General features: G+C 42.2%; 1 protein-coding gene and 1 long non-coding RNA gene across 2 annotated transcripts; one reads left to right on the top strand and one right to left on the bottom strand.

Moving 5' to 3' along the window:
• Window positions 1-8,083: 8,083 nt before the first annotated feature.
• Window positions 8,084-10,162, bottom strand: LOC126994753 (uncharacterized). Its single transcript, XM_050854036.1, has one exon. The coding sequence runs from the start codon at window positions 9,500-9,502 to the stop codon at window positions 8,633-8,635; it is 870 nt and encodes a 289-aa protein (XP_050709993.1). The 5' UTR covers window positions 9,503-10,162; the 3' UTR covers window positions 8,084-8,632.
• A 26,311-nt stretch (window positions 10,163-36,473) lies between these two features.
• Window positions 36,474-59,884, top strand: LOC126994751 (uncharacterized). Its single transcript, XR_007749546.1, has 4 exons — window positions 36,474-36,571; window positions 42,013-42,086; window positions 57,894-57,960; window positions 59,370-59,884. It is a non-coding gene; the product is annotated as an uncharacterized LOC126994751 (long non-coding RNA).
• The last annotated feature ends 12,205 nt before the right edge of the window (window positions 59,885-72,089 follow it).

Below are 72,089 nucleotides of genomic sequence, written 5' to 3'. Positions count from 1 at the left end.
ACATAATTTGCAGCGACAACGCCTGGAAGGATTCGTTTTCACAACAGTGATTGAAAAGTTTAAAACTGATTCTAATGTTGATTTATAAAATAGGCTAATTATCACTTTATCCACACGTAGATTGCTCAAGATACGTACAAAGTGTAATCTTTGGTTGCATTTCCTTGCCACCATATCTGTATTAACACCCCTTTAACTGGTCATCGATCATAAAACCCAGATACTTATACTGGCTTACTCTCTCTACGTTTTCCTCCTCAATTTTTAATAGATCTGGTACGTGTTTATTTTTAGTTCTGAAATCGAATATCATCTCCTTAGTTTTCTGTACATTGAGCTCCAAAAAATTTAATTTACTCCAATCAACAATTTTTTTTACTTGAGTTAGATAGCTTTCATAATTATCATTATCAATTTTTCCTAGGATAACTGTATCGTCAGCATATTTTATAATAGTACAATCCTCAGACTCACTTCTACAATCATCTGTGTACAAGGTGAACAGAACGGGGGACAATACACAACCTTGAGGGGCTCCTGTGTTGGTGACAATCACATTAGACTTAACATTATTTACATTAGTGTGTTGGGGTCTCTGTGTTAAAAAGCTAAAAATCCATTTTAAGATATTTCTATTCACACCCATTTCTAGCATTTTATTGAGCAAAATGTGAGGTTGCATTGTATTAAATGCTGAACTAAAATCAATATACAGTGCTCTAACTTGTGATTTAGGCTTATCTAAGTGCTTGTTAACATCATTTAGTAATATTAGTGTTGCATCCTGTACACTCCTATTTTTACAGTAAGCAAACTGCATAGGGTCTTTTAAATTATTTGTATTATCACAAATGTAGTTTTTCAATATACTTTCTAAGCATTTCATAATGTTAGATGTTAATACTACAGGTCTAAGATCTTTGGGATCTTTTGGACAGTTAATTTTTGCAATAGGTTTCACTTCAGATTCCTTCCATTTATAAGGCACCACTCCCTGATCAACTGAGTCCTGGAATAATGTGGTCAGTACGGGTGCCAGTTGTTCTGCACAACTTTTAAGTGCCCTGGCAGGCACCCCGTCTGGCCCTGTAGCTTTACCTGCCCATATGTTCTGCAGGGACTTCCGCACGTCTTCTTGCCTAATCATAAATCTTTCATCACTATTAGTTTGAATTTCTGTCATTACCGCATTACACGCATCACTGAATTCATGACTTTCAAATCTTGCAAAGAACGTGTTCATTTCATGTACATATATGTTGATGTTTTCTGGTTCAGGCACACTCTGTTTCTTCTTGTGCCCACATAGGGTTTTCAGTCCCTTCCAAGCATCTTTTACTTTATTTGTCTTAAACAAGCCTTCAACTTTTTCTTTGTATATTCTTTTAGATTCAGTTATTTTCTTATCTATGTTTCTTTGCACTATTCTTCTTTCAACATCACTTCCATTTCACACAAGTCTGTTAGCACAACATCAGTCAATAACCCGGTGCCGATGGTTGCGTTAGCGCAACTTTTTCTTTCTACATTTTTTGCATAACTGTCATCAGCCCCATATCATACATATCAATACAGGAAAGGGTTCTGCAAACAGCGTATGCGTTGAAAACATGTGTGAAACGTACATAAACACATATTTCATAATTATATTTATTACATACCTCTTTGGTTGAGATGACGTCATTTTGCAAAAAGTAGAGCTGCTTCCACAGGATATCCAACTCAAATAGTAAGAAGTCGGCAGTCATATGAACCTTCCTCTGAGAGGGCTGAGTGGCTACTGGCAGCCCGAGAAGGTACAGGATGCAGCGTGTTGTTTCAGCGGCGCAGCAGGACATCATGTTATAGCTTGTTCCGTGTTGCGTGAACGCAACGAGCGGTGTATATGGGTTAAGTACCTTGGATCAGTTATGTGTAAGCATGGTGGTATGGAGGGAGAGATAAGAGAAAGGGCATTGCAAGGAAGAAGGGTGGTAGGGTCTTTGGGACGAATCATGAATGGCAGAAGTGTGAGCATGGAGGTAAAGAGGGATTTGAGAAATACAATAATAGTACCAACCCTCACATATGCAAGTGAAGCGTGGGCCTGGAATGAAATGCAGAGGTCTAGAGTGCAGGCAGTGGAAATGAGTTATTTGAGGAGTGCTTGTGGTGTGAGTAGAATGGATACAATGAGTAATGAAAGTGTGTTTTGGAATGTGTCACAGGGGTGAAGGGAAGAAGTGTGGAGTGGTGGAAGAAGTGAAGCTTTAAAGTGGTTTGGCCACATGGAGCGAATGGAGGAGAGTAAGATGACCAGAAGGGTTTATGTGAGTGAGATAGAAGGAGGGAATGCTAGAGGATGACCTCCAGTGAAATGGAGGGATAGGGTGCAAGAGTACGTTGGGGAGAGGGGGGAAAGGTCTTTGAGAAACTTTGAGCAGGCAAGGAGGGAGTGTCTGGATAGAGAAAGTTGGAAGTTCTTCTGCCATGGCCATCCCCTGGTGGGAGCTCCTAGGAGCAGGCGTCGATGAAATGATGATGAAATATTTAGGTTCATATCGCAGATTTTTCGCTATATCGCAGGATTTTGCGGTATAGAGGTATTTTAATATATATATATATATATATATATATATATATATATATATATATATATATATATATATATATATATATATATATATATATATATATATATATATATATTTACTTATTTTGCAGTAAAAGAAGCATTTTCTATCCTAAAAAATTGTAAACAATAAAAAAATTAAGAAAATATTAATACGAACATATTAAAAGAATATTAAATTGAAATAAAATACGTAGCGTACAGCAGATGAGTAGACAAAGACTTGCACGTATGGAAAACGCAGCTACGGCCGCCTCCGCTTGAGCTAGTTTGCCCACGTGTGATCGTACACGGCACACTATTGGCTGATGGATGGGAGGCGACCATCCAGAGCACTGTGTTCTGTATCCTGGGCGCTGATTGGCTCAGCGACCGTATCATTTGTTGGTTCGTGAGTGATTAGCTCGGAGACAAAGGGAGAGTGTGTTACAGCTTGGTACCGTTAAATGCTCGAGAAGTTGGCAGTGAGGACCCAGACAGGATGAGGCAATGACTACACTTGAACAAGACTCAAGTCCTAAACTTGCTCAACGTGATTACTACAAGCTTATCTATAGTTTCGTGAACTCTTTGCGGTACTGGAATAAACACGTGAAGAGCTACTGAACCGAACAGCTGATACGCTCTTCTTATTCTTGTGACCACAACTTGCCGACCACACGAGTAACCGACATGTTGGTGACTGAGTTTCTGACTAAAATTTCCTGTGAAATGTAGCTGACTTTGAATCTCTCGAGAAACTAGTGGTTGGGTCACCTTGTTCACACGGGCTGAGGCGAGATTCACAGAGATATGCGTGCTTATGTAAATAATATATATAAAATATATATGAAATATATAAATAATAAAATATATATAAGGTCGCTACTTCGCCGATTTTCGCCTATCGCGGGGGGTTCTGGAACCTAACCCCCACAATAAACGAGGGATTACTGTATATATATATATATATATATATATATATATATATATATATATATATATATATATATATATATATATATATATATATATATATAGAAATATATATATATATATATATATATATATATATATATATATATATATATATATATATATATATATATATATATATATATATGTACATACATACAGTATATTTTTCCATCTTAGCCTATAGTGCCGATAGGCTCTCTTCAGGGGCCTGGTGGAGGGCCCAAGCCCGTCATGGCACAGGCAATTTTTATAGTACCGCCATTTATGCTTGGCTCATGCTGCGCCCAGGAACTCATTCTTGATTCACTGGACGGTTCTTTTAGAGTCCGGGTTAAAGGGTGGTTTTCTGAACAGCATGTAGTTAGTCTTAGGCCACTCGGTGTGTGTGTATTTACCTAGTTGTAGTTACCTAGTTGTAGCTTTACAGGGCCTGGGCTTACGTTCGTGTGGTCCCGTCTCCGTATCTGCATTTGTCCAACTTTTCCTTAAAGCTTTGCACACTCTTCGCCGATAATACATCCTCACTTAGTCTGTTCTAAACCTATACATTTCTTTGCAGGAAGCCATATTTCTTTATGTCTCTCAAGCATCTTCCTTTCCTCAATTTTCTACTGTGTCCTCTTGTGTTCCTGGTGTTTATTCTTTTTTAGTAGTAATTCCTCATTATCTACTTCTTTGATTTTGCTCAATAATTTATAAATTTGTATTAGGTTTCCCCTTTCTCTTCTTTGTTCTTGTGTTGGTGGGTCCATTTCCTTTAATCTTTCCTCATATGTCAACCCCTCCAGCTCTGGAATCATTTTTGTTGCCATCCTTTGTATTCTTTCTAGTTTTTTTGTGTTTCTTCTTATGGGGAGACCACACTGCCTCCGTGTGTGTGTGTGTGTGTGTCATTTTCATCAGGCAACTGCTACAATCACAGAATCTTACCTATGTAAATTAATAAAATAGTGGCAGTTAGTGACGCAGTCTATATCAAATGAGCGTTTCATGTCAACTGTTGAAGGTGGGTTTACATTTACGACTTTTCGTGTGGCGATGTGCTTACGACCTCAAATCGGCACAAATCGTAGGGATTTGTGCCGAAATATCCGTTTTTATGTGCGATGTGTGACGATCATGGGATGACGTCGTAACTTGTGTGGCGACCTTATACCGAGACGTTACGACTTTTGTAGCGACGTCTGACGACTTCATGTGGCGACAGTCAGACTTCATGTGGCGACGTCGGTTTGGAAGTGTGACGACGTCGCCACATTTTTACGACATCATTGCGACGCTGTGACGACCATGTGACGACTACTACGACTTTTTCGACCTAGGTGACGACTTATGTGACGACCTCGGAATATTTCGGGAGGGACTTCCTTCAGTAGTATATATATGGGGTCTTTGCCCTTTGCAAATCACAATCCTCCTGACCTCACAAGAAGATGGACGAGAACAACAAGTACCTAGCTGGCTTCCTCCTTGCAATTGCTGCCCTGTTGCTGCTGCAGCGTCTCGTGCGCCGCCCCCGTCAAGCACCTCCTAGACGAAGAAGAAGACATAGAGCACTGTGGGCCCGGCAATGGCTTCTAAGAAGAGAACTGTATGGCGACTACGACAATCTGCTTTGGGAACTCCACAGAGAAGATCGAAAAGGCTTCAAGACGTTCATAAGAATAACAGCGACCTTCTTCGAGGAGATGGTAGAGAGGATCACACCAGCGGTCATCAAGCAGGACACAAAACTTCGAAAGCCTCTTCCAGTTGGACTCAAATTAGCTGTGACACTGAGGTTCCTGGCAACCGGCAACTCGTACACCAGCCTTGGCTTCAGTTTCCGCACTTCTACGAGTGCCATCTCCCTGTTTGTACCTCTCGTCTGCCAAGCCTTGATAGACGCATACAAGCCTGAGGTCATGAGGTGCCCCACAACACCTGAGGAGTGGAATGAGGTTGCCCGCCAATTTAGCACAAGATGGAACTATCATAATTGTGGAGGCGCGCTGGATGGTAAGCACGTTGGCATCAGGAAGCCAGACAACGCCGGTTCCCAGTACTTCAACTACAAGAAGTTCCACAGCGTGATACTCCTGGCCCTTGCTGATGCCCAGTACAGATTCCTATATGTTGACGTAGGCGCTGAGGGTGGAGCTGGTGATGCTGGGACTTGGTCTAGATGCAACCTTCTCATTGCCATCGAGAAGAGTAGAATTGGATTTCCGCGAGGCAACAAGCTTCCCAACGACAACATCCAAGTCCCGTTCCACATCATTGGAGACGACGCCTTTTCCCTCAAGACGTGGCTGATGAAACCCTTCGCACACCTGTCCCAGGTTCACCATGAGAGAGTATTCATTAGTATTAGGGGAGGCGGTGGCTGAGTCGTCAAAGTAACGGCCTCGTGTTCAGGAGGACGCGAGTTCAATCCCCGCCCGGTGCCACCAAGCTGGGATTTTTCAGCCGTCGCCGAGTGGCTGAAAACTACCCACATGCTGTCCAGAAGACCACCTATCAACCCGGACTCTAGATTCTAGGATCAAAGATGAGCTCTGGGAGGGCAGCATGAGCCAATGCAAGATGGCGTCACTATAAACACTCGCCTGCGCCAGAACGGGCTGGGCCGACCATCAGGACCTACCGGAAAGAAGCCTTGGACCAACCATCAGGATCCACCCGGAAGAAGCCTACCGGCGCAATAGGCTGCAATGTAAAAAAAAAAAAAAAAAAAAAAAAAAAAAAAAAAAAAATTCAACTACCGGTTGCAGGAGGCCTTCGGCCTCCTGCAGATGAGGTGGAGAATTTTCGGGACAACCATTAATCTGCGACCCACAGTTGTCCGCGTCATCACCCTCTGTGCATGTGTTCTGCACAATCTAATACTCCAACACCAACCACCCGTACTTCACCACATCGACCGGGAAGATCAGAACTACAACTTGGTCCCGGGGTCATGGAAAGAACAGGAAAACCTCATGCAACGACTCATCGCGGAGCAGGGCAAGAACCCATCAAGAGAAGCTAAGGGCCTACGAAACTACCTCGCCCACTACTACTCTTCTGAAGCTGGATCTGTACCATGGCAGGAACGACAGATTTATCCGAGAGGGAGACCAGCACATGTATAAATCTCTAATGTAATGTAATTAACTAATTATGTAATAAAAATATGTTTATCACTATTGTTTAATACTCCCCCACTTTTTTTTTTTTTTTTTTTTTTGCAATCCGGAGGCAGACCAAAGGCCCATAAATTAGGCGATACCTCCGATGAAAATGATAGAAACCCAAAATCAAGAAGTAACAAAAAGCAAAAGCAATTTCAAAGCCATATTCATGAACGGAGTAAATCGAGGTGCCTGGACACATCTTTCTTGAAGGAGAGTAAATCATAGGCAGGGGGAAAGACAGAAAGAGGAAGAGAGTTCCAGAGTCTGCCTGTTGTATTAATGAAGGACTGAGAGTAACGATTAATTCTAGTATTAGAGAGTTGAACAGAAAAAGGATAATAATTTTAAGTAGACTACAAGTAATAATAACGTAAGTATACATATAAAAAAATAGAATAGGTTAGAGAAAAAAGTTGGATTATTAAATGAAAAGTTACATGTATACGAAAAAATATAATAATTATATAATAAAGTAATAAAATAACTATAACAACAGAGGTCCCGCGTTCGATTCCCGGCAGTTCCACACTGGGATTTTTACACAACCATCATACCCGCATGCAGTTTGTGCTTGCCATTGAGTTGACGCCGCATGTCATAAAAGTACCCTCGTTAACACAAACCACCCACACATGATCTCTATGACTTGTGTCGGGTGTTAACATCGTAGTGGTGGCATGTAAAAGGTGTGAATGAGGATTCCGGGCCTCATGTAGGCCAGGTAGGCCTTTGCCTGGAATCAAGAAGCATAACAAAAAATAAAAAAAAAAGATCAACATTATTTATGTTATTGTCTAGGTAGGTTATTTATTTTTTATTAGAAAAAGCTTTATTTGTCTTTATTGTCTAGGTTATTTATTTTTTTTATTATAGAAACATTTGTCTTTATTGTCTAGGTTATATATTTCATTTATTCTTTCAATATTCTATGTCATTACTTTTAGACTTTTCATAAGTATTCCACATTATTTATATTTTTATTATTATTATTATTAATTATTATTATTTTTATTATTTCTATTATTATTATTATTATTATTATTATTATTATTATTATTATTATTATTATTAATATTATTATTATTATTAGATATTAATATTATAATATGTTTATTTGTTATTTTATTATTCTTACTCTCTTTCTTTTATTTCATTTCTTTTAATAATTTACTATTCTTATTCTCTTTCTTTTATTTCATTTCTTTTAATACTTTATTATTCTTATTCTCTTTCTTTTATTTCATTTCTTTTAATACTTTATTATTCTTATTCTCTTTCTTTTATTCCATTTCTTTTAATACTTTATTTTTTCATTTACATTCTTATATTCTAAGTTAAAGGAAGGAAAGACAAAACCAAGTTGAATTTTATACATTTATATTAAAAAGAAATTACATTTCATTTATTTATAATTCCTTTTACATATTTATTAAGTCTCCTCTGCAACATCGGCTACTTTTGGGGTGTTGAGGCTGCTGCTGGGTGAGAGGAACTGCTCCTGGGTCGTCATCTGTGGAGTGAGTGGTGACAGTGTGTCTATTTGCTGCAGGAAGGACTTGGATGGAGAAGACACTGTTTGGACGTTTGTAGAGGTCGAGGCACCAACAGCAACGTACCCAAGCGACTGGGGTGGATACTGTTGGAGTGGCTGCAGGCTGTGAGGAGGGCCCACAGGAGGTGGCCCATATGTAGGTTGGTAGCCGCTGGTTGAAGGAATAGCATAGGGCATGGTGTGCTGAGGCATTGACTGGTATCCGGCTGGTGACGGTGTCATGGGTTTTGGTGGTATGGGCATCCACTGGGCAAAAGTGGCAGGAGTTGCAGGTCTTGTTGTAGGTGGAGGCTGGACAGGTTGAGGCTGGGCAGGTGTTGGGGCAGACTTTCTCTTCGCCACGAACCTCTGGATGACTCACTGCACCTGGATCATGGCTTCGTCCAGGTCGTCCGGGTGCACATTCGCCATCTTGTAGGCCACCAATTTGGAGAAAGTTTCTATTTCAGTGCCACACCACGATGCTTGCTGTTGCGGCTGCTGCTGGGTCAATGCTGCCGCCCGCTCAATCAAGTTACTGATGACTCTGGTGTCCTCAGGTTCTGGGTCATTGGTGGCGTCCTTTGGTGATGTGACATCTCCCATGCGCCTCTTCTTCAGAACCTTCCGGCGCTGGATGGAAGCAGCTGACAAGCCCGAAGCGTCACTGTTGGAGGATGACTCGTGGCCTGAGGAGAATCGTTGGGATGATGTCGTTGTTGCGTGGGCTATGTGGCCCTTGAAGAAACCCCAAGTATTCATGATGTCCTCCTCCCGTGCAGTCCGTGCTCTTGCCTCAGCACCGCTCTTCATTTCCATGGCCTCTATTTTGCCGAAGGCCGTCCTCTTCTGTTCAAAGTACTTGCGGCACTGTAGGTGGGTAGCGCTGGGGAACAAGCTTGCACACTGCTGCCACAAGTCCAATTTTGTGCGGTGGTTCGAATACTCTCTGTGCCTCTTATCGTAGAGGCAGGGGTGTTCCTTGATAAAATCCACCAGGGTTTGAACTTGTTCCTCAGTGAACTTGTAGTCCTCGATGTTCTTGTGGGACACACGGTACTGCTTCTTGGGTTGTGGTGGGGGTGGAGGACCTTCACTAGTGCTTGCTTGTTCAGGTTGCACAAGTACATTGGGTTCTTCTTGTTGCTGGCTTTCGGTTCCTGATGTACACTCCTCGTCAGGGGTGACTTCCATGACTTGCTGCTGTTGTCCGGTAGTCTTCTTGCGTGGCTGAGTGGAGCGTGGCATGCTGGTTGCTGGCTGGTTTTTCTTTGGAGAGGTGTTTTCAGGCTGGTGGTCAGTGGAAGAATGAATGGCAAGTGTTCTTCGTAGCGCCTTATATATACATGGCAGCCCTCGGTCTGGGTGATCGCAAGTCAAGGCGGGGTCCCCACCTCATCGTCACATGGTCGCCACATGGTCGCCACATGGTCGTAATGCGATCGGAGACGTCGTCACACACCTCGTCACGTCGCCACACAAGGTCGCAAAATTTTTTGACAAAGTCGCCACAAATCGCCACATCTCGTCACACGTCGTAACATCACGTCGCCACAGAAGTCGTCACATCGTCACATGCTCGTCATAACGTCGTCACATTTCGTAAGTGTTACGACTGTGCCGACTTTCTGACGATGTCTGCCGATTTTTGCGATGTCCTGCAGACTTGTTACGACATTGTGTAACGACTAGTGACGACATCGTCAGTCGCTCGCAAGTCGCACCAAGTTTTCAAAATTTTCTGAAAACTTGTGCCGACCTACGACTTCCAAACAGAATTTGTGACGATTCTACAGACCTCCCACAGACCCCCTGCCTATCTCTGCCTACTTGTGCCGATTTCTGCCGACATCACGTCGTCACATAGTCTGTACATGGTCGCCACACGAAAAGTCGTAAATGTAAACCCACCTTGAGCAGCAGTCTCGTTGGGTGGGTTTTCTCCGACATTGTTTAGTAATGTATCACAATGATCTAAATAATTATTTAATCAGGCGAAATATCAGGAAATATAACATTTTTACACACAAAAAAATACACGTTAAATGAATATTCCCGCCAAAATAACTTAACCCATAGCCAGAAGTAGCCGACTCCACCAACTCCGACTCCACACCCCTACCTTTTAGTATTCCACTCTGACTTATAATTAGCTCAGCCGCCATTTGTGGGCAGCTTCATTGGTCTGTTGTTCCCTTCCTCATATTTTCCTAGTAGTCCTGTCACCTCGTCCACCTCCTCTGTCAGCCCTCCGGCTCCTTCACCCAGGCTTGCCAGTATTTCTTTCACTTCACTGATTTCCTGTCTATCTCTCTCTTCCCTCATCGGGACTTTCTCTTCTCTAACACCCGTCATTATCACACTCTTCTTCTTTCCTGCTGTTTCTTAACCAGGCCTTTTTGTTACTTAAACAACCTCACACTCCATCTCTATTTTTCTTTCTCTTTTTGGTGTTCCAGAATTTCATTGAAACTCCCTTTGCCTTTTCCTTTTGTTTTTTCCACACATTTATCTCCACATCAACTATTTTCTTAATCTTATTTTCCACATCCATTTCGCCGTCACCACTTCCCGTCACCCTTCTTGATGTTTCCTCCTTGACCACTGCCTTTATGTTTTCAGCTCTGGAACTTCCCTTTTTTGTTTTTCATTTTCTTCCCTTAGTTTTCTGACTTTTTCCCTTCTGGCAACTAGTTCCTTCTTCAGGTCATTGAAAATGTTCACAAATCTCCTCAAGTCCTCCCTCATACCCCTTACCTCCTCCTTTGAATCCTCTGCTTCTGTCTCTGATCATCTCATTCGTGACCATAATCCCGGGGTGACATTTGGCCTGGCGAGAAACAGGAAAGCCCTCTGCCTCAAATATTTCTTCTTCATATCTCCTCGCCATTTTTGCCCAGGCAAGTTCAGCTGTGGCACTTTTCACTCACTTTGGCACACTCCCCCCTCCCCCAGACAAAACCTATCCTGAGGCCCTGACCCCACAATGTAGGTAAATTTGTCATGTTTCCTGGTCCTTCAAAATAGGCGGGAGAAGATTGGCGGCAACGTTTTGCGCTCCAACAGCTGACGACAGTTTGTGTGTCATGAAAATCCTTCTGCAGCCACCTCTGTGCAATTGGGAAAAGAATCTGTGAATGCAGGAGGACAGGTGTATTAACGATATTACTGGCTGGTCGTAAGTGCAAGGGGTGGCAATTCTCATCCGTTGTAACTCAAGGGCTACCTGTACATATATGGGAAACATTACATTCATGAATTCCAAAGTCTTCTTAATACTCCTCAAGCCATAAAGTATACATCAAAACAAATGACTGGAGTATAATTGTTTGATGGCACAAAACTTTAAGTATGTAGCAAACCCTTCCCTGAGAGGTACACACTTGCATGTACTGAACACTCCCCTGAGAGGTATCTGTGTGTACATTCTAAACACTGCTTGAGTCAGGACAAATTATCACGAGTGAAAAACTTTTGCTAAAACTTGAATCCGAGAAGACCAGCGGAGATGATGTTGACTCCAGCCTCTGCCTGACTCCTCTACTCTAAGCCTGATTAGTTGCCGCATCATAATAAAGGCACGGTGCTTATAGATGCATGATACGCTTTTACCATAAGTCATGGTAATTTACCCATTACCATACACACACAACTTTACTATGCTTGGAATAATTTCCACAGGAGTGTTGGTGATGGTGGTGGCGGCAGTGACGGGCCCAGTGATCCTGCCCATCAAGCTCCTCATGGATGTTTTGGTGAGTGTTATGTAGGATGGAGTGTGTGTGTCTGTATTTACCCAGTTATGTAGTTGCCTAGTTGTGATTTACAGGAATGGAGCCATGCTCGTGCTGTCCCGTCTTTCCAACTACTTCTGTCTAATTTGGCCTTAAATGCGCTTATTGACTTAGCCTGTACCACTTCCCTCTCCAGCCCATTCCAGACCCCAACACATCTCTGCAGGAAGCTGTTCTTCTTGATGTCTTCTACAATTTCCTTTTCTCAACAGTTTTCCATTTCCTCTTTAAGTTTCTCTCTTATCAAAAAGTCCTCTCCATCCAATTTCTCTAGACCATTCATCACCCTATACACTGCTGTTAAATTTCCTCTTTCTCTTATACTTTCCAATGTAGGGAGGTTCAGCCTCAGCAATCTTTCTTCATAAGGCTCAGCCTTGGTGCCATTTTTGTTGCCGCTCTCTGTATCCTCTCCAGTTTTCTAACGTGTTTCTTAAGTGATGGCGACCAAGCCACTGATGCATATTCTAGTCTAGGGCGTATCAAGGTCACAATTAATTTCCTTACCATGTCCTCATCAAGGAATGTGAACGCTGCTCTGATGTTCCTCAGCAGGTTGTATGTCTCAGCTGATATTTTATTCACATGTCTTTCTGGAGACAAGTTCTCTGTGATTATCGCTCCAAGGTCTTTTTCTTGTCTTCTTGTCTAACTCATCCTTACCCAACTTATAATGTCCCTCTACTCTCATTCCACTCTTTCCAAATTCAATAACACTGCACTTTTTGGTATTAATTCCATTTCCCACTTCCTGCTCCACTCCCACACTGTGTCCAGGTCTCTCTGGAGCAGCAACCAGTCCTCCTCTTTGTGTGTGTGTGTGTGTATTTACCTAGTTGTATTTACCTAGTTATGAAATACAGGAAAAGAGCCGTACTAGGCTCGTGCTGTCCCGTCTCCATAACGCTTATTATCCAGTTTGGCTTTAAATTCATGAATTGTTTTTGCACACACAGTCTCCTCGTCAAGTCCGTTCCATGTTGTTATGCTTATGTATGGAAAACTGTATTTCTTGATGTCTCTCCTACAGTTGCTTTTTCTTCAATTTCTTACTATTGCCTCTTGTTACACTTTTGTCACGTACCACTAGGTCTTCCCTGTCCAATTTCTCCAATCCTTCTTGTATCCTGTATACAGTACCCTCTCGAGTTTCACGCTATCCGAGTTTCACAATAAACGAGTTTTGCGGTTAGTCCTAAATTCTTACCATCCCAACTTTCACGCATTATCACCCCGACTTTCGCACTGGTTTGACATGTACGGGTCACGTCTACTTACCATCGGCATCACGCATGCTACCTTTAAAGGTAGTATCACACTGGACGTTTTCCTCCAAACATTGTGGCTATGGAGAGAGAGAGAGAGAGAGAGAGAGAGAGAGAGAGAGAGAGAGAGAAAACGGGAAGAGAGAACTGGTCGTTTTGAAGCCGCAGTTGAAGGCGGCTGCCTTACGATTGACACAGTTCTGAAAACACGCTTGTGATTCACTGGGAGTCCAATGACGTCATCGCCGACGCTCACCTTATGATGCTGCCTTAAGGCGGTGTCACAATGGCCATTTTCGTCCAACCGTTGTGGCTATGGGCAACGCCTGTATGCCCAACCGGGAGCAAGTTCACGATTATCCATAAGCTGGTGTCACACAGTGCTTTTTTCTTCCCACCGAATTGGCGCGCCAGCTAGGGCAACCGGCAACTCCAACTTTTCCGGGTTTGCATCACACACGGCCAAGGTCGGTTGCCCGTATCCACATCCACAACGTAAACAAAACACTTGCCCTGTATCAACATGGCGTCGTCTGCTAAAGTAAGGGCTGTCACAGCTTGTGCGACTTGTGGACTTGTTGCTGCAGTTAAATGGAAGGAAGAAACAGTTGTGGGTGTGGCATGCCTGTGGTTCCTCCATGCTAGTTCTCATTGTCACCACTGTGCGTGAGTGGCCAACCCACCCATCTTGGCTCAACCACATAAACACATTGTTCGAATAACAACACACACACACACACACACACACACACACACACACACACACACATACACACACGCACGCACGCACGCACACACCATACTCATTAGGAACCATGGCAGATGTTTCTGAAAAACAAAAATGACTTCACCATTTCTTGAGTGTGTTAGGCAGTATTTGGTGAGTGGCTCACATGAACCAAACCTAGCTCTTGGCAAGAAGAGAGCAGTCGTCTTTAACACTGCTCTCTTCTTGCCATTGGGTATGTTTGGTTTGTATGAACCACTCACCAAATAAGTTCTAACACACTCTAGAAAATGGCAAAGCCACTTTTGTTTGTGAGAAACATCTGCCATGGTTCATGATGAGTCTGGTGTGTGCGTGCATGTGTGTGTGTGTGTGTCTTTGTTGTTACTCGATCCACATGTTTATGTGGTCGGTGTCTAGATGGGTGGGTTGGCCGCTCACGCGCAGTGGTGACAATGAGAACTGGCACGGAGGAACCTCAGACATGCCACACCCACAATAGCCTCATCCTTCCATTTAACTGCAGCAACAAGTCCATAACTTGGATAATGGCAGCACAAGCCACGAGAGCCCTTACTTTAGCAGACGACGCCATTTTGATACAGGGCAAGTGCTTTGTTTACATTGTGGATGTAGAGATGGGCAACCGACCTTGGCCGTGTGTGACGCACACCAGGAAATGTTGGAGTGGCCGGTTGCCCAAGCTGGCATCAATGTGGTGGGAAACAAAAGGCCCAGTGTGACACCATGTAATGGACAACCGACAACTCTCCCCCAGATGGGCACATGGGCGTTGCCAGTGGCCACAACGGTTAGAGGAAAACGGCCAGTGTGACACTGCCCCAAGGCAGCGAGGCCACTGACCAGGAGAGCGCGGCGATGACGTCATCGAACTCCCAGCGAATCACAAGCATGTTTTCAGAGCTCAGCCAATCGTGAGGCTTCATCTGTGGCTTTAAAACGACCCATTCTCTCTTCCTGTTTTCTTCCTTTTTCCAAGGTAAGTATTTTGAGATAACAAGGGAGTAAAGGAGGAAAAAATTGAGCTCCGGGGGGGCAGCATGAGCCAATTACAATAGCGCCACTATAAACAATTGCCCGTGCCATGACGGGCTCAGGGCCATCCATCAGGCCCAGATGAATAGTCTACCGGTGCCATAGCCCATGTAAAAAAAAAAAAAAAAAATCTCCATGGGTCAGAACAGATAAGCACTTTTTCAGTGTTTTCAATACCTCGAGTTTAGTGCTATACCTACGGAACGAAGTGAGCATGAAACTCGAGAGGGTACTGTAATGCTATTAAGTCCCCTCTCTCTCTCTCTCCTTTCCAGTGTTGTTAGTCCCAATTTTTCCAGTCTTTCTTCATAAGTACGTTCTCTCAGAGTTTCCGGTAATTTAGTCGCTGCTCTTTGTATTCTTTCCAACTTTCTAATTTCTTTCTTCAATCTAGGTGACCACACTAATGCTGCATATTCCAGTCTCATATGTATCATTGATGTTGTTAGTTTCCTCACCATTTCTTCGTCTAGATATGTAAATGCTGCTTTTATGTTTCTAAGAAGATTGTATGTTTCCCCAGTTATCCTATTTATATGTTTTCCAAAGGATAACTTGTCTGTTATTGTCACTCACAGATCTTTTTCCTCTGTTTTTTTCATGATTCTTTCATTACTCAGAAAGTAGTTCCCCGATATTCGTCTACTGCTCTTACCAAACCCCATCACGCTACACTTCTTTGCACTGAATGTCATTTCCCATTTGCGTGACCATTCACTTATTCTATCGAGATCTTGGCTCAGGGCTACACAGTCTTCTTCATTAGCCACCCTCCTCATTATTTCAGCATCATCAGCAAACATATTCATATAGCTTGTCACCCCTTCTGTCATGCCATTAATATAAGTTACAAACATAATCGGAGCCAACACCAATCCTTGGGGGACTCCACTCGTCACTTCCATCCAGCTTGATTTATTATTCCTGATTACTGTTCTCATTTCTCTCTTCGTCAAAAAGTCCATAATCCGATCCAACATTGAACCTCCCAGGCCTCCAACATGATTGAGTTTCCATATTAACCCTTTCCATATGTGACTCAGATGTCGGTGTCACAGTATGGAAAGGGTCAAGAGGAATTGGAAAAGGATTAATCTTCTTCTAAACCTTTCAATCCTCCTCAAAATTCCTCTTAATCCTCTTTCACTTCCTCTTGAAAAGGTTTAGAAGAGAATTAAGAGGAAGTGGAAGAAGATTAAGAGGTTTAAAAGAGGACTAATGGTGATGACGTCGGACGCCATTCGGACGCAGATGTCAGCGTCACCGGATTGAAGGGGTTAATCTCTTGTGGGGCACTTTATCAAATGCTTTCTTTAACCCTTTCCTTGCTCGCGGTGCGGACGTGACTGTCCCTTCATGCCAAAAACACCATTGGAAAGAGGAGGTCCAGATCTATAGGAGTCGGTTATGTATGCCTCTCTTGCGAACGTACATGCACGTTCAGGGAGTGATGAATGTTAACACTTACGTCGGTGCGTGCGGGATGATCAGCCATATTGAGGGAACTGCGGACATCTTTTCTTCAGATTCTGGCAAGGGAGTATTGCCAACTGCAATATTTACAACTATTTGGTCAAAGAATCAGTCAGGTGATAGGTGAAGCTATGCAAAAATGCCGCTATATTGGGCAAGAACATCCACCAGTTACTCGTCTGTAGATTTGCCACGCTGGGCTGGCAAGATTTTCCACCAAATTTAGTGAAGAACCCACTCAATTGGCAATCCTGTGTTGTGAGAATTAGTGTTGGAACATTTTCATGCACGGGAGATTTGAGTGCGGGTGGAGCTCGCAGCGAGCGTTTAGCACCACCAGCAAATAAGCCTAATGCTCGCTGCGAGCGTTTAGCAATGAAAGGGTTAAGTCCAGATACACACAATCCACCCAACCGTCTCTCTCCTGTATTATATCAATTACTCTTGAATAGAAGCTTATCAGATTAGTTACACAAGATCGCCCTCCTCTGAATCCGAATTGACTATTTGTTAATATACTGTTGCTTTCTAAATATGCCACCCATCTGTTTTTTTATAATTTTCTCACATTTTGGCTACTACGCTTGTTAATGACACTGGCCTATAGTTCAACGGATCTTCTTTACTTCCTCCTTTATATATTGGGACTATGTTAGCCCTCTTCCAGTCCATTGGTACCTTCCCTTGTGCTAGTGAGACATTAGGCGGGGTTCCCACTATTCCGTCTTGACGGATCTGTTGACGTTAATGACGTCAAAATGACGTCAGCGAAACAGCGGCCGCCCGTCAGGGATGATCCACTCCGTCAGTCCATCGCTCATCATTTGTTGAGAAACACATGGACAGCATTAACCACAACGACTTCTTGTATATGTTATTTTGTAGCTAAGTACTTCTGTTTCATATTTTCATGATATGTAGAGTATCCAACATCACTGGACTGGCACCACCACCGCCGTTACGGACCCAAAAGTTAACTTGAGTTCATCTCTGGAAGGGCTCTGCGCAGGGCCCGGGCTCCGTTGATGACGTCACTGACAGTCGACGGATCCATGAAAACGGAATAGTGGGAACCCCGCCTTAATCAAGTTGCTCAACTTTCCAGCTATTTGTTGGTTACACTATTCTAGCACCCAATTTGATATACCATCTGGTCCTGCTGATTTCCTCGCATCCAATTCTTCCAATAATTTCCTAACTTCATCTGCTGATGTTTGTATTCTCTCCAGACCCACTCTGTTCCCCGGCACTGCATCTACACCTTCAAACTCACTCTCCCTCGTGAACACTGTTTGCAAACAATTATTCATCACTTCTACTATTTCACTTATACTATCAAAAGTTTCACCATTAACTTTAACTTTCTGAATCTCATCTCTATTTTTCAACTTTCCATTTATGAACTTATAAAACAGTTTTGGCTGGTCTTTGCACTTATCTACAATATTTTTCTCAAAATTCCTTTTTTCTTCTCTTCCTACTTTGACATAAGCATTCCTCTTCCTTTTGTACTCATTCCATAGATCCATCCTCCTATTTTTTCTCCATTTGTTCCATGCCTTCTCCTTTTCCTGCTTGGCATCTACACACTTTCTATTGTACCACTCTTCTCTTGATTTCCGGCCTTCTTTCATCCTTGGTACCCACTTTTCCACTCCTTCATTGTAAATCCGTAGAAAGATAGCCCATTTTTCCTCCACATTATCAGCCTCAAAAAAAGCATCCCATTGTGCTGCCTCAAAATGTTCCCCAAGTTGTTCAAAATTTGCCTTATTAAAGTTAAACCATTCTTTCCTGTAGTCCTCATTCCTGATTATTTTACCTCCTTCTCGTAATATGTACTCGATAAGTACGTGATCGCTCTTCCCTATAGGGCTCTTATAGTTCATCTCCTCTAAGATATCCGGCTCCCTGGTGATTATCAAGTCCAATCTAGATGGCTCGTCTTCTCCTCTGAATCTTGTATTTTCCTCCACCCACTGTGTGAGGACGTTATCTATAACCAATTCCAAAACCTTGTTCCCCCATGAAGCTTCACTTCCTTCCGTTGACCAGTTTTCCCATGACACTTCCTTACAATTAAAATCCCCCATTATCAGAATCTTATCCTTCTCCAGCAATCTCCTTAGGGAATCCAATGTGTCCTCCAGCTTCTTCTTGTACAATTCCTCTGTCCATGAATTGTTTTTTTGGAGGGACATACACCACTACAATATTTCTGCATCCTCCCCTGCATTCTTAGTCCCACATTTAAGACCTCCGCTTCCCCTTTGCCATAGGTGACCCCCTCCACAGTCAATTCTTTTTTCATCAATAGCATCACTTCTTGTTTATTTTCTCTATTTCTCATCCATACATTATATTTACCATCCCCTATTATAAATGCATCTATACTGCCAGACAATTTGGTTTCCATAATCCCCATAACTCCTGTTTTTTCCTTGCTCAGGTAATCTCCTATTTCTAACATTGGCGATATTAACCCGTTCACATTAGTGTATGCCACCTTCAAGCTGTCTCCTCTTCCCTTCTGTACCACTTCCTTAGGTCCATGTCCATCACTCTCCAGAAAAACTTCCTTTTCTCCTGTTCTGGATAAAACCGGTCCATGTCCATCACTCTCCAGAAAAACTTCCTTTTCTCCTGTTCTGACCTGTGTGTGTATTTACCTAGTTGTGACATACGGGAAAAGAGCTACGCTCGCGCTGTCCCGTCTCCATATCCGCTCTTATCCAACTTTTCCTTAAGGGCCCTGGTAGGGAAAATACGTGGAAATTAAAGAAAACGTTATAAGTGTGAATTCAGGTTTATTTAGAAGGTGTTTTTTCTTGCTGAATGGTGTTGTCTGGGGGTGATATTGACATATGCAACAATGATTTTTATTTTATTTATTTATTTATTTATTTATTTATTTTTTTTTTTTTTTTTTTTAAGATGACACAAATACCAATGATCAGATTCAGTCCCAAAAAGTTTACTGTGATCCTCAAATGGTTAAAGTAAAAGGCTGACTACTCACTTTTTTCTTATCATTATCCATATTATTGTTATATGTACTTTTTCCTACTATCCAAAAAAATCTCATTTACTGTATTTTAAATAATTACTGACATAATAATCTTGATAAAAATGCAAAATGTACTCTGTCACGTGCGTAGTGTTTTTATTTACAAACAATTTGCTGCACGAATCATGGAAATCGGTCAAAAAATAAGAGAGAAATCTTTACTTGAATGTTGATAACTTACCAAACGAGAAAACGGCAATTTTCGCTGAAGGCTGACACGTCAGTGGCCCCCTGGCACGTAGTCGAGGTCCCTCTGGAGGCGCTTATCTCTCATCTTCTTCTTTAGAGGGATGTCCATTGCAGCATCCTTCATTTCTAGATACTTCCTCATTGTGGAAGTGAGTGGAACTCCCATACGTGGATAAGTGTTGGCATCCACATACCCAGCATTGAATTCAGCATTGAAGCAGAGATGTGTTTGGGGCAATAGAGCCATACTCTACCATGGAAAGATTCATTTGGATTTTGAGTAAATCCCTTGAGGCATCTCTGCATCATTGTGTCCGTTGTCAGCCGCTCATATACTTGGCGAACAAGCTGGAGCTGAAAGGTAAAAGAAATTTTCATAGTGCTGTGGCTGGGTGGTTCCTGCCCTAATGTGAGAGCCTTTTGATAAAAACACCACAAATCTGTTGATTTGGGACAAAGGTGGTGTTTTAGGTTGTCGTCAGTAGATGAACAGTGTTCAAAGGATGACATAATATCATTCCTCATTTCTTCCTCTGAGGTGTTGACAGGTGAAGGCTCCGGGATGCCGCGTGACTCTCACTTCTCTCGCTTTCTCAAGGTGTTCTCTTTTCTTTCTAAGTCCTTTGCTAGGCATCCCCATCCTTCAGGGAACTTGTGAGGGGGAAACCCGAGTGACATCTGACAGACCTGCTCCCTGTGAAGGCAGATGTGCCATTGCCGGGGAGTAGGAGTAGGAAGGACCGACCGACTCTTATTTAGTAGGTGATGGTTGCCAGTATTCACCACTAGCCTCAATAACAAAAAAATGTAAAAAATTAATTTCTAAACCTTTGAAAACGCGGAAAATGCCAGCGCAGTGCATGGGATTTAAATGTCACGTGCGCCACGCCCACTTTGGTAAAATATTCAGGAAAATTACTTAGAATGGAGTGATTGTGTGTTGCCTTCAACTCTGTGCTTTTAATATATTCCTATCAAGTGTAGCTTCAAGTTGTTATGGTTGTTAGGGTGACGCAACACAAGGTTAAATTATGAGGTTTATTCACATTATGTTAGTATATTATGGTAGCGAGCTTACTGAAGTTTAAGCAACAATGTTATTTACAATTCATTATTCTGTTGGTATTGGAAGCGAGCTGACTGGAGTTAATTAACTATTATTTACAATTCATCATTCAGTTGGTAATGGTAGCGAGCTTACTGAAGTAAGTATCAATCCTAGTTAATAATTATCACTCATCACTCCTATTCACCTTAAAGGGCTCACTCATCTCTTCAGACTATTACAACTACATGAAAGATGTGATACACTGGCCATAGCCTAAACACTTAACCGTTGCTAAATAACAGCTACCCTAATCAGGGTTCAGTGATACTTGATTATTACTGAAAATATTTCCTACCACCAATATGTGTTCACAGGGTTGATCATGGAAGCATGGTTGTCATGGGGGTTCAGGACACCAAGGAGGTGGTCATGAGTCCCCACAAGCATTGGATCAAACAAATGACACTAACAAGAAAAAGTATCCTTTTCTATTACTGAATTAATCATGGGATGAGACATTCGTGCTCCTAAAATACCAGAGGGTGGGTTGGAAGCCCAACAAGGGGGAACTTTACATACTAACACAACAAGGGGGCAACCGCCCAGTCAGTAGGGAACCTGTCGGGAGGAGAGGCGAGGCTTGGCTCAATTAGCCGTTATAGGTATAATAATAACATTGTAACACACTAAATAGTCACTGTCCGTTGGAATTAACTTCACGTACCTGCCGGGAGGAGAGGCGAGGCTTGACTGAATATGCAGTTCTCAGCGCCTTTTCTAACTCGACTCCTCCTCCCCCCCTTTGGCGTGGCTGCCGGCTAACTAGCACCGAACGGCGGTTGTTGTTACAGATACTTGGCCTGTTCCGCTAACTCAGGAGTTCAGAGACAGCTGTTCCTCTCTCCCACGTGACTTAGGTGAAAAATTCCTCCTCTTTGTTCCTCGTAAAAGAAAACCTAACTAACCATCCTCGGCACCTTCACTATGAGTCGCTGGTTCGTCTGTCTGTCTGAATGTCTGCCCTGCTGCACCATCACATAATTCACAAGCAACACATCGGTTATTACAGGTTATCGATTTTCTCAGTTTTCCCCTCATTACAATTGCTTTAAAACTTTGTGAAAGTGATGCCAGATGATTGCCCAAATTGATGGTACACAGAATTCAAATAACCCCAAACCCTGATTTTCCATCAAATTTTCCCTGCCTGGGCCCTTAAAATCATGAATGTTTCTTGCACAAACCACCTCCTCCCCCAGTCCATTCCACAGCTCTGCTTCTGTTTGGGAAGCTAAACTTTTTCACATCTCGCCTACACGTGGTCGCCCTCAACTTCTTTCCATGTCCTCTTGTTTCTCTCTCGCTCCACACACGCAGGTCCTCTCTGTCCAGATTCTCCACCCCACTTGCCACCCTGTACACCGCTATCAGGTCTCCTCTTTCTCTTCTCTCCAGGGTTGTGAGCCCCATGCTATTGAGTCCCTCCTCGCAAGTCCGATCCCTAAGTTCCGGTACCGGAACTCTTTCCAGCTTTCTTATATTCTTCTTTTTGTGAGGAGACCAGACCACTGCTGCATATTCCAACCTTGGCCTTATCATTGTAACTATTATATTCTTCATCACCTCCTCGTCCAAATACACAAATGCCGTCCTTATGTTCCTCAGCAAATTCATAGTTTGTCCCGTTATCCTGTTGATCTGTTTGTCCGGTGACATGTTCTCTGAGATAGTCACTCCCAAATCTTTTTCTTCCATTCCTCTGCATATTATCTCACTTCCCATCTTATAATCAAATTCACATCTTCCACTCCTACCAAACTCTATTTTTTTACATTTCCCAAGGTTGAATTCCATCTGCCATGTACCACTCCACTCCCATATTTTGTCCAGATCCCTCTGCAATGCCTCACAGTCCTTCACATCATTGACTCGTCTCAATAGCTTTGCATCATCTGCAAACAAACTCACATAGCTGGTCACTCCGTCCACCATATCATTTATATAAACAGCAAACATTATTGGCGCCAGCACCGAACCTTGTGGGACCCCATTCATCACAGGGCACCAGTTGGAAACCCTGTCCCTGATTATTGTCCTCATTTCCCTGTTAGTTAGGAAGTCCTCCAGCCACTTAATCAGTCCATCACCCACTCCACCCCTATTTTTAATTTGCCAAATTAGTCTTCTGTGCGGTACTTTGTTGAATGCCTTTTTGAAATCCAGGTACACTCCATCCCCCCAGCCTTCTCTCTCTTGTAATAAATCTGTCACCCTTGAGTAATAACATAACAAGTTGGTGACACGATCTCCCTCTCCTTAATCCAAACTGGCAATCCGAGATAATTCTCTCCCTTTCTAAAAAATCCGACCACCTGTTTTTAACCATCCTCTCACATATCTTTGCAACCACACTAGTGAGTGATACCGGTCTGTAATTTAATGGGTCTTCTCTCCTTCCTCCCTTAACAATTGGTACTATGTTTGCTCTCTTCCAATCCTGTGGTACCCTTCCTTCACTCAGGGAGGCACTCATTATGGAGTGCAGTTTCTCTGCAAGTTGCTCACTACATTCTTTCAGGATCCACCCTGATACTCCATCCGGCCCCGTCGCTTTTCTTACATCCAGCTTGTTCAAGCTTTCCTTGACCTCCTGCACCGTTAACTGTATCTCCTGCATAACCCTTCCTCTTTCCCAGCCCGGTGGTTGTACAAATTCGTCTTCTTATGTGAAAACTCTATGAAAGCTATTGTTCATCACTTCTGCCATCTCTGCTGGGTCCTCATATGTAGTTCCATCCATTTTCAGTTTATCGATTGTTTCTTTATTCTTTAATTTGCCGTTGAAATGTCTATAAAATAGTTTAGTTGGTCTTTGCATTTGTCGATTATATCTTTTTCATATTTCCGTTTTTCTTCTCTTCTAATCTTTGTATATTCATTCCTTGCTTGTTTGAAATTGTTCCACGCGTTGATTCTTCTTCGTCTCCTTCCTTTCTTTTTCTAGCTGCCTCGCATCTTTTGTTAAACCACTCCTTTTTACCAACATCCTTTTTGGGTACCTTAGGGACATATCTATTCTCGGCTTCTTTGTACAGCTTTAAAAACTCCTCCCACTTGTCTTGGGTACTTTTGGCTTTGTACAGCCCACTCCAATTTGCATTTTCAAAAAAAGATATCATATTAACAAAATCTGCGTCAAAGTAGTTTCTTCTCCCTATTTTGTGATCCACTTTTCGGTCAATCGTTCTCTTTTCATTTACTTCAAATTCCACAATCGCATGGTCACTCTTTGCTATTAGGCAATCTGTTTTAATGTTTTCTATTACTTCCAGTTCCTTGCTAAAAACCAGGTCTAATCTTGATGCCTCTCCTTCTTTCCTGAATCTAGTATGTTCCTTAATCCATTGCATCAGCACATGTTCCATTGCCAATTGCAGGAGTCTTCCTCCCCACGACTCATCTGTTCCCTGCATCTGCCAATCCTCCCATTCTACCTCTTTGCAATTAAAATCACCCATTAAAACTATTCTCTCACCCTCTCTCAACATTCCATCCAGGGAACTCACTGTGTCTTGTATCATTTGTTCATATTCTCAGGCCTTCCATGCATTGGTTCTTGGTGGCACATACCCTACTACATACTGCCTTCTTCTTCCTTCAGCACCCACAATTTTCACTTTCAGCACCTCTGCCAAGCCTTCACCCTCAATCACCTCCTCCACCCTAATGCCTTTCTTTACCATCAACATCACACCTCCTCCCTGTTTTCTCTTTCTGTCTCTCCTCCATATATTGTATGCACCTTCTCCAATCCCCACCACCTCAACTGAGTCACACAACTTAGTTTTTGTCAGCCCCACAATATCAGGTTCTCTGTCTCTCAAATAGTCGTTAAGCTCTATCCATGATGACACTATCCCATTGATATTTGTATAAGACACTTTCCATCCTTGCTCCTTTCCTGTTAGACTTTTTCTCTCCTTCCTCTCGTCACCATGAACCACTTCCTCACTTTCATATCCATTACTCTCCAAAAAAACTCCTTTTCTTTTTCCGATCTCTTCTCATTTAAATCACGAACCTCACCTCTGAGTTCATTCAACTTGTCTCTCTCTTGAGACAAGTTGAATGAACTCAGAGGTGTGTGTGTGTGTGTGTGTGTGTGTTTACCCTTTAGGTAATATTTTTTGTGTAAAATTTCATGGTTTAGATATTGCAGAGGTGGTTGATGGGAATTGTTATTCACAGTTTTCAAGTTCCCCATCAGGTCTTTGTATAGTGTTTCACAGTTTTGAGTTTGTCTGTAATTACAACGGTATACTCAGGCAAGCTCAGTGAGCCAGTGTGTAAGTGTTCCCCTTGATGAAAGCATTATGTACAGCACTAGTGATGTGTTGCACCAGTCACGCACCAACAGTCTTAGCAGCATTAGGCTTAAGGGATACACATTTTCCATGCATTGTTGAACTAAAGAAAAGCTATTGAAAGGGACAAAAAATCACCAACTATAAGAAGTGGCAGTAAAGGAAATATTTTAAACATGTACTCCTGTTTTTCAAAGAATCCCTTCACATACATACATGGATCATCCACAGCCTTTTCTGATACTTTCATTTGAAGCTGCTTTCATTTTTCTTTCTGCAATTTCAGTGAGGACATGTCCAAAACATGACATGATATGGTTATACTGTTAAAAGACTAGACAAAGTTATTGTGCGGTGCTGGCCAGTGGCTGGCTGGCTGCGTCTGGTCAGTCTTAGGACTGGCTCAAACAGCCAGCCAGGTTACTTATGATGATGGAATATGATACAAGAATACTCCAGTAAGTGTTTGAAACTAATGTAGAGAATATTGAGGCTCACATTCATTTAATTATTTTCATTTATAAAAAAAAAATCTAAAAAATCGATTCAAATAAATAAAATCTGATTTAAAAAAAAAAAAATGTTTTAAAAAGAAAAAAAAAATCAACAACCCTGTCACTCTGTTCCAAACCTCTGTATTTCTTTGCTGAAAGCTATTGTTACGCAACCCGCCTTGTTACCGGTCTTGCGTACCTCTGGCTTCCCTTGGCCAGCCACGGGTTCATTGTGTGTGGCGGTGGTGACGGACTAGTACCCGCAGTGACGCACTGACCAGTGACTCGCACTTCCGACGCCGCTGGGTAAATAAACACTGTGTTCCTGTATTTTCCTGTGTGTATTCCTGATCCTCTGTACAAATACCCTACCGCCTATCCGTGGCTCGATCTCCGGGCGCTTAGTATCCCGAGGAGAGATCACTTGAAGGGCACACAGAGGCTCACAAACGGCTTCTTAAGAAGGGCAGCAGCAGGGCAGCATGAGGCGACTCCTTCCTCACAGATCCCGGGGGTAGACTCGACTTCCTCTTGGATGGGCGGGGTAGAGTTGACTGCCTCTTGCCGACGTCTGCCGGCTCCATCCACACCTCGGGCCACCTCCAATCAGCTGCTCGCATTCCCTCATGTGACTCCTGGAGGGGGAAATGCTCGTTTCCTTGTAAGCACGGCCATAAAGGAGGCGGGAATGGCCGCCTCCGCAACAGCTTGTTTCAGCTATCAACAGAGGAATGGTTGTCTTTGCAACACTATATTTCTTTGTCTCTCAAGCATCTTCCTTTCCTCAATTTTTTACTGTGTCCTCTTGTGTTCCTTGTGTTTATTCCTTCTTTTAGTAGTAACTCCTCATTATCTACTTTCTTTTTGTAGTAACTCCTCATTATCTACTTCCATTTTGCTCAATAATTTATAAATTTGTATTAGGTCTCCCCTTTCTCTTCTTTGTTCCTGTGTTGGTAAGTCCATTTCCTTTGATCTTGATGTCACAGGTGGCTTGGGATTTCTCCCCAACCAGGCCTTTGTATCGGCAGCTCCTGCGAAAGAAAACAAAACGTGCGGAAAGTCCATGTTCTTCTCGGGGCAAGATATCATTCCCTACATCTTCCACTTGCTCAATCCCTCATCTTTTACTGCCATATCTATTACATTCTTTCACTTTCTTACATCCCACTCAAACCCCTCTCCATTTCCGTTTGCTATTCTCCATTCAAACACTTTCTGCCTATCTTTAAAGGGTCGGTACACCCACCTACTTAGCACAACATTCCTGTCTATCATTCGCCCACATTTCTTCACCCATTTGCCATCTCTTATATTCCACAAGTATACTTTTCTTGCTAATTTTGCATCCTCCATTCGTTCCAGTCTCACTTTATACCTCAAGGTTGCCTTCACTAGTCTTTCCTAAAAAGTGCTCCATCCCATGCCACCCCTAAGAGCCTTTACTGCCGCAAACCTTGGTGCATTCAGTGCCATTCTTGCTACCCTATTCTGCCCCACTTCCAGTTTATCTCACTCTCGTTCCATGTCACCACATCCATTCCATACATAATGCTAGGAACAACCACACTCTTCCAAACCACACGGATGACATCATACTTACTCGCTCTCATCCTTGCTGCACTCCCCAGATGGCCTAGCCACTGGTTCGTCATACTTATCTTCTCATTCTTGGCCCTATTGCATCCATTCACATCCATCCACACTCCTAGATACTTGTACTCTACTGTCTATTCCAACTCATTCCCTTCCAGACTCCAAGTTGTTTCTCTCTCATCCTCTGGCCTATTCACTGTCATTACTTTGCTCTTCTCACTACTGAACCTAACCCCAAATTCCCTTCCATAACCCCCTACCACATCTAGGAGACTCTGTAGTTCTTCAGCAGACTCACTCATAACCACCACATCATCCGCATACAACAACACACATACTTTGTCCTCTCCAATTCTCACTCCTGCATTCATTCTCCTCATCCTGACTGCTAACTCCTCTGTGAATAGACTAAATAAGGTTGGTGATAATATACAGCCTTGTCTCACTCCTCTCTCACTCTTCACCCAACCCCTAAAGGTCGGCTGCCGTGGTGAAGTGGTGAAGTGTTTTCACCTCAGGGAACTAGACGTCCCTGCCCTGCATAGTCTCAGGTCACCCTTGGACAAGGTGTAATACCTGATCTGTCTCCCGTGCCAGGGTCACAGTAAAGCCTCTGGGCAGCAGCAGTGGTGGATTGGACTGAGGCAGAGGATCTCTTTATGAGACAATGGCTGGAATTCCAGGGTCCTAGTCAGCTGGACCATGCCTAATTATTTAGGCCAGCGGTGTAGAGGAGTGTGGCGACCTCTACACTAAAAAGCCTCCCTGGGAACCAGTTGTCGGTGTGAGCTCCCCGTCCCTCCCCTCTATCGATGGTACTCCCATCCCTATTCTGCATAACAGTTGGTTCTTGTTTTCTCCTGAAAGAGATGTCTTCCGTGGGCCACTTGAGGTTGTACCTCCCGGCCGCTAGGTGGAGTTTCTGAGGGGTTTTCTTATATTCAAGGAATATTTCAGCTTTTTGGTTTCTCAGGAAGGGCATCTGATACTCTCTAGAGTTGGTGGAGAACACCTGGTGACAGGTGCCACTGACCAGGCCTCGAAAGGGTCGCAGAGTTGGGTTAGACGTTTCAGAAAGTGAGAACGAATTGCTGGTTCCTCTTCTCCCTTGCCAGCTCTGCTCTGTGTGACTACGCCAGCCCTGTTCTATGGGACAAAACTTCGAGGACAATAGCTGAAAAGCGCTGGGTTGTGAAAGTCTCACGTGACCGAGGCTCAGGACAAGCGATTGGTCTTTGAGGCATTTTTAAGACCCTGTGGGAGTGAACTCCCAGTGTTGGAGGCATCTAACACAGCAGTATCTAATTTCCATGCACAATTTTTTTCCAATTCAATTTATGGTCACACTTTAAGTTTTTTCGAAAGCGCTTTTAATAATTGCCCAAACTGTTAACTCGCTTAAATTTCAAACAATGCCTTCGAACCTTAAGTGTGACGTCAGTCCCAGACGATTTGCAGCTCAGTACTTCCAGCTGAGTAGAACTTGCCGCCTCTGCGTTCAAAGATTACAACTTCAGAAGGCTGTGACTGAATGGAAAGTCAAACATAATGATCTTGAAAAGAAATTCAAAGCCCTTCAGGAATTTGTTGCAAGTAATGTGGCAGTGACTCCACCATCGATGGTGGAGAGGCCCTCCACCGAGACTGTGCCCTCTCCAGACGAATCTCCTGCTTCACTGGAGGACGTGTTACCTGCCTCACAGGTTGACTCCCAGCCTGCCTCACAGGCTAACCCCCAGCCTGCCTCACAGGCTAACCCCCAGCCTGCCTCACAGGCTAACCCCCAGCATGTCTTACAGGACAACTGCCAGCCTGCCTCATAGGCTGACCCCCAGCCTGCCTCACAGGCTAACCCCCAGCCTGCTTTACAGGCTAACTCCCAGCCTGCCTCACAGGACAACTTCCAGCCTGCCCCACTTCACACTTCTCTTCCTGCTTCACAGGATGTCGGGTTCCAACCTGTAAGGAATGGAGCCAAACCGAAGCAGGCAGCCAAGGATTTACTGACCCCCACTACCTTCAATAGGTTCCAGGTGCTGGCAGACACCATGGAGGATGAGTTTGAGACTCGCCTAGTTGGGGACTCCATGGTGCGTGGCCAGCTGGTTGAGTTCTGTGGTCGTTCATCAAACGGCCGCAGAAAACGTTACTGCTATCCAGGTGCCAGACTGGACGACATCACCGCAGCGTGCGATGATGTCACGATAAATGCCGACCAAAACACCCTCTTTGTCATTCACGCGGGGACAAATGACGTAAAGACAACCCATTCTTAGGAACTGCTTGAGAAATACCGCCGCATGATCAAGCAGTATAAACGTAAAACGGATGCCAATAACATTGTAATCTCAGGAATCCTCTCGAGGGTCAGTGCCGAATCTAGCTTTTACAGTAAGGCCTTCAGCACAAACAACAGACTTCAGTCCCTTTGCTCACAAGGAAACGTCCAGTTCGCTAACTTGTGGAGCAACCCATTTCGGGAGGCTGCTCTGTGACCAAATGGCTCTTCGAAAGCCAAAAAACGCAGAGGCGAGAACACCAGCAGCTCCGCCTTAAAGGAGCACTCAACCTGCGAAACCCCCAACTCGAATCACATTAAAGCTTGCTATATAAACACTCGTAGCCTATGTAACAAATTTGAAGACTTAGAAGTCCTCGCAGCTACAAATCATTATCACATCATCAGAGTCACAGAATCTTGGATAGACACTTCAAATAGAGATTTCATTGCGGAATATAGATTACCGGGTTATACCAACTTTAGTAATGAAACAGAGAACAGATGGGGTGGAGGCGTTATCCTTTATATCCACAACACTCTCCATCCAGTATCTGGGAAAACATATTATAACCAATGTAGATACGGTCTTCATTGAAATTACCGGGTTATACCATCTTTAGTCATGAAAGAGTGAACAGACAGGGTGGAGGCGTTATCTTTTATATCCACAACTCTCTCCATCCAGTATTCAAGTATCCAGTATCAATTCTAAATAATTCTGACTGGACTGAAATCTCAGCGGAAACAGATATTGATAAATCTTGGGGGGCCTTCACCACAATATTGAACAGTACCATAAGCATATGCGTACCCTATCGTAACAGACGTTCAGCTTTTAAGAAGAAACCCAAATGGTGGAATAACAAAATTCAAAATAGCCTATCTCTTAAAAGATGCGTATACAGTAGATACATATCAACTCAGAGTGAGGCTGACAAACTAGAGTTGGACAGAATTCGCCGCAAAACCAAGAAATCAATAAAACGAAGCAAGAAAAATCTTGAAGAATGTATAACGGAAATGAGTAAATCTAATCCTAAAGAATTTTTTAGCTATGTAAATAATAAAAAGTCACTCACTTGTGGTATCAGACCGCTTGATAATGATAATGGTAACCACACGAACGATGAAAATGAAATGGCTACACTACTAAATAACTTTTTCGCATCCGTATTTACCGACGAAGATTGTTTATCACCTCTACCGCCAGAGGTTAGAAGGACCGAAAAGATGTTAAGTGGCGTGCTCATTGTAGAAAGTGACATTTTACGCACAATTGAAAAGATTAAAGTAAGCAAAGCTCCTGGTCCAGACAAAATTACCCCTAGGGTCTTAAAAGAAATCAAGCATCAAATTTGTAAAACGCTCTCCATCATATTCAATAAATCTTTAACAGCTAGAAAAGTTCTGTTGGATTGGAAACTAGCAAATGTCACACTAATTTTCAAAAGGGGGGACAAGTCTCATCCAGGAAACTATCGACCAATTAGCCTGACATCGATTGTTTGTAAGTTAATGGAGACTATCATTCGCAACAATATGGTGAAATTCTTTGAAGAAAATAATAAAAAAAATAATTCGCAACATGGCTTCCGTAGTAAACGTTCGTGTTTAACTAACTTACTTGATTTTTTTCATTATATTTTTGAGGTGTTCGATGAAAGCAGATCAGTAGATATCACATATCTGGATTTTCAAAAGGCATTTGATAAGGTCCCCCACCAACGATTGCTCAGCAAACTATTGGCGCACGGTATCTCGGGTAACATTCACAATTGGCTTGTGGACTGGCTCTCTGAGCAGAAACAGAGAGTAGTTCTAAACGGTGTTACATCTAACTGGCTCGATGCCAGAAGCGGCGTACCTCAAGGATCAGTGCTTGGCCCCATGCTCTTCTTAATTTATGTTAATGATATCGATGATGGGCTCACTTGCAAAGTATCAAAATTTGCTGATGACACAAAAATTGCTAGTAAAGTAACTGCAACACTCGACAAAGAAGCTTTACAATCAGATCTAGATCGACTTGCACGTTGGGCCAATCAATGGCAAATAAAATTTAACGTTAACAAATGTAAAGTGTTGCACATTGCAAAAAATAACAATCGCGTTCGGTACGTAATGAATGGCCAACAACTTTCTGCAGTAAGTAAAGAAAAGGATCTTGGAATCACTATATCAAGCGATTTAAAGCCCGATCAGCATTGTTCAGAGGTTGTTAAAACTGCAAACAAATTGGTTGGCTTCATCGGATGAGTCTTTAATAATAAACCAGAAAAAGTAATATTAAAACTGTATAATTCGTTGGTTCGACCCCATCTAGAGTACTGTGTACAGTTTTGGTATCCCTATGTAACGGTCCAAAAGTGTAACGAGTGAATGAGTATGGAATGCAAGTGAGTAAATGATTATATATTACAACAAACGAGCAAGTGAGCGGATGTGTGGACAGGTGAACGAGTGTGTGTGATAAGTAGAGATTATTGGCGTGAATGAGGGTGTGAATGGATGAAAGACGGTTCTGAAATCCCTCATCACCAGTCTCTTCGGAGGCGTGGGTTCGTATCCCACCGCTGCCACCAGTTTAATGACGAGATTTTCTATTCTCTTTTTTCTATTACTCTCTCGGTCCCACACAATCTCTGCGTGTATCGAAACACACGAGAAATTAATCACAACAAGGAGAGGGTATTCCCTGGCTGCCTGGGATTGAACCCGCGACCTGCGTGACGGGAGAGCCACTCCTTACCGAGTCGGCCAAAGAGGTACCCCACTGGCTAAGTGGGTTCTGGGAGGCTCGTTCATCAGGCATAGTCACCGCACTACACCTATTAAAGAAAAGACTTAGAAAAGTTGGAACGGGTTCAATGAAGAGTAACAAAGATGATTCCTAGGTTGAGAAATTTATATGAACAAAGGCTTAAAGAAGTAAATTTATTCAGCCTATCAAAACGAAGAATGTGAGGCGATCTAATAGAAGTGTTTAAAATGTTTAAAGGATTCAGTGATATTAATGCAGAAGATTACTTTACAATTGATCGATCAAATAGAACAAGAAGAAATCACAATTTGAAGATAAGTGGTAAAAGATTCTCGTCGCATGAAGCTAAACACTTTTCTTCAATCGAGTTGTTAATGTTTGGAACTCTCTACCCTGTGATGTCGTTGATAGTACAACAGTTACGGCCTTCAAGAATAGATTAGACAAGTGTTTTGAATCCAACCAGCAACTAAGATATTACTCATTGTCGTAATAACATTAAGTTCTTTCGAATACTGGTGTCCTTGTCCGTTTTTATCGCCCGGTTAGTGGTAGCAGCAATGGTAGTTCTTTCCTCTTTCCTACATAATTTCCATGCAGTTTTTCTATGCTGTATGGGTTTTTTTCCTTTCCTGCCAGCTTTGGCTGGAGGGATGGGGGGTGGGGAGGAGCCTTCGCCTTTGCTGTCCTTCATCTTCCACCTTTGATTAGATAGTTAGTGTTGCTTATCAGAAACAGGCTCAGCCTCGTAAGGACCAGCAGGTCTGCTGTTGTTTGTTCTTCCTTTGTGTTCCTTTGTGTATACCGTCAACCCGTAGAGGTCGAATGACGTAGTATACCGTCTGGGCTAGAAGGTCGGCTGACGTACGTGGTATACCGCCAATATATATTTGTAGCCCAATCGAGCAACTTTTCGCTGGATTGGCTACCCTGCTTATTAGTGCGTACGAATAGGATAATAGGTCCTCACCCCGCTCGCTAGCCAGTTTCTGCCTGCTTGTAATAGTGAGTTAACGTGATTTTTCGACTTCCCGCGCGTTCGGATCGCTGCGCTCCCCTCAGCCTGACGAGCACAATGCTCTCTCTCCTCTCTCACCACGCAACGTAATGGTTTGGGGCGGAGTGAGAAGACCTACTAGGGGCCGCTTTCACAGTCACTTTGTTTGTTTTGATCGTTACCAATGGCGGCGATCGCCGTTGTATTTCCACGTAAATCTGGCCGATGGGGTAGTGGCGGCTGCGGGGTTAGCCTAGCCCCGCACCTTGCCACACACTCTCAACACCTCTCGCTTCCTCTGCAGCCGCCACCAGGATCAAAGGACACAGGGTCTACCGGAGAGCGCGTCAAATTATGAATCATCTGGCGCATGACGTCATCAGGTGGAATGTTGGTGGGTTCAGCTATGGTTTACGCCTCGATCAGTAGCCAGCCGGAAGCGGTGTGTACGGGTTGCTTGTTCTTGTCAAATCACAATGCCTTGCAGTTGTTAAGTATCTGGCTGCAAGTCTGTAAGTAGGCTATTTAACACTCTAAGAAAGCATGTGCCCCTTAGTCTGTTTAGGTCAGGGGTGTCCAAACTTTTTTTCACAGAGGGCCATATGCGGATAATATACGAAGGGTCGGGCCACTCAGTATATTTACAGATGGAGATAGATTTTAGAGTTTATAGTTTTACAGGAACTACCACGTGTAGGTCAACTGGACTCTTGCAGATTCCTTATATATTTTCTTATGTATGTAATTTTTTTTCAAGGAATGTAAGTAGATATAGGCAAGTGTACCTTTAAAGGAATATTTTCAATAATGTCTTATTTATGTATGAAGGATAAACTATTGAATCCTATTGCAAGAGGATCGAGTAGCATCATGCTCATTAGAGAGGATTTGAATGTAAGCTTATAGTTTTCATTGTAGTTATTATTATTACACAGCAAGATGTGAGCCGTTACAAAGGCAATCCCACGCTTAATACTGTGAGCCATAACAAAGGGACAGGCAGTCATTATTCTTAGATTTAAGGTTTAAGCTCTCCCATTGTGGCCAAAAAGGTATTTAGCATGTTTGTACTATTATACTGTGTCTAGAATATGCATATATAGACAGTCAAGTGAATTATAGTGTGTATAAGTAATAAACATTACCTAAAAATGTGTGCACGTAATTTCTTTGTGTGTTAAATTCACTACAGAAACCTATAGAAGATACGATATTTGTCAATCAAAGACAAAGACAATGAAAGCCTGTTCAGATTTTATTTGAGTTACCGCTCGACGTAAATACTTTCGATTATATTTGCGTTACCGTTCGACGTGAATACTTTTGTTTTCAATTTCATCTCTAATCGCTCCACCTGCTGACGTCATTTTCTGCGCGCTGGTTGACCCACTGTCCTTTGATCCTGGCCGCCACTACCCCATCGGCCAGTTTCACGTGGAAAACTATAACTTCGATCGCCTCCATTGGTACCGATCAAAACAAACAAAGCGACTGTGAAAACGGCCCCTAGACACCTTGGTGTGGCGGGTGGTGTTAGCAGCTTACGCTGCAGAAATCCGTTGCCACAGCCACGCCGCGCGCACGAACACATACGCTCTCCAGCACGGAAAATTACTCCACTTAGGCCCGTACCAAGAGTCATGAAGGTCGAGCCGCGTACCTTCCCTTCGACAATGTAGGCACGGCCTCAGACCGTGCCTTCAATCCTTACCACAAGTCACTCGGGAAGGTATATGCACATACACACACTCAGCCTACTTTTCACCTACCTTTTCACGCAGACACATGCAAACACACAGTGCTATTCATGGAGATATGATACCTCCATGGTGCTATTACAGCCATAATATTGTCCGTTTCATTCCGTCTGTCCACTCGTGAACGTAGATGTGGCATCTGCGCATTAATTGTGAGTTTGTGATTGCGTGAAGATCATTTGAATGTTTGTGTATCCAAAAAATCCTTAAACCATCGTATATGAACAGCAAACAGAAGATTTGCATCGATAATATACCATACAAGAACACGAAGAAACAACTTTGTATTTCAAACAGTATAGTTTGATCATACACGAACGATCTACAGCCTTTCAGATACTCATATTTCATCTCATTAAGGGATATAAAGTGACATACGACTCTGCAAGTGTCTATACTCAAGGAATTTTGATGTTGCATGTATAAATAACATGGGTAGCCTAATATATTCGAAATAGCCTAGCATCGCATTCGTTATTATTTATTATTTCATGTATTTTTTTCCATTATTAATCGTTATTTGCATGCAGTAAATTATTAAGATACCCTTTGTTTGCACTTGCAGAGCCAGATGTCTTAACTGAAATGAGAAAGAATTTGAAAACCCATAGATCGTTGGAGAATGTGAGCCACGAAGGTTCCCGCCTGGCTGGTACCTCTGTGCTTTGAAGGCGCGTGCTGTTGTTGTAAACAAGAAAAACATATTCGCTGCAACTATAATATATGACTTTCCAATTAGGGAAAAAAATTTCTCAGGTTGTTGTAACTGAACCGCAACTCTTTGTCACGCCAAATTTGGAAAATGAACATTTTTCATCGAAGGTCTGAGGGAAGACACGGGGTAGACCGTGAATTCCCTTCGTCTCTCCCGCAGACCTTCGATCTTCGTCGCTAAACCTTCGTGACTCTTGGTACGGGCCTTATACTCGTCATATCTCAGCACGCACGCAGCGCAGAGACTTCTGGTTGGTCTCATTCGAAAGAGGAAAACTTGAAGGAAAGGAATGATGTATTTTGAAGTCAGTACAGTGGCGTACCGAGGGGGGGGTGGCATCGGCCATGGCCCCCCCTCCCTTTTGCCGAGAAAAAAAATATTAATGAATAAATATTTATTACAAAAATAATAAGAATTAGTGTTACGATTACGAATGTGTGTGTGTGTGTGTGTGTGTGTAGTTGAGAACTCAGTGGCACCGAGTGACCGAGTTATTTACCGTTTGGTTTGGTTTTGAGTTAATTAATGGAAGGATATAATGTGTGCTATGAGTGAAAAAAAGTAAAGTGATAAAATTATGGTTTCATAAAATTGTGTGATAAGTGCAATGTCAATTTGTCAACTGAGCGGTTGAGGGGTGTTTTTAGAGGGAGCGGGACGGGGGAGCCAGCAGGAAGAAGAGGCGAGGGATACGAGACGGACGGCACGGGCAGAGAGCACGCAAGTCTTAAGAGTAAGCCTTCTTTCCTCTCATATTTACTTGATTTCAGGTGTAAGGTGCTGTCAAAGTGATTGGAGGACTATATACTTATACCCTAGAGGCACCAAGCGAACTTGTCTGGTTACAGTGGTATGTAATATGCTTCTGTACTTTGACGGGGAGAGTGGCAGGCGACGCGAGACGCGTATGAGACCTGTGAAGTCGACCTTTGCCGCTTTATTACCACCTTTAATGACCGTTTTGTGCTTGACCGTGGACAGTGTAGAGTGGCCGAGTATAACTATTGTATGTTCAGCACCTGAACAATGGACCTGCTGAGTTGAATAAGAGCAGGTGATCTATTTTGAGAAACATTCCTTGACGACGTAGGCTCACGTGGCCGTATACAGTATTCATGTTATTCGTATAATATTTTCTGACCATAAATTCCAAATTTTTGAAAATCATGATTGGTAAACTTCACTTTCTTTTGATGTAGTACTATTTTCTATGGCGTGTGTCATTTCTTGAATTCACGCAGGCCTGGGATTTGTGCCTTTCCATTCTTTACATATTTCCTCCTTGCCCATGAAATGGCGGAAAACACTTCACTTTATCTGGTGTAAGAAAAGTCACCACTGACTCAACTGATGCCCCGGACAATTCAGTTAATTAGGTAGGTACATAATGATGAAATAATGAATAAGAGTAATTACTGCAAAACACGGTGGGTGAAGAATCAGTAGGCAGTTAAGCCTAATCTTCAGTGAAGTATATCCTGCAGTAGTGGCATTACTTGACGGTTTATCAACGAACAAGGACTCTGAATTAAGTAATTGGACAAGCAACTGCTTTCAAGAAAGCAATAAGTGACCCAGGTTTTCTCATGGGTTTGGAAGTGCTCACCTCAGTTCTAAGTGTCACTAAACCCTTGCCAGAGAAGCTGCAGGGGTCACAACAAAAACTGATGGATGCTCTTGGAAATGTACATAGCTGCATAGATGTACTTCAGTCTTATCGTGATGGAGATAAGTTCAACCAACTTTTTGCCCAAGCAGAGGAAAGGTACGGAGATATCATCCAGAAGCCTTGAGCAGTCAGTGGCTGTCAGAAACATAAGGCTAACCCTCAATCAGCAACTCCACAGGACTACTAACGAGGAGCTATTTTTCTCACATTTTTGGACTCTATGCTGACACAACTCAGGGAAGCTTTGCATCTGAACACGATAGGAGTCTTGTTGGGAAATCTTGTTCCCTCTCTTTCAGTTGATAATGATTTTAATGAACTGAAGGAGGCAGTTGAATTTAATGGAAAATTTCTTGGTGATGCAGATCTCATTGAAGCTGAATATCTATGGTGGCAAAGTTATTGGAAGCGTCATGAATCTCATGAGAGGCCAAAGGAAGTTCTTCAGAGACGAGACATTGGCATGTGCCAAAAAATTGGGCACATATCCAAATCTTTCCATCTTATTGCAGATTTTTCAACTCTACCTGTCAGGACTTCCACCAATGAGCGATTCCTTAGTGTCCTTAAATTGCTTAAAACATACCTTAGGAACACAATAAAATAAATCATGATCAGTGACAATGACCTAAATTTTGATCATGATGAAGCCCTTGATGAATTTGCACGCAAGAACAGACGCCCAAATTTGAGGTAAACCAGTTTCAATGTATTGTTGTTAACGGTGACTAATTCATTTAGTTAATTCTTATTTTATATTCATAAACTACTTGACCCGCTTTCCATGTATTTTGTAAAAATTATGTATTTCAGCAGCAGCCTGTATAAACGAGGACTACACAACATGTATGAATATAACTTTTTGATCCTTGCCAGTATATTACTTTTTTATCTGAACATGTAGTTCTAAAGTGTTGTTTTGAGGGTAAATCTTTGCATTGCAAATTACAGAAATGAACAAGAGTAAAAGCAATGTTCACTCAAGTAACAAAATAAATACGTTTCAAATTATTTAAATCCCCCAGATTTATGTTGTACTTATATACTACCAACAAATTTCTAAAATATACAATGTATGTATATGTATGTATCAATGCATGTATTTATAAAAAAAATAAAAAAGATTTAGCCTAACGATCTAACCCAAATACCCAAGCTGTATGCGATCCCTGCACTTGGAAAAAAATTCTGGATGCAGAAAAATATATATATATATATATATATATATATATATATATATATATATATATATATATATATATATATATATATATATACAAACATATATTAGCCCCCCCCCCCCTTTTCAATTTTCTGGGTACACCACTACAATTTATTGGTTAAGAGTGAGCGCAGTGGGAAATATAGTGAAAATCAGCAATTTCCACTCACCTAGCCGTAGTATAGAGGGGTTGCACATGACGTCATCAGCAGCGATCAGCTGATCACTTTTCAGCTGCCCCGCAAAGGCCAGCCATTTTGGGAGGCACATATTTACCGTAAGAGAGCTCATCAGCTTTTCCCCGCCATGTTACTGTGTTAGTGTTTGTGTTAGTGTCCATCTATTACTGTGAGGGTGTGGGTGTTAGTGTTCATCTGTTACTGTGAGGGTGTGGGTGTTAGTGTCCATCTATTACTGTGTGGGTGGGTGTGTTATTGGCTCATCAATATATTACAGTGTGGGGGAGGGTGTTAGTGTCCATCTATTACTGTGTGGGTGGGTGTGTTATTGGCTCATCAATATATTACAGTGTGGGGGAGGGTGTCAGTGTCCATCTATTACTGTGTGGGTGGGTGTGTTATTGGCTCATCAATATATTACAGTGTGGGGGAGGGTGTTAGTGTCCATCTATTACTGTGGGTGTGGGTGTGTTATTGGCTCATCAATATATTACAGTGTGGGGAAGGGTGTTAGTGTCCATCTATTACTGTGGGTGTGGGTGTGTTAGTGGCCCATCTGTTACTGTGTGGATGTGGGTGTTAGTGTTCATCTATTACTGTGTAGGTGTGGGTATTAGTTTACCGTTGACCGTTGATGAGGTTTCAGGCCCTGCTCCAGCGCTGATGCAGCACTCCTGTGAGGGCCGTCAACAATTTCAACGTTAGCCTCAATAATAGTCTTCAATGCACTTATTTTCAAATATCGTAGTGAGTGAGCGAGTGTCTTAATTTCTTTCACGAATAATATCACATACTCCATTCCTTCCATAGTACTTTCCATCACTACAAAAAAAAAGGAAATGGGGACTGTCGGTTTCTCATTTGCGTGACCTAAATTTTCCTTCCTTCCCTCCCTTCCTTCTTTTCCACCCTAATCCCTCCCTCCGTCCTCCTCCCCCTCCTTCCTCCTCCTCCTCCTCCTCTGCCGTGACCAGGAATGTGTGTCGTCGGGAAAATCACTTTGAGTCACATTTGCATGGCTAACAGAGCTGAGTGGCGGCGAAGGTGCGGATCAGGTGACAAGGGGTGGTGGGGAGAGAGAGAGAGTATCCATGTCACCGAAATATCCACTCGGGCACTCAGTGTCAGCCTCACTCGTGTGAGGAAGAAATGAGGGACACCATGAGCGACTGGCTAGTATTGGTACTGGTACCGAACAGTCTGGTACCAGTACCGTACCGTATAGCTGATACCGGTACCTGCCCACCCCTATTGTTGAGTAACGTGGGTTCTGTATTGTTGTTCAATTGGCGCGCGGGAAGAATTGAGCTCAGCTGTGTGGCCGCGGCGCCGTGTGAGTCCAGTTGCATGAGACATATGGTGGCCACTCCGTAAAATGTTGCGTATAAGTGAAAAGTCATGTAAATTAAACATTTATTTGGATTTTGGACCCCGCGTTATTTAAAAAATGCGTAAAGCAAACTCGCGTAAATCGAGTTACCTGTAGTATCACAATTAAATATCCAACAATAATTTCCAGCACACTGAACATTCATCACACACAATTTATCTTTGAATACAGACACTGATTAACCCTTTCTGTATGGCGACACCGACATCGGCCTCATGAAGTGCCCAGTGCAATATATGGCGACGTCGGCGTCGTAATTACATTTTGTTTTAGTTGTTCCTGAGTGATTCCGTATTCTGTTCTGACTATACCTAGAGACTCGGTATGTGATACAATGTCTTATTTGACTTTCAGTGTTATTGTGGTGTAATAACGTAAGTGTGTCTTGCGTGCATTTGTACTTGACAGTAACAATCAATTTTAACAGAAAATAACAAAAATAATGAGAAAGAAATGATATATGCGCATATGTGGAGTAGTGGAGTTCCTCTTCCTTTGAGTTGCCAAGTGGCTGGGTAGTGAGTGCTTATCTCACCACCCCCCTCGGCTCAACGACGCGGCCTCCCCTCCCTGCCTCCCTTTCATCCTCCTGCTGTCTCTGTTCTCTTTCATTCTTCCTTCCTTCTACCTCCTCCCTCCAGGGTGTGTGTATTTACCTAGTTGTAATTTTACAGGGCCTGGGCTTACGCTCGTGTGGTCCCATCTCCGTCTCCATTTTCCCTTCTGGCAACTAGTTCCTTCTTCAGGTCATTGAAAATGTTCACAAATCTCCTCAAGTCCTCCCTCATACCCCTTACCTCCTCCTTTGAATCCTCTGCTTCTGTCTCTGATCGTCTCATTCGTAACCATAATCCCGGGGTGACATTTGGCCTGGCGAGAAACAGGAAAGCCCTCCGCCTCAAATATTTCTTCTTCATATCTCCTCGCCATTTTTGCCCAGGCAAGTTCAGCTGTGGCACTTTTCACTCACTTTGGCACACTCCCCCCCAGACAAAACCTATCCTGAGGCCCTGACCCCACAATGTAGGTAAATTTGTCATGTTTCCTGGTCCTTCAAAATAGGCGGGAGAAGATTGGCGGCAACGTTTTGCGCTCCAACAGCTGACGACGGTTTGTGTGTCATGAAAATCCTTCTGCAGCCACCTCTGTGCAATTGGGAAAAGAATCTGTGAATGCAGGAGGACAGGTGTATTAACGATATTACTGGCTGGTCGTCAGTGCAAGGGGTGGCAATTCTCATCCGTTGTAACTCAAGGGCTACCTGTACATATATGGAAAACATTACATTCATGAATTCCAAAGTCTTCTTAATACTCCTCAAGCCATAAAGTATACATCAAAACAAATGACTGGAGTATAATTGTTTGATGGCACAAAACTTTAAGTATGTAGCAAACCCTTCCCTGAGAGGTACACACTTGCATGTACTGAACACTCCCCTGAGAGGTATCTGTGTGTACATTCTAAACACTGCTTGAGTCAGGACAAATTATCACGAGTGAAAAACTTTTGCTAAAACTTGAATCCGAGAAGACCAGCGGAGATGATGTTGACTCCAGCCTCTGCCTGACTCCTCTACTCTAAGCCCGATTAGTTGCCGCATCATAATAAAGGCACGGTGCTTATAGATGCATGATACACTTTTACCATAACTCATGGTAATTTACCCATTACCATACACACAACTTTACTATGCTTGGAATAATTTCCACAGGAGTGTTGGCGATGGTGGTGGCGGCAGTGACGGGCCCAGTGATCCTGCCCATCAAGCTCCTCATGGATGTTTTGGTGAGTGTTATGTAGGATGGAGTGTGTGTGTCTGTATTTACCCAGTTACGTAGTTGCCTAGTTGTGATTTACAGGAACGGAGCTATGCTCGTGCTGTCCCGTCTTTCCAACTACTTACGTCTAATTTGGCCTTAAATGCGCTTATTGACTTAGCCTGTACCACTTCCCTCTCCAGCCCATTCCAGACCCCAACACATCTCTGCGGGAAGCTGTTCTTCTTGATGTCTTCTACAATTTCCTTTTCTCAACAGTTTTCCATTTCCTCTTTAAGTTTCTCTCTTATCAAAAGGTCCTCTCCATCCAATTTCTCTAGACCATTCATCACCCTATACACTGCTGTTAAATTTCCTCTTTCTCTTCTACTTTCCAATGTAGGGAGGTTCAGCCTCAGCAATCTTTCTTCATAAGGCTCAGCCTTGGTGCCATTTTTGTTGCCGCTCTCTGTATCCTCTCCAGTTTTCTAACGTGTTTCTTAAGTGATGGCGACCAAGCCACTGATGCATATTCTAGTCTAGGGCGTATCAAGGTCACAATTAATTTCCTTACCATGTCCTCATCAAGGAATGTGAACGCTGCTCTGATGTTCCTCAGCAGGTTGTATGTCTCAGCTGATATTTTATTCACATGTCTTTCTGGAGACAAGTTCTCTGTGATTATCGCTCCAAGGTCTTAATCCCTCGCCATATCGCGGTTCACTGTATCACGGATTTTTCACTATATCGCGGAATTTTGCGGTTTATAGGTATTTTTATATATTTATTATTTCAAATATTTGTGCGGTAAAATAATCATTTTCTAGCCTAAAAAATGAAAACGATATAAATCAACTTGTCGGAACACACCTAAATAAGCACCTAAGTCACCCACCTATTTATTTATTTTTCCGTCACTGCCTATTGCGCTGTTCACTCCTCCCTACCTCTCTCTTCTTTTCCTGTCCCATTTTCTCCACTCATTTCCCTGTTTCCTCCTTTCTCACACCCTCTTATCTTTAGTCTTATCTCTCACTCTATCACTCTCTTCCTCCCTTTCTCCTTCCCCGTAGATTATATGAACACACACACATACACACATTCACTCACTCACTCATTCACTCACTCACTCACTCACTCACATGCATGCACACACACACACACACACACACACACACACACACACACACACACACACACACACACACACACACACAAGTAATTGAAGCAATTCAGGAAGAAGATCATGAGCTGGTAGGGGAGATCAAGGAAGTATTCAGGCTTGGGAAGTACGAGGAAGGAGCCCAACAACCAGTAAAAATTAGATTTAGGTCTCAAGCTGCTGCGGAAGAAGTGGTGGGAAAGGCATGGAAGTTAGCAAGAACAGAGGCCTACAAAAAAGTCTGGGTAAGAAAGGACACAAGTGTGGAGGAAAGGAACACGATAAGAGAATTGAAGAATCAAGCTAATGAAAAGAATGAAGGAAGATCAGAAGAGGAAAAAAGGAAGTTTTTCTGGAGAGTGATGGACATGGACCTAAGGAAGTGGTACAGAAGGGAAGAGGAGACAGCTTGAAGGTGGCATACACTACTGTGAATGGGTTTTTATCCAGAAGAGGAAAAAAAAGAAGTTTTTCTGGAGAGTGATGGACATGGACCTAAGGAAGTGGTACAGAAGGGAAGAGGAGACAGCTTGAAGGTGGCATACACTAATGTGAACGGGTTAATATCGCCAATGTTAGAAATAGGAGATTACCTGAGCAAGGAAAAAACAGGTGTTATGGGGATTATGGAAACCAAATTGTCTGGCAGTATAGATGCATTTATCATAGGGGATGGTAAATATAATGTATGGATGAGAAATAGAGAAAATAAACAAGAAGTGATGCTATTGATGAAAAAAGAATTGACTGTGGAGGGGGTCACCTATGGCAAAGGGGAAGCGGAGGTCTTAAATGTGGGACTAAGAATGCAGGGGAGGATGCAGAAATATTGTAGTGGTGTATGTCCCTCCAAAAAAACAATTTATGGACAGAGGAATTGTACAAGAAGAAGCTGGAAGACACATTGGATTCCCTAAGGAGATTGCTGGAGGAGAAGGATAAGATTCTGATAATGGGGGATTTTAATTGTAAGGAAGTGTCATGGGAAAACTGGTCAACGGAAGGAAGTGAAGCTTCATGGGGGAACAAGGTTTTGGAATTGGTTATAGATAACGTCCTCACACAGTGGGTGGAGGAAAATACAAGATTCAGAGGAGAAGACGAGCCATCTAGATTGGACTTGATAATCACCAGGGAGCTGGATCTCATAGAGGAGATGAACTATAAGAGCCCTATAGGGAACAGCGATCACGTACTTATCGAGTACATATTACGAGAAGGAGGTAAAATAATCAGGAATGAGGACTACAGGAAAGAATGGTTTAACTTTAATAAGGCAAATTTTGAACAACTTGGGGAACATTTTGAGGCAGCACAATGGGATACTTTTTTTGAGGCTGATAATGTGGAGGAAAAATGGGCTATCTTTCAACGGATTTACAATGAAGGATTGGAAAAGTGGGTACCAAGGATGAAAGAAGGCCGGAAATCAAGAGAAGAGTGGTACAATAGAAAGTGTGTAGACGCCAAGCAGGAAAAGGAGAAGGCATGGAACAAATGGAGAAAAAATAGGAGGATGGATCTATGGAATGAGTACAAAAGGAAGAGGAATGCTTATGTCAAAGTAGGAAGAGAAGAAAAAAGGAATTTTGAGAAAAATATCGTAGATAAGTGCAAAGACCAGCCAAAACTGTTTTATAAGTTCATAAATGGAAAGTTGAAAAATAGAGATGAGATTCAGAAAGTTAAAGTTAATTGTGAAACTTTTGATAGTATAAGTGAAATAGTAGAAGTGATGAATAATTGTTTGCAAACAGTGTTCACAAGGGAGAGTGAGTTTGAAGGTGTAGATGCAGTGCCGGGGAACAGAGTGGGTCTGGAGAGAATACAAACATCAGCAGATGAAGTTAGGAAATTACTGGAAGAACTGGATGCGAGGAAATCAGCAGGACTTTATTTATTTATTTATTTATTTATATATATATATATATATATATATATATATATATATATATATATATATATATATATATATATACATATATATATATATATATATATATATATATATATATATATATATATATATATATATATTTTTTTTATATATATATATATATAAAACTTTCTTCCCGGTGGGGCCTGATGGTCGGCCCAAGGCTTCTTCCCAGTGGGTCCTGATGGTCGGCCCAGCCCGTTGTGGCGCAGGCGAGTGTTTTATAGTGGCGCCATCTTGCATTGGCTCATGTTGCCCTCCCAGAGCTCGTCTTTAATCCTAGAAGCTAGAGTCCGGGTTGATAGGTGGTCTTCTGGATGGTCTATCAAATTGGGTGCTAAAAGAGTGTAACCAGCAAATAGCTGGAAAGTTGAGCAACTTGATTAATGTCTCACTAGCACAAGGGAAGGTATCAAGAGACTGGAAGAGGACTAACATCGTCCCAATATATAAAGGAGGAAGTAAGGAAGATCCGTTGAACTATAGGCCAGTGTCATTAACAAGTGTAGTAGCAAAGATGTGTGAGAAAATTATAAAAAAAACAGATGGGTGGAGTATTTAGAAAGCAACAGTATATTAACAAATAGTCAATTCGGATTCAGAGGAGGGTGATCTTGTGTAACTAATCTGATAAGCTTCTATTCAAGAGTAATTGATATAATACAGGAGAGGGACGGTTGGGCGGATTGCGTGTATTTGGACTAAAGGAAAGCATTTGATAAAGTGCCCCACAAGCGATTAATATGGAAACTCAATCATGTTGGAGGCCTGGGAGGTTCAATGTTGGATCGGATTATGGACTTTTTGATGAAGAGAGAAATGAGAACGGTAATCAGGAATAATAAATCAAGCTGGATGGAAGTGACGAGTGGAGTCCCCCAAGGATTGGTGTTGGCTCCGATTATGTTTGCAATATATATTAATGACATGACAGAAGGGGTGACAAGCTATATGAATATGTTTGCTGATGATGCTGAAATAATGAGGAGGGTGGCTAATGAAGAAGACTGTGTAGCCCTGAGCCAAGATCTCGATAGAATAAGTGAATGGTCACGCAAATGGGAAATGACATTCAGTACAAAGAAATGCAGTGTGATGGAGTTTGATAAGAGCAGTAGACAAATATCGGGGAACTACTTTCTGAGTAATGAAAGAATCATGAAAAAAACAGAGGAAAAAGATCTGTGAGTGACAATAACAGACAAGTTATCCTTTGGAAAACATATAAATAGGATAACTGGGGAAACATACAATCTTCTTAGAAACATAAAAGCAGCATTTACATATCTAGACGAAGAAATGGTGAAGAAACTAATAACATCGATGATACATACGAGACTGGAATATGCAGCATTAGTGTGGTCACCTAGATTGAAGAAAGAAATTAGAAAGTTGGAAAGAATACAAAGAGCAGCGACTAAATTACCGGAAACTCTGAGAGAACGTACTTATGAAGAAAGACTGGAGAAATTGGGACTAACAACACTGGAGAGCAGAAGAGAGAGGGGGACCTAATAGCATTGTACAGGATACAAGAGGGATTGGAGAAATTGGACAGGGAAGACCTAGTGGTACGTGACAAAAGTGTAACAAGAGGCAATGGTAAGAAATTGAAGAAGAGCGACTGTAGGAGAGACATCAAGAAATACAGTTTTCCATACAGAAGCATAACAACATGGAACGGACTTGACGAGGAGACTGTGTGTGCAAAAACAATTCATGAATTTAAAGCCAAACTGGATAATAAGTGTTATGGAGACGGGACAGCACGAGCCTAGTATGGCTTTTTTCCTGTATTTCACAACTAGGTAAACACACACACACACACAGAAGGGGAAATGGGAAGGGTGTGTGGAGGGAGGGGCAGAAGTGAGTCATGTCATGTACTGACCAAAGCCCTGACCTGACTCTCCCTTAAGAACATAAGGAGACTGCAAGAGGCCGAATGGCCTACACAGGTCAGCTCCAGATTCCCCCCACTACCACCTGTCATCCTGCTGCCACTCCCTCCCCACACCCTTCTCATTTCCCCTTCTGTGTGTGTGTATGTATGTATTTACCTAGTTGTAGTTTTACAAGGCCTGGGCCTTACGCTCGTGTGGTCCCGTCTCCGTATCTACATTTATCCAACTTTTCCTTAAAGCTTTGCACACTCCTCGCCGATACTACGTCCTCACTTAGTCTTTTCCAGACCTCTATATTTCTTTGCGGAAAGCTATATTTCTTTATGTCTCTCAAGCATCTTCCCTTCCTCCATTTTTTACTGTGTCCTCTTGTGTGTGTGTGAGAGAGAGAGAGAGAGAGAGAGAGAGTATTCTATATCAGGAATAGCCTATCAATAGCTTCTGTAAATATAACAAGAAAAGGTATGATTATACAACCTATTTTTTATATGGTACAGCACTTCAAAATTCTCTCTCTCTCTCTCTCTCTCTCTCTCTCTCTCACACACACACACACACACACACACACACACACACACACACACACACACACTTGTACGTAACTATCTCTTATCATCATCGCTGTCTATTTTGTGCTGATTTTTCCTGAACAATAAAATTAACAGCAAGGTACATGATGCGTGTGTACGATAGTTTGGCGAGTGGAGATGTCTCCATTCTTTCTCCAAGCCTGTGACGAGAGGTTTTTTTTTTTTTTTTTTTTTTTTTTTTTTTTGCCCACTAGCATCTTTTCACTCATTCTTCATTATTGTTTTACACTATTGACTCAGTACCAGTATTAAGTGTTCATGAGTGTTATCGTTGTTCAGATAAATGAGTACGATGCTGGATGTTAAAGGTGCGAAAATTTGAAAGCATCGGATCAGATTGGGTTAAGCAGCTTTCCATCCAGTTTTTCATAATCCCTTTCAATCCTCCTTTATTCTCTAGCTTCCATAGTAGTCTTGTATGTGGAACTTTGTCAAACGCCTTCTTCAGGTCCAAGTAAACACAATCAACCCATCCGTCCCTTTCCTGTATTTTGTCTGTCACTCTTGAGTAAAAGCTCAGTAAGTTTGTCACACCCCTTTTCTTAAGCCATATTGTTTACTTGTGATTATATTATGCTCTTCTTGAAATCTCGTCCATTGTTACTTTATCACTTTCTCACATATTTTACATACTACACTGGTCAATTATACAGGTCTGTAGTTCAGGGGTTCTTCCTTTTTTCCACTTTTGTATATAGGGACCACTTCAGCCCTCTGCCACTCCTTTGGTACTTACCAGTTGTTATTGGGCATTTAATGATGTCATATATTGGTCTAACCAGCTCATTTCTGCATTCTTTCAATATATACCCTGAGACTCCATCCAGTCCTACAGCTTTCCTCTCTTCCTGCTCTCCCAACAACTAATATATCTCCTCTTTATTTACTGTAACTTCTTCCATATGAACATTTATCTTGTTTTCTTGTGGCTCATTAAATATTGATTCATTAGTAAAAACTTGCTGGAATTTTTGTTTAGTAATTCCGCCATGTCTTTAGGTTCATCGATTGTCACATTCCCATCGCTCAGTCTTTCAATTGTTTCTCTTGGTTTAACCCTTTCATTGCTAAGCGCTCGCAATGAGACTATCCCCTCAGGCGCACTCGGGCACCCCAGTGGGGGAAGGGGATCTCTTTTAACCACTATATCTCAAAAACTATTCATCACAGCTACAAAACAAAAACACCATTTGAAAGAGGAGGCCAAGATCTATAAGATTCAGTTATGTAAGCCTCTCCTGCGAATGTACAGGCACGTTCAGGGGGTGTTTTTTGCTGTGAGTGCGACTGGCGCTCACAGTGAGCTTTTAGCACCACCAGCAAGTGACGCTAGTGCTCGCTCTTTTAACCACTGTATCTCAAAAACTATTCATCACAGCTACAAAACAAAAACACCATTGGAAAGAGGAGGCCAAGATCTATACGAATCAGTAATGTAAGCCTCTCTTGCAAAAGTACAGGCACGTTCAGGGGGTGTTGCCTGTGAAGACATATATTTATATGTGCGCGACGGTCAGCCGTAAGGCAACTACTGTAGATCTCTTGATGATGGGGTGCTGGTAGGGCAGTATTGCCAACTGCAAAATTTACAACTATTTGGTCAAAATATCAGTCATGTGATAGGTGAAGCTATGCAAAAATGTCGCTATATTGGTCAACAATTAACATCCACCAGTTGCTCGTCCGTAGATTTTCCGCGCTGGGCTGACATGATTTTCCACCAAATTTAGTGAAGAACCCACTCAATTGGCAATCCTGTGTTGTGTTGTGAGAATTAGTGTTGGAACACTCTCATACACGGGAGATTTGAGTGCAGCTGGAGGTCGCAGCGAGCGTTTAGCGCCACCAGCAAATACGCCTAACGCCCGTTGCAAGCGTTTGGCAATGAAAGGGTTAATCTTACCATTTATGAATCTATAAAATAGTTTAGGTTGTTCCTTGCACTCTTCCACAATATCCTTTTCATATCCCTTTTCTTCTTCCTTCTTTATTTTCACGTATTCATTTCTCGATACCTTAAATTTTTTTTTTTTTTTTTTTTTTTCCCTCAGCACACCTTGCATCAAACCAGCCCTTTTTTTTCTTCTTTTTTTTTAGGCCTGTATTCTGGTACAAACTTCTTAACCCCTGTTTTATATGCCTCCATAAAAATATCATACTTTTCTTGCACTTCACTTGTTCCCATTAGCTCATCCCAGTCCAGCTCTCCGTAATATTTCCTAAGATTTTCCACGTCTGCCTTCCTATAGTTTAACCTTTTATATGATTCATCCTCTTCACTTCCTTCCTCCTCCATTTCTATCTCTATGAGCATGTGGTCACGCTTTCCCAGAGGGCATCCGTACCTTAATTCATCCTTCAAGTGTATTCCTCTTGTTAACCCCAGGTCCAGTCTCGCTGGTTCATCGTCACTTCAATATCTTGTGTTTTTCTTCACCCTTTGCATCATCAAGTTTTCCATCATCAATCTTAACAATCTTTCCCCCCATGCCATATCTCCACCACCGCTTTCAAACATCTCCCAATCTACCTCTTTACAATTAAAATCACCAACTAATACGTAGTACTCTTTTGTTTGCCTTGAGTATTCTACTTAAACTCTGAATGGTATCTTCAATCATGATTTCATGTTCTTCTTTACTCCATGAGTTTGTTCTAGGTGGTACATACGCTGTTGTGATCGTCATCCTTTCTCTGTTTTTGTTCTCCAAATTTACACACTCACTATTTCTGCTTTTCCTTTTCCTTATACTACTGATTTTACTAATAACTCCTTCTTTGTCATTATCATCACTCCTCCACCACCTTTGCCCACTCTATCTTTCCTCCATACATTGTACTTTTATCAAACACTATTTGGATGTCTTCATTTAGTTTAGTTTGTTAGGCATACTATCATTGGCTCCTTCTCTTGTAGGTAGTCTTGTAATTCCAGCTTACTAGATATTAGTCCGTCTACATTTGTATACATTAGGGATGTACCAATACCAAACTTTTCACCGATACCGATACCCCAATATTTGACCGATACCGATACCTGTGCACTGTTTTATTTTTTTATTTTTATATATATATATATATATATATATATATATATATATATATATATATATATATATATATATATATCTATATATATATATATACCACAATTCCAGCAGCTACAGGGCAATATCGAATGTTAAGAAGAAAAAAAAAGACCCACGACTCGTTGTTCCACCATACGAGTAGGAGGGAAGAAAGCAAGGGAGGAGGCGCCTCGTGAGGTCTAGTTGACTCAGCTAGGTTAGCTTTAACTTAATTGCCATACATTTAGACTGTGAAGAAATCCCCAGACCCTGGCAGCGTCCCCCGTTGCGGGGCGACTGTCTGACTGACTGAGGCAGGCAAATGAGGTGAGTGGAGGGGCTCCGCCAGTCCCGAGCCGAAGCTACTGAAACTGTATTGTACGCGTCCGTGGTAACAAAGGCTATACTGTATACTAAGTATTATATACTTGCATTCAAAGTAATATGAATCATCGTTTAAAGTGAGGAGAATTAAATCGCGGGAAATTCCAAACCATATAATAGACCTATCATGATACTAGATAATTACACTTTTCTAATACTTTTTCAACAATTTAAAAAATACAATTTCTATTGAACAAAATTATTTGCAACGAGTGACATGCGACGTACTAAACTCCTTCAAGTATCGATAATATCGGCAGAAAATCAGCCGATACCGATACTCTTAAAATGTGCCGATACCACCGACACCGATACCAATACATCGGTACATCCCTAGTATACATCACATTCAATCCCTTTATTGTGTTGATCTTGTCTAACTTTCGTTCTCTTTCATCTTCTCCCTTCTGTACCACTTTCTGACTCGATCTCCCATAACTCTTCAAAAAACACCACTTTTTCCTCTTCAGATCTTACATTATTTCTGTCTTTTGCCTCTGTTAGTAATTCATTCCATTTCTCCCTTTCTTCTTCATTTCTGTGTGTGTGTGTGTGTGTTCACCTATTTGTAGTCTACTGGGCCCGAGCTAAGCTCTAATAGTCCTGTCTCCATATCTACATTCATCCAGCCTTTCCTTCATTTGGTGGACACTGCTCGCCTCCACCACCTCTTCCCTCAAGCTCTTCCATGTATTTTCCTAGTTGTAATTTTACAGGGCCTGGGCTTACGCTCGTGTGGTCCCGTCTCCGTATCTATAATTATCCAACTTTTCCTTGAAACTTTGCACACTCTTCGCCGATACTATTTCTTCACTTAATCTGTTCCAAACCTCTAATGCTTCTATGTGGAAAACCAGGGTTGGCACTTTAAACCAATAAAAAAACGGTGTTTTAAACCAACTAATAAAACCATTTTTTTTTTTCTTTTGTGTGTGTGTGTGTGTGTGTGTGTATCTTTGTTAGTTTCATCAGTATTGTGGTTTTAACTATATGTAAAATTTTAATTATGTACAGCAGGGTTGGCAGTTTAAACCAGGGGTGTCAAACTCAAAACCCTTGGAGGGCCAATTCATACTCTGAAGTGCCGTCATGGGGGCCAACAAGGGTAGAAAATACATTAACAAGATTGAAGTTACCGTGATACCGCGGGCCATTTATGACTATCCCGCGGGCCATGAGTTTGACACCCCTGGCTTAAACCAAAAACCCATCAATAAAACCAGTGGTTTTTTTTAATCTTTTTTAGTTTCATCAGGTATTGTGGTTTTAATTTTTTATTATGCACAGTCATTTTACTAACACCAGGATGAAAATGTCAGTTGGTAAACTCAAATCTCTATTCAAATGCTGTACTTTCAAAGTAACTGAAAACATAATTTGGTACATTATATAAATAAATATATTTGCCATTTCACTATACAGCAAATAAATTGTTTAAAAAAGATCCTTTCCAACCATGCTTACAGAAAAATACTGGTAGCTAAATTATGTGTAAATATATAATTATGTAGTACAATACTTATTCATACTTATTGTTTTCTGAAACTTACTGAGCAAATGCATATAACATACAGTACTGCACTAAGCCACAGAAATCAGGTATGTGTAATTTATAATGGAGTACAACAAATTTATATTAATTCCTACAGAGCAGTTATGTATTTCATACATTACTGCGCTGATCCATACACATACACACACACACACAAAAAAAAAAAAATGGTAGTTAAATTTCAGTGGCATACAAAACATTTATATTTGTAATATACAGGTATAGAAAGCAAAGAGCAAGTCTGTATTACTGAGCAGTAAGTGCATCACTGAGAAACCCAGCTTAACCTTGCATTATATTTTCCATAGGCCCATTTGAGCTGGGGCTATGATAGAAACAACACGAACAATACGCGTTATGCAGTGATCAGGAACTTTAGGTCCTGAAATGGTACCAAGAGGAACGGTACCCTCATCTGATGTGTATAATGCTTTTTTTTTATGTTTTATTCACTAGATATATCATAGAATCTGGTCAACGTCTTTGACTTTCAGCACCTTATTATGAATATAAATGAAATTATATTAAAAACACCCCTGAATATACCAAAAATTATGCCAAATGAGGTTAGGCATAAAACTAAATTTCCAGTATGCCAACCAGGCCTGGAATATACCAAATTGGCATAATTATGCCAAACCTGGCAACCCTGGTGGGAAGGGAAAGAGTGACTCACGATTCTAGTCATTCAGAACTGTGAGCTGTGGTCGGGAGCAAAGTGAGTGTTGTGTACCGGTAGTGTATTACTGTAGCAGCGAGGTAAAGTGTAACTAGGTTTTGTAGGGGGGGCATCGTGAATGCAGTCATCACCGAGGGGGGGGTCACTGTCCTGGAAGCTGCAATGGTAATCGTCTCCTGAATAATTGCCAGGACCACTATTCTAATGATTTTCAGCCCTAGTGACTATTTTCATTAATAACTCAGAATAAGTATTACTTAGGTTCTAGCACAGTAGATATTAGATGCATGCTGTCCATGTTGCATGGTGACACTGGCGTCTGTGGACTGTAAATTGTACACACGTACAGTCTGTGTATGCTAAGGCGGCCATTGTTGTCCAGTCATCATCATAACAGCGCCCCTAACACCGGGGAGTGTGATGCAGCGGCAGTATGCGGTGCGGGATATAGCCAGGAAAGCCCCCTCTCTCTCTCTCTCTCTCTCTCTCTCTCTCTCTCTCTCTCTCTCTCTCTCTCTCTCTCTCTCTCTCTCTCTCTCTCTCTCTCTCTCTCTCTCTCTCTCTCTCTCTCTCTCTCTCTCTCTCTCTCTCTCTCTCTCTCTCTCTCTTTTCCAACTGTTTTTGCAGCATTCAACTGGAAAATTGGAAAAGGTCTTTCATGTTTTACTACTCCTTAACATTGCAATTAAAAAGCATGTTAGAGAAGCTGCATTTTGCCTCTTTTACAGATTGTATGAAGATCAAATGAATATATTGCTAAATCCATCTCTAAATCTATCTATAATTCCTTCTCAAACTCATATATGTATATACGGATAGAATTACTGGAATAAAAAAACAAAAGAAAAAAAAAGAATGTTTAAACCCCAAAAAACAGTTTAAACCAAAAAAAACATGGTTACAACTTTTTTTTTTTTTTGTTTTTTTTTTGTTTTTGCCAGACCTGTGGAAAACTAAACTTTTCTGAGTCACTCAAACAGGTTCCTTTATTTAGTTTATTTCCATGTCCTCTCAGCCCCTGCATTCACACAGTAGAGATCATCTCTATCCACCTCATCAAATTTATTTACCAACTTATACAGTGTGATCAGATCTCTCTCCCTTCTTTGTTCCAGTGACGTCAAGTCCATCTCCCTCAGTCTGTTTTCATACGTCATATTCAAGAGTTCTGGGACCATTTTAGTTGCAATTCTCTGCTTCCTTTCCAACTTTCTGATATCCCTCTTTTTGTGAGGCGACCACACAACTGCAGCATATTCGAGTTTCGGTCTTATCAGTGTTGTTATTATTTTCTTCATCATTTCCTTGTCCATATAATGGAATGATACCCTTATATTTTGCTTCATCCTGTAGGTTTCTCTAAATTAATTGTTTATGTGCTGATACTATATCCTCGCTCAGACTGTTCCAAACCTCTACATTTCTTTGCGGGAAGCTATACTTCTTTGTGTCTCTCAAGCATCTCCCCTTTCTCAATTTTTTACTGTGTCCTCTTGTATTTCTGCTTATGTTTCCTTCTGTTAGTAGCAGTTCTTCATTATCTACTTCATCTGTCCTCTTGTATTTCTGCTTATGTTTCCTTCTGTTAGTAGCATTTCTTCATTATCTACTTCATCTGTCCTCTTGTATTTCTGCTTATGTTTCCTTCTGTTAGTAGCATTTCTTCATTATCTACTTCATCTGTCCTCTTGTATTTCTCCTTATGTTTCCTTCTGTTAGTAGCATTTCTTCATTATCTACTTCATCTGTCCTCTTGTATTTCTGCTTATGTTTCCTTCTGTTAGTAGCATTTCTTCATTATCTACTTCATCTATTTTGTTTAATAATTTATAAATTTGGATTAGGTCTCCCCTTTCTCTTCTTTGTTCCAGTGTTGTTAAGTTCATTTCCTTTAATCTTTCCTCGTATATTAATCCCTCCAACTCTGGGACCTTTTTTGATGCCACCCTCTGTATTCTTTCTAGTTTCTTTATATGCTTCTTCTTATGGGGGGACCACACTACCTCTGCATATTCTAATTTTGGTCTTATCATGGTAGTGATTAGCCTTCTCATCATGTCCTTGTCCATGTAGTTAAATGCTACGCCAATATTTCTCACCAAGTTATATGTGTCTCTAAAGATCCGATTTATATGACTCTCTGGTTGATTATCATCCCTCATCACTACTCCCAGGTCTCTCTCTTCATGCACTTTTTTTAATGTTTCACCATTTCCCATTTTGTATATCCAGATTGGTCTTGTTTCACTTTTACCCATTTCCATAACATGACATTGTTTCACATTAAATTCCATCTCCCAGTCCATACTCCATTTCCAAATTTTGTATAGGTCTTCTTGCAATATTTCACAGTCTTCTTTGTTTCTTATATGTTTTTGTAGTTTAGCGTTGTCAGCAAATAGGTTTATGTAGCTATTAACTCCTTCAGCCATGTCATTTACATATACCAGGAAGATTATCGCTGCTAATACTGAACCCTGTGGTACTCCGCTTTCTACATTTCTCCATTCTGATTTTATGTCCTTGACCACAGTTCTCATCTCCCTTCCCATTAGGTAGCTTGCCATCCATTTTTTCATATTTCCTTTCAATCCTCCTTTATTTTCCAGTTTCCATAATAGTCTTGTATGTGGAACTTTGTTAAAGCCCTTTTTTAAATCTAGATAAATACAATCAACCCATCCATCCCTTTCCTGTGTTCTGTCTGTCACTCTTGAGTAAAAACTGAGTAAGTTTGTAACACATGATCGGCCCTTTTGAAATCCATGTTGTTTGCTGGTAATTAACTTATGCTCTTCTAGAAATTCAGTCCACTGCTTCTTTATTATTTTCTCACATATTTTGCACAAAACACTTGTCAGGGATATGGGTCTGTAGTTTGAAGGTTCATCTTTCCTTCCACTGTTATATATGGGGACCACTTCAGCCCTTCTCCACTCATTGGGCACCGTACCTGTTGCTACTGAGCATCTTATGATGTCGTATATTGGAACAATTAATTCATCTCTACATTTTTTTTAAATATACCCAGAAACTCCATCCGGTCCTACTGCTTTTCCCTCTTCTAGTTCTCCCAGTAATTTATGGATCTCTTCTTTGTTTACCATAATCTCTTCCATATGAACTTCTATTTTATTCTCTTGTGGCTCAATAAAGATTGTTTCTTTGGTAAAGACTTGCTGGAATTTTCTATTTAATAACTCTGCCATACCTTTAGGGTCATTGACTTCCACATTCCCGTCTCTCAGTCTTTCTATTGTTTCTTTCGGTTTAGTCTTCCCATTTATAAATCTGTAAAACAACTTGGGCTGTTCTTTGCATTTTTCCACAATATCCTTCTCATATCCCTTTTCTTCTTCTTTCCTTATTTTCACATATTCATTTCTCGCCATTCTGAAGTCTTCTTTGTTTCTTTGATTCTTCCTTCTTTTTAGTCTTTTCCATGCTTTGTCCCTTTTTTCTTTTGCGTTTGCACATTTGGCATTAAACCAGTCCTTCCTACCCTTAACTTTGGGTCTGTATACGGGTACATATTTTTTGACACCGGTGTTATAGGCTTCCATAAAGATATCATACTTTTCTTGTACTTTATTTTTTCTCAGTAACTCATCCCATTCCACTTTCTCGCAAAACTTCCGAAGGTTTTCCATGTCTGTCTTAATATAGTTTAGCCTGTTTGATTTGTAAGATTCGTCCTCTTTAGTAACCTCCACTTCTGTATCAATCTCTATGGTTACATGATCACTCTTGCCCAGTGGACATCCATACCTTAGTTCATCCTTGATGTATATTCCTTTTGTTAGTACTAGGTCCAGTCTTGCCGGTTCATCGTCACTTCTATATCTTGTATGTTCATTCACTCTGTGTGTGTGTGTGTTTTTATTTACCTAGTTGTGACATACAGGAAAAGAGTTATGCTTGCGCTGTCCCGTGTGTGTGTGTGTGTGTCTGTGTGAGAGAGAGAGAGAGAGAGAGAGAGAGAGAAAGGAGACTTTTTTGAAAGACAAAGAAGTACAGTTTTCCACACAGGAGAGTGGATACATGGAATGGACTCAGCAAAGACATTGTTGAAGCAGGCAGTGTCCATAAAATGAAGGAAAAGCTGGACAAATATTGATTGTGAGACAGGACTGTCCGAGCTTGAGCTCAGGCCCTGTTCACTACAAATAGGTAAACACACACTGAGGAACTTTGTGATGGCAGAAGGAGGCATAGGACTTTGAGTGCGGGGAGTATGAGGAGGAGGAGTAGCAGCAGGATGTGGAAAAGTATGAAGAGCAACAGGGATCAGGGCGAGGCAAGGGTGATGGTGTAGGCAGGGCAATGGGGGAGGGAGGGGAGGGGGGAGAAAAAACTGAGTACTGGGAGAGTTGTCGACCAAATACCCTTTAGTACATGGTTGACTGAACTGAACTGAATATATCACGGTGCAGGGACTGCTTTTATAAATGCATGATAAATATTTACAGTCATATATAGGTATCATAATATTGATTTACCCATTACCTTATTTACATTAATGATATAAACAGATTTACTGTTATTGGAATATTTCCACAGGAGTGTTGGAGGCAGCGATGTGCCCAATGATACTGCTCATCAAACTCTTAAGTCTCTGCTTGTTTTGGTGAGTGTTATGTACGATGGAGTGTGTGTGTGTGTGTGTGTGTGTATTTACCTAGTTGTAGTTTTACAGGGCCTGGGCTTTATGTTCGTGTGGTCCCGTCTCCGTATCTGCATTTGTCCAACTTTTCCTTAATGCTTTGCACACTCCTCGCCGATACTACATCCTCACTTAGTCTGTTCCAAACCTCTATATTTCTTTGTGGGAAGCTATATTTTTTTATGTCTTAAGCATCTTCCCTTCCTCAATTTTTTACTATGTTCTCCTGTGTTCCTGGTGGTAATTCCTTCTGTTAGTAGTAACTCCTCGTTATCTACTTCATCTATTTTGCTCAATAATTTATATATTTGTATTAGGTCTCCCCTTTCTCTTTGTCCTAGTGTTGGTAAGTCCATTTCCTTAAGTCTTTCCTCATATGTCAATCCCTCCAGCTCTGGAACCATTTTTGTTGCCATCCTTTGTATTCTTTCTAGTTTCTTTGTGTTTCTTCTTATGGGGAGACCACACTGCCTCCCCATATTCCAACTTTGGTCTGATCATAGTGGTAATTAATTTTTTCATCATATCCTTACCCATGTAGTGGAATGCTATTCCTATATTTCTCACCATGTTATACGTATTACCGAATATTCGATTAACATGACTCAATGGCTGTTTATTATCTGTGTGTGTGTGTGTGAGTGTATATGTGTTAGTGTGTGTATTTGCTCAATCTATATTTGTCCAGCTTTTCTTTCATTTTATGGACACTGCCTGCTTCAACAATGTCATTGCTAAGTCCATTCCATGTATCCGCTCTCCTGTGTGGAAAACTGTACTTTTTTGTCTTTCAAACAAGTCCCTTTTCTCAGTTTCTTGCTGTGTCCTCTTAGTTGCCTCCCCCTTCATCATCTCTATCCAACACGTTCATTCCACTTGTATTCCTGCACAATGCTATCAGGTCTCCTCTTTCTCTTCTTTCTTCCAGTGTTGGTAAGGCCAGTTCCTCTAATCTAGTCTCGTATGGCAGGTTTGATACTTCTGGTACCATCTTAGTTTCAATCTTTTGGATCCTTTTGAGTGTCCTTGTACTGAAATAGTCTTACCTCGGCTTTCGAGTTTAGTTTGTGTTGGAATTTTGCTTGCACACCAAAACACTCGTAAACCAAAACTAATTTCCCCATTGAAATTAACCCCTTCCCAGCGGCAGGGCAGATGTAAGTACTACCAAAAAAAAAAAAAAAATCATCTCTGTATAGACGCTGTCGACTTTCATCCATACCTGTATATACACAGTCAGCGCCACTGAAATTGGCGTGAGCAGTTTTTTGCCACACGCCGGGCATACACGTGAACAAAACAATAGAAAAATTGTATTTATGGGGTACTTACTCTACCTCTTGTACTTTGTCGCGTATCCCTTCTTCATGCAGCTCTGGAGACGTCGGGGAACGGAGAGGGCAAGGTTCTGGAGGAGGTTGGGGGACAGGTTTGCCCAGATGTCTTGCAGCTCGGCGATAAGATTTGGTATGCTTGAAGTGTTGCGACCCCGTAGGTGGGCTTTCATCAAAGCCCACAGGTTCTCGATGGGGTTAACCCCTTCAATACAATGACGCCTACGTAGGCGTCATGAAGCCCCAGTAGCATATACGATGACGCCTACGTAGGCGTCATATTTCTATTCTGTTTCTTCTTCTATTGAGTTGTCCCGTACTTTGTGTTGGTTACTAAGTAAAGACGCCGTATGCTGTCCTTGAAATCCTATTGCTCCTCCCACCATCCTTGTTCCCACCAATCACAAAAAATGAGCTACAGTATGCACCGCCTTCTTCCCGCCTTGTGTCTAAAATTAGGAAGTCTCATTCTCTCTCTCTCTCTCTCTCTCTCTCTCTCTCTCTCTCTCTCTCTCTCTCTCTCTCTCTCTCTCTCTCTCTCTCTCTCTCTCTCTCTCTCTCTCTCTCTCTCTCTCTCTCTCTCTCTCTCTCTCTCTCTCTCTCTCTCTCTCTCTCTCTCTCTCTCTGATAATTTCTCGACATTCTTCCTCCTCTACACAATCATCTGCTTTCTCTATTTCTTTCCCCCTTGCCCCTTTCTTTATTTCGCTTTGTTTTTTTTTTTTTTTTTTTTTTTTCACATTGGCGCAATTTATATTATGCATAGCAGGTATATGTTGACTCGTCGTGTATGCTGCTTTGCAAATATGGGATACATGTAATGAGGGCTTTCAGCAGCATAATAGACGGAGGCGACAAGCAGATACATGCCGGCTCAGGTTTCCCGCGCACGTAGTCGACACCAACAAAGTCCAGCCAACCAAGCACTAACTTGGACCTGTGAGCCGGTGCACCATCGTGCTGGAATACCTCACTCTGACACGAGTCGAAACAGTCCTCAAGGTGGTCAGCAAGGAGCTCCAAGTATCTCTCCTGATTCATTGTGACATTTTTGGGTAACACCACTAACTTGCCTATGCCATGGTACCCAAAAGCACCCCAAACCATGACATAGTCGGGGTGCTTGACTGTCCCTTCCGTGTACTTGGGCAGGCAGGGGTCTGTGCTGCGGCGATACCTCACCTTACCTCCACGGTTGCTAGTGACAGTAAAAATAGCCTCATCCGACCACAACACTTTCCTCCACTTTTGAAGGTCCCAGGCCAGGTATTTCTTGCAAAAAATCTTCCGATTTTTCCTCTGGTGGTCAGTTATGACGGGCTTTGTGTCTTGTGGTAGAGGAAAGAGAGGTCGTCGTGCAGCCACCGCTGGATGGTTCTGACAGACACGTTCTGCAGCAGTGTCGGGTTCTTCTCCTATAATTCCTTGGCAGTAATGCGAGGTTCAAAGTCCACTTGACGCTGTAGGAGCTTCAGGGTCCTACGTGAAGTCTTACGGACACCCCCGGGCCTCTTCTTAGGAGGCTGTGGATCGGTGTCTCCCGCCTCACGGCACCTCTTTGTCCACCGCTGGACGCTTTGCAGTGGAAGTCCGGTGATAGCTGAGATTTTCTTCTTCTTCTTGTCTCCCTTCACCAGGGCACTGATGACTGCCAGTTGGTCCTTTTTCAGGTCCTTTCCTAAGCCCATTGTCCCACAGAAACCACAATTCCCACGCGTGGTCAAGGGCTAAAACAGTGTGGCGAGAGAGCAGAAAAAACCCAGATCTGCTCACACTGAAAGCGTGCGGGTGACTAACGCTCTCAAACCTCATGATGTCATCAAGCACCTCTCCCGCCTACCACTAGTATTCACGCCAATTCTCCTGACGAATTTCAACCAAGGTGTAGAGGGTTGGTTTGTTCCACACCATTGAAATTGGCGCGACCACTTTTGCACCAATTTCAATGGCGCTGACTCTAGATTCCCTGCAAGTGGGCATTCCAGATTGACGTCTATGTATTGACTCTGCCACAAAACTGAACAAACATTTGAATCTATATATAGATGTTATTTAAGTTTGATTGGTTATATGCAGTGGTGGGCACCGATCACTTTTTTGCTGTTCCGATCCCCGATCATCCAATCAGTTTGAGCAACTGATCCAATTCCGATCATCCGATCATTTTTTTAAGTACTGCTGTTCCGATCACCACTTCCGATCATCCGATCATTAAAACTTATTATAATTACTATTATTTTTTTAAATAATAATTACAAGAACGTCTATATATTGATGCACCGACAAAAAGTCCCAATTTCGAAACATCTTTTGGATGTAAATCCCATTAACCCTTAGGGTACGGGTGGTGATGTATTTCTCTGGATGCTGTGCACGGGGAAAATTTAGACATTTAAAAGAGGTGGAAATGGTGTCTTTCTTCTTTGTAATATTTGCATATTCATCTAGTATATATGCTGGTGTGATAAAACTTCTCTCTTAATAATAACAAAAAAAGTTATGACAGCCAAAAGTATTGCGCATTTTCTCGTGGCCGTGACGCGTTGCGTGGAAGCACCACACACACACACACACACACACACACACACACACACACACACTCTCTCTCTCTCTCTCTCTCTCTCAATGTCACTATGTCAAGGTTCCAGAGTTGGGTGCTGTAATGGGAAGGGATAACAATAAACAAGATAAATGGGTAAACACCAGTTTACTTAAAATAAAGTAGAAACCCCAAAACAAGCCTCTCAAAACTGAAGTCTCCAACACGAAGGCTTCAGCACACCGGACTCAGCAATGATCCTTTGCACGGCTTCTTCCACTTCTGGGCGTCCCGTCCTCTGAGTGGCAATGACGAGGCAGCACAGCTTCGTCCTTGAAGTGGTGTAGTCGAGGGAGGCGCAGGAGGAGAAGGGGCGTCAGGTTCACGGCAGCAACGGGAGTCCAAGGCGTGGAGAGGAGAGAGGTAAGGCTCCCAGAACGAGCCCACGGTTTCTGAGTTAACCCGAGTGAGAGCACGGCTGGAGCCAGAGTAGAATCAAGTGTTCAGAGTGAAGCCCAGCTGCTGTCTGACAGTGAAGGCGCTGGCAGCCCACCAAGCCGCCTCCCACAGAGGGTTGAGTAGCCTCGGTGGTTGGTCGACCAAGGCGTCGAACGGCTATAGGCAAACGAGCAGTGGGAGTGTAGCAGGTCGTTGCGGCGCCTTGGTAGTTGTACGGCTTCATGGCGAACAAGCAGCAGGAGTGTAGCAGCTCGAACGGCAAGATGCGGGCAGGCGGCAGAAGTGCCCCAGTCATTCGCCTGCTAAGTTGGTAGATGCCCTCACACACTACCATAGCAGTCATCAGAGTCACTGTCACCTTGATTCGCCCGCGCTCTACCTCCGCCCGGAGCAGAGGAACTGCTTGACGCGTCACGAGACATGACAGATGTATTCTGAACAAAAGTGGAAAATGATCTGTGACTTTCAGCAGGGCGCGCGCTGAGACGAATGAGTGTGTACGGATGCCAGATGCCTCCACCATTCTTCTGAGTCAAGAACTGGTTGTATATTTGAAACATAGGGAGTGTAGAGTGTGATGATTATATATATGATCCCCATACGGGTGGGGCGTGTGGTAGTGCACTTATATATACAGTCGCCATAATGTAAGGGTTAATGGCTCCCAGACCTAAAAAAAAAATTGTTATATAAAAATCATTTTCTATGTTATTTTATACAGAATTAACCCATACAGTACCAGCTGATTTAAATATTTTTGGCTTGCCCAGTACCGGCTTTTATTTTATTTATTTATTTATTTTTTTTTTTTATTATTATTTATTTATTTATTTATTTATTTATTTATTTATTTTTTTTTTTTTTATTTATTTATTTTTTTTTTTAGAATGTTCCATGTGATGGAAAAAGTGGAAAAAATAAGAAAAAAACATGTCATAGACCTACTTTTCACAGGAGAACTCCATGAAGTGTTACCACGGTGTGGCTGGAAATGGCCCCTGTACGTGATCAATGGTTTATGGAGGATTTGACAAGTGATGGAGGCCAGGTAGTCCATTTTTGTTGCACACAGGTGTAGAATACTCCAGAGAGCACCATTTCATGGGGTATAAGTGTGGGATTTTCAGAATTTTAGCTCACTCGTACACATAATACCTTACACAAACAGTACTTTCTACAATCAAAAACATTTTACAGGTATGTGCACTTTGTTACTGATCTATTTTCTATAAACTAAATGGTAAATGGATTGGTAATTGTTTCTCAACCTTCTCATAATATAACATACTTACAATATTCACTATAATATCATTTAGAATTGCGTCAATATCGCATTCCACTATTTACGCGTGCGTCTATATCGCAGTCCACACTATACCACACTAATACTTCATGAGAGTGTGGTATTTTCTGAAGCAGGGGTCAACACAGCCCCACATCACACTCAGGACAGTAGAACCTCGTGTTCTTTCTGTGGTGCCTCGGGTACATACGTGATGTTGGTTAAAAAGGCGGCTCAATAGAGCCTTATCCTCCTCATCTGGCACATAATCCTTGTCCGAACCAGAGTCTGAGAGGGCGCCCATGTCTTCTTCAGACGAGGAGCCGTAGCTGTGGGTAAAGGAACGGGCCGCCACGACACTGTTAACACTTGTTCTTGATCTTGATCTGGATGTCACAGGTGACTTGGGATTCCTCCCCAGCTTGGGTAGTGTTGCCAATGCTTCAAATGCACTCGCTCAGTATTGCCATTGTTTGCAGCAGTCTCTGTAGCAAAAATGAACCCGCTACATTGACTGTAACAATGTTTAGCAAGCTTGACGTGCATATGTGTCATCAGTTTTTCTTGCAACAATAGGCGCTTTCGCGTATACGCGCTGCTAGTACTGTACGGGTTAAAGTAGTTTTTATTAAAAAATAGCAGTGATAAATAATATGAAACACAAATCAATGTGTTACGGTTGTTAACCCTTTCAATATGATGACGCCTACGTAGGCATCATGAAGCCCCAGTAGCATATACGATGACGCCTACGTAGGCGTCATGAAGCCCCAGTAGCATATACGATGACGCCTACGTAGGCGTCATGAAGCCCCAGTAGCATATACGATGACGCCTACGTAGGCGTCATATTTCTATTGTTTCTTCTATTGAGTTGTCCCGTACTTTGTGTTGGTTACTAAGTAAAGATGCCGTATGCTGTCCTTGAAATCCTATTGCTCCTCCCACCATCCTTGTTCCCACCAATCACAAAAAATGAGCTACAGTATGCACCGCCTTCTTCCCGCCTTGTGTCTAAAATTAGGAAGTCTCATTCTCTCTCTCTCTCTCTCTCTCTCTCTCTCTCTCTCTCAGACACCGAGGCGCCGACACCATCAGGTCTCGATGATCTCGCCCACCTCTCTCTCTCTCTCTCTCTCTCTCTCTCTCTCTCACACACACACACACACACACACACACACACACACACACACACACGTACACACATACATTGTCTGTGATGACAAAGGAGTATCTGGCAGCTCTCTGACTGATGATAACAGAGTTGTATTTGCTGATAATTTCTCGACATTCTTCCTCCTCTACACAATCATCTGCTTTCTCTATTTCTTTCCCCCTTGCCCCTTTCTCCCCTTTCTTTATTTGGTTTTTTTTTTTTTTTTTTTTTTTTTTTTTTTTTTTTTCACGTTAACTCAATTTATATTATGCATAGCAGGTATATGTTGACTCGTCGTGTATGCTGTTTTGCAAATACGGGATACATGTAATGAGGGCTTTCAGCAGCATAATAGACGGAGGCGACAAGCAGATACATGCCGGCTCAGGTTTCCCGCGCTCGGCCGTGCACGCTGTATATCAGCCTTTTTGAACATCCGGCGCGAAGGGGTTAAGGAGGCTCCCGCAACCACTAACTACGCTCAAGGTGTAGGCTTCACCCTGGGGTTTAGCAGCCACAGCTTCTCTATTCTCAAGGCACCGGAACTACATTCGACCACCAGTGTGAATCCAACCTGACCTACCGTCCGAGATGGAGGGTGAACAAGAGTCAGTCACGTCCAGGATGGCATGTAAGCCGCTGAGGTTCACACCCCATTCCTGTTGCCAGCATAGTATCCACCGTTCCTGTTTTCTTCTTTGCAGCACCATCCCTTTCAACCATCTTTCTGGGGGACATTGTTAAAGCACAAAGAACTCACACTGTTGTGCTGGAAACACAAAGATCGCACACCAAAGCACAAATGCAATCAGAGACAAGTGCACGCATGCTATTTCTGCGAGTTTACAACGTGGACTGAGACGGCGCTAAGCCATCATCTGTTAGTCAAGAATTACCGTGGGCCAAGCAAGAATTTCCCAAATCTTAAAGAATTCCCCCAATTCTTGGCAAGAATCGGGGGTTCCGCACAAGCTGCGATGGGGCTGGGTACAGCCACTTTCCTGCTGGGTGCACCTCCTTAGGCCTATGGCGATGACCATTTCCTGAGCTTCCTATGGGTAACCCTGCCAGGTGGGGGTGAACATAGAGTTTACTAAATTCCCGGTATGAAAATCTAGTGCAGCGACTATGCCTGATGAATGAGCCTCCCATAACCCACTTTGTCCGACTCGGTAGGGAGTGGCTCTCTCGTCACACTGGTCGCGGGTTCAATCCCAGCCCAGGCAGCCGGTGAATACCCTCACCTTGTCTTGATTAATTTCTCGTGTGTTTTGATGCACGCAGAGGACGTGTTGGATAATAGAAAAAGAGAAAATAAACTCCCGGGGCATGACGGTGGTGGCAGCGGTGGGATTCCAACCCACGGCTCCGAAGAGACTGGTGCACCTGCTTGTTGCCTTCAGCCTCGATCCTCTGTTTTAATATATTCCTATCAAGTGAGCTACATAGTTGTTAGGGTGACGCAACACAAAGGTTAAATTATGAGGTTTATTCACATTATGTTGGTATATAATGATAGTGAGCTTATGGAAGTTAAGTAACAATATTATGACAACTCATTATTCTGTTGGTAATGGTAGCGAGCTTATGGAAGTTAAGTAACAATATTATGACAACTCATTATTCTGTTGGTAATGGTAGTGAGCTTATGGAAGTTAAGTAACAATATTATGACAACTCATCATTCAGTTGGTAATGGTAGTGAGCTTACTGAAGTTAAGTAACAATCCTAATTAATAATTATCACTCATCACTCCTATTCACCTTAAAGGGCTCACTCATCTCTTCAGACTACTACAACTACATATATTAGATATGGTACACAGGCCGTAGCTTAAACACCTGACCGTTGCTAAATAACAAGCTACCCTAATCAGGGCTCAATGATACATAATTATTACAGAAAAATGGTTCCTACCACCGATATGTGTTCACTGGGATGATCATGGAAGCAATAAGGTAGTCATGGGGGTTCAAGACACCAAGAAAGTGGTAATGAATCCACACAAACATTGGACTATACAAATGACACTAAAAATTTACCCTCTTCTATTACTGAGTTAATCATGGGATGAGACATTCGTGCGGGTCTAAGATACCAGAGGGTGATCATGGATCAGCACAACAAAGGGGAACTTTACAATTACTACACAACAAGGGGGTAACCGCCCAGTCAGTAGGGGACCTGCGTGAGGAGGCGAGAGCTCGACTGAGTTAACCGTTATAGGTATAATAATAACATTGTAACAGACTAAATAATCACTGTCCGTAGGTGTAAATTTCACACGTACAGTACCTGCGTGAGGAGAGGCCAGAGCTCGACTCAGTTAACCGTTATAGGAATAATAATAACATTGTAACACACTAGATTGTCACTGTCCGTAGGAGTTAATTTCACACGTACCTGCATGAGGAGAGGCCAGAGCTTGTCTGATAGGCGGCTCTCAACGCCTTCCCTACTCGCCTCCCCCCCCCTTTGGCGTGGCCGCCGGCTAACCTAGCATACTACCGGTGGTTGTAGTTACAGATACTTGGCCTGTTCCGCTAACTCAGGAGTTCAGAGACAGCTGTTCTTCTCTCCCACGTGACTTAGGTGAAAAATTCTTTCCCTTCGCTTCCCGTGATAAAAAAGAAAAAAAACTAACTAACAATCATTCGGCACCTTCACGATGAGTCAGAATCACGCGATGCTGACCCACCACTGGTACGTCTGTCTGTCTGAATGTCTGCCCTGCGCCGCACCATCACATGATTCACAGTTAATACCTTAATTATTTAAGATGATCAATTGTTTTGGTTTTCCCCGCATTACATGTGTACATTCTAAACACTGCTTGAGTCAGGACAAATTATCAAGAGTGAAAAACTTTTGCTAAAACTTGAATCAGAGAAGACCAGCGGAGATGATGTTGACTCCAGCCTCTGCCTGACTCCTCTACTCTAAGCCTGATTAGTTGCCGCATCATAATAAAGGCACGGTGCTTATAGATGCATGATACACTTTTACCATAAGTCATGGTAATTTACCCATTACCATACACACACAACTTTACTATGCTTGGAATAATTTCCACAGGAGTGTTGGTGATGGTGGTGGCGGCAGTGACGGGCCCAGTGATCCTGTCCATCAAGCTCCTCATGGATGTTTTGGTGAGTGTTATGTAGGATGGAGTGAGTGTGTGCTAATTGTGTGTGTGTGTGTGTGTGACGTGTGTGTATATTTATCTAGTTGTGACATACGGGAAAAGAGCTACACTCGCGCTGTCCCGTCTCCATATCCACTCTTATCCAACTTTTCCTTAAAATCATGAATGTTTCTTGCACAAACCACCTCCTCCTCCAGTCTATTCCACAGCTCAATGCTTCTGTTTGGGAAGCTAAACTTTTTCACATCTCGCCTACACGTGGTCATAAGAACATAAGAACGCAGGAGTCTGCAAGAGGCCGGTAGGCCTGTACGAGGCAGCTCCTTTGACCCTAAGCTCCTGTGTATCTAACCCCACCTAATATCGCTGTCCATGAATTTATCTAGTCTATTTTTGAATGTGACAATTGTATTGGCACTCACCACATGACTGCTAAGCCTATTCCACTCATCCACCACCCTGTTAGTAAACCAATTTTTGCCTATGTCCCTGTTGAATCTGAATTTATCCAGTTTAAACCCGTTACTTCGTGTCCTACCCGGTTCTCTTACCAACAAAACCTTATGAATGTCTCCCTTATTAAAGCCCTTCATCCACTTATAAACCTCGATCATGTCTCCACGCACCCTTCGCCTTTCTAGAGAATGCAAGTTTAACTGTTTGAGTCTTTCCTCGTATGGCAAGTTTCTCAACCCCTGAATCATCTTAGTCATCCTCCTCTGCACCGATTCTAACATTTTGATATCCATTCTATAGTAGGGCGACCAGAACTGAACCGCATAGTCAAGATGAGGTCTAACTAATGCTAAATATAGTTTGAGGAAGACTTCGGGGCTTCTGTTGCTTACGCTCCTTGAAATAAATCCCAGTACCCTATTAGCTCGATTTCTATTTTGAATGCATTGTGCCCTTGGACGGAGATCAGAGCTCACTAAGACCCCTAAATCCCTCTCGCACCCAGACCTACTTATGAGAGTGTCATTTAAGCAATAGTTATGTGAGGGGTTGTTCCTACCTACACTCAGAATACTGCACTTCCCTACATTGAACTCCATCGCCCTCAACTTCTTTCCATGTCCTCTCGTTTCTCTCTCATTCCACACACACACAGGTCCTCTCTGTCCAAATGCTCCACTTTGTACACTGCTATCAGGTCTCCTCTTTCTCTTCTCTAGGTTTGTGAGCCCCATGCTATTGAGTCTCTCCTCATAAGTTTGATCACTAAGTTCCGGTACCATCTTAGTTGCCACTCTCTGCACTCTTTCCAGCTTTCTTATGTTCTTTTTGTGAGGAGACCAGAGCACTGCTGCATACTCCAACCTTGGCCTTATCATTGTAACTATTATATTCTTCATCATCTCTTCGTCCAAATACACAAATGCCGTCCTTATGTTCCTCAGCAAATTCATAGTTTGTCCCGTTATCCTGTTGATGTGTTTGTCCGGTGACATGTTCTCTGAGATAGTCACTCCCAAATCTTTTTCTTCCATTCCTCTGCATATTATCTCACTTCCCATCTTATAATCATATTCACATCTTCTACCGCTCCTACCAATCTCTATTTTTTTACATTTTTCAAGGTTGAATTCCATCTGCCATGGACCACTCCACTCCCATATTATATCCAGGTCCCTCTGCAATGCCTCACAGTCCTTCACATCATTGACTCGTCTCAATAGCTTTGCATCATCTGCAAACAAACTCACATAGCTGGTCACTCCGTCCACCATATCATTTATATAAACAGCAAACATTATTGGCTCCAGCACCGAACCTTGTGGGACCCCATTCATCACAGGGCACCAGTTGGAAACCCTGTCCCTGATTATTGTCCTCATTTCCCTGTTAGTTAGGAAGTCCTCCAGCCACTTAATCAGTCCATCACCCACTCCACCCTATTTTAATTTGCCAAATTAGTCTTCTGTGGTACTTTGTTGAATGCCTTTTTGAAATCCAGGTACACTCCATCCCCCCAGCCTTCTCTCTCTTGTAATAAATCTGTCACCCTTGAGTAATAACATAACAAGTTGGTGACACGATCTCCCTCTCCTGAATCCAAACTGGCAATCCGAGATAATTCTCTCCCTTTCTAAAAAATCCGACCACCTGTTTTTAACCATCCTCTCACATATCTTTGCAACCACACTAGTGAGTGATACCGGTCTGTAATTTAATGGGTCCTCTCTCCTTCCTCCCTTAAAAATTGGTACTATGTTTGCTCTCTTCCAATCCTGTGGTACCCTTCCTTCACTCAGGGAGGCACTCATTATGGAGTGCAGTTTCTCTGCAAGTTGCTCACTACATTCTTTCAGGATCCACCCTGATACTCCATCCGGCCCCGTCGCTTTTCTTACATCCAGCTTGTTCAAGCTTTCCTTGACCTCCTGCACCGTTAACTGTATCTCCTGCATAACCCTTCCTCTTTCCCAGCCCGGTGGTTGTACAAATTCGTCTTCTTATGTGAAAACTCTATGAAAGCTATTGTTCATCACTTCTGCCATCTCTGCTGGGTCCTCATATGTAGTTCCATCCATTTTCAGTTTATCGATTGTTTCTTTATTCTTTAACTTGCTGTTCACATGTCTGTAGAATAGTTTGGGTTGGTCTTTGCAATATAAATCACCCACTGAACTGTCACTATACCTTTCTTAGATCAGGCAGGAGATTAGCACTCCCTATGCAACACACAAGTAGGTTTAAAAATTCTTTTGTTCCAAAGAGTATAAAACTGTACAACCATCTAAGGACTTAACTGTGTAAAAAATACAACCTAGTAAAGTGTATAAAGGTAATGACTGGTATGATATTGTGACTAATGTTCTGTTTTCAGTATCTTTAATGCAAAATATGTATTTTTAGCGTATGGATGAGCTCAGTGCCAAAACAAATTTCATGTTGTATTTCGTATTCAATGTGACAATAAAGTTATCTGATCTTATCTATTATATCTTTTTCATATTTCCGTTTTTCTTCTCTTCTAATTTTCGTATATTCATTCCTTGCTTGTTTGAAATCGTTCCACGAGTTGATTCTTCTCGTCTCCTCCGTTCCTTCCAAGCTTCCTCCTTTCTCTTTCTAGCTGCCTCGCATCTTTTGTTAAACCATTCCTTTTTACCAACATCCCTTTTGGTTACCTTGGGGAAATACTGTATGTATTTTTGGCTTCCTTGTATAGCTTTAAAAACTCCTCCCACTTATCTTGTGTACTCTTTGCTTTGTACAGCCCACTCCAATTTGCATTTTCAAAAAAGGTTCTCATGCTAACAAAGCCTGCCTTACAGTAGTTTCTTCTCCCAATTTTGTAATCCTCTTTTCGGTCAATCGTTCTCTTTTCTGTTATTTCAAATTCCACAACCACATGGTCGCTCTTTGCTATTGAACAATCTACTTTAATATTTTCTATTATTTCCGGTTCCTTGCTAAATACCAGGTCAAGTCTTGATGCCTCGCCTCCTTTCCAGAATTTAGTATGTTCCTTAATCCACTGAATCAGGACATGATCCATTGCCAATTGCAGGAGTCTTCCTCCCCACAACTCTTCTGCTCCCTGCATCTGCCAATCCTCCCATTCTACCTCTTTGCAGTTGAAATCACCCATTATAATTATTCTCACATTCAATATTCCATCCAGGGAACTCACTGTGTCTTGTATCATTTGTTCATATTCTCGGGCCTTCCATGCATTGGTTCTTGGTGGCACATACCCTACTACATACTGCCTTCTTCTTCCTTCAGCACCCACAATTTTCACTTTCAGCACCTCTGCCAAGCCTTCACCCTCAATCACCTCCTCCACCCTAATGCCTTTCTTTACCATCAACATCACACCTCCTCCCTGTTTTCTCTTTCTGTCTCTCCTCCATATATTATATGCACCTTCTCCAATCCCCACCACCTCAACTGAGTCACACAACTTAGTTTCTGTCAGCCCTACAATATCAGGTTCTCTGTCTCTCAAATAGTCGTTAAACTGTATCCATGATGAAACTATTCCATAAATATACGGACGTATATGACACTTTCCATCCATCCTCCTTTTCTGTTAGTTTCGTTCCCTCCTTCCTCTCTACCCTATGAACCACTTCCTCACTGTCATATCTATTTCTCCAAAAAAACTCCTTTTCTTCTTCCGATCTCTTCTCATTTAAATTACGAACCTCACCTCTAAGTTCATTCA

Source organism: Eriocheir sinensis, unplaced genomic scaffold, assembly GCF_024679095.1.
Source record: "Eriocheir sinensis breed Jianghai 21 unplaced genomic scaffold, ASM2467909v1 Scaffold866, whole genome shotgun sequence".
NCBI lineage: Eukaryota > Metazoa > Arthropoda > Malacostraca > Decapoda > Varunidae > Eriocheir > Eriocheir sinensis.
Note: the sequence above shows the minus strand (reverse complement) of the source record. Positions and strands in the feature narration are given on the sequence as shown.

Bases quoted from the DNA above. Each gene is read 5' to 3' on its own strand.
- LOC126994753 (XM_050854036.1), bottom strand. From the start codon at position 9,502: ATGCCACGCTCCACTCAGCCACGCAAGAAGACTACCGGACAACAGCAG.